The sequence below is a fragment of the Poecile atricapillus genome, chromosome 2 (assembly GCF_030490865.1).
Source record: "Poecile atricapillus isolate bPoeAtr1 chromosome 2, bPoeAtr1.hap1, whole genome shotgun sequence".
In the NCBI taxonomy this organism is placed as follows: domain Eukaryota; kingdom Metazoa; phylum Chordata; class Aves; order Passeriformes; family Paridae; genus Poecile; species Poecile atricapillus.
The window spans coordinates 139,697,896-139,769,984 of NC_081250.1; the positions used below are offsets into that span (position 1 = coordinate 139,697,896).

The 72,089-nt window shown below is 40.0% G+C and overlaps 1 protein-coding gene across 3 annotated transcripts; it reads left to right on the plus strand.

Moving 5' to 3' along the window:
* The first annotated feature begins 33,269 nt into the window (after positions 1-33,269).
* Positions 33,270-50,722, plus strand: MED30 (mediator complex subunit 30). 3 transcript variants are annotated; one of them, XM_058832740.1, is made up of 6 exons: positions 33,270-33,445; positions 33,482-33,537; positions 33,933-34,138; positions 34,960-35,118; positions 38,135-38,245; positions 48,443-50,722. In XM_058832740.1, exons 3-6 carry the CDS (start codon positions 33,965-33,967, stop codon positions 48,536-48,538), a joined length of 540 nt encoding a protein of 179 aa, XP_058688723.1. In that variant the 5' UTR covers positions 33,270-33,445; positions 33,482-33,537; positions 33,933-33,964; the 3' UTR covers positions 48,539-50,722. The 3 variants fall into 3 exon arrangements, with proteins under 3 accessions (XP_058688723.1, XP_058688722.1, XP_058688721.1); XM_058832739.1 differs by having other exon boundaries at positions 33,270-33,579; XM_058832738.1 differs by having other exon boundaries at positions 33,271-33,537.
* Positions 50,723-72,089: the final 21,367 nt, after the last annotated feature.

Sequence of the window (72,089 nt, forward strand, 5' to 3'; positions counted from 1 at the left end):
GTGTACAGAGAGCTTGTGTTCAGGCTATGCACGAGGTAGTCTGAAGGCAAGTGGACCACGAGGCAGAATGATCGTAATTGCTCTTGTGATCCATCAAATCCATCTCCCCAGTAACTGCAATGCAGTATACTCACACAAATGTCAGCAGCCTCAGCCTAAAATAAAACCCCAATATTCATGTTCAAGAATTCATGTTCAAGAGCTGCCTGAAAGTTCACCGGAAAGATCTGGATCTGCCTGCAGTGTCTGGAAACCTTGTGCTTCTCCTGAAGCCCTGTTTGAGCATCGAAGCTGCTGTGGAGCAGGGTCCAAGTACCCTCAGAAACCACAGCTGATAGCCGTGTTTGGCAAGTATCTAACACACAACAGCAGGATCAGCCTGCAAACAACATATGGCTGCAGATTTTTTCTTGATAAAAGGAGTGGAGGAAATTGTTTGAGTTTTCAATGTAGCGTTGGTTGTGTTGGTTTAATGTAAACTGCATGGTGCGAGGTGAAGGCTTGGGACATTGTGTCAACCCATTGCACACCTTCCTGGGAGCATGCTCTGAGTGCTGAGGAACAAAGCCTCTCAGAACCTGCACTTTGAAAGTCAGCTCTGCTCTGCTTTTAAAAGATGAAAAACCCATGTTTATTCTCAGGAGCAAATTCTGGGTCCTGGACACCAGAGTGGTTCCTCACATGGGTCTGAGGGGGCAGATTTCAGTAACAATCCTGTGTTACGGATTCCTGCTAGCTTGTTCTGTTTTCCTCCCTGTTCTGCAAACACTCCTTTCAAAACATTTTCAATAACTGTACAGGATTTCTATACCTTAAATTGAACATTGGCTTCAACCCTGAAAGGTACATATGTCCCAAATAATCACTTAAGTATTCAGGTTGTGTTGAGCTTAACGAAGTCTTTGGTGACCAGAAGGAGTACACCCAGCCTTTTGCCTATTTCTGCTGCCCAAGAAACCAGAAACAGTCATCAGGCATAAGCAATGCCCTAATGCTGGAAAGAGCTCAAAAGAAGACATGGGAGGGAGAAAAGGAGCACAAGGGTGTCAGAATCTAAATTGCTGGGATACTTTTATGCCTCTGCTTTCATCAGATGCCAGTCCCAAGCCATCTCACATTTGTGAAGAAGCACAAGTGCCTGAGAAAGACCTCGCCGGTTTTTGTCTGACAGTGGAGGCCAGGAAAGGCTTACCAGCACAAAGTGCAAATGTTCCAGCAGGCACAAGGAATGGAATCCCTCAGATTTGTCTCTTTTGAAGACAGCAGGGACTACTCCAGTGAGTGGTTAAGCTCATCTACTTCATCAGCTTTTAAAGGATTTGCTGTGGCATGGGGCTGCTTCCCAGTGATCGGGTGTGACCCCACCAAGTGCTTTAAAGTTTTAGGAAAAATTGACTTGCATCTCAGCCAGTTAAGCACTTCAGTTCTTCAGCCAAGCAGGAATCCCACTACTGGTGTCCTGGGAATAAAGGCCATAAACAAGCAGCAGAAACATCCTGCAGAGTAACCTTTTTGTTCAGTGCTCACAGAGTGGCTAACACAGTGGGACAGCAGCAACACAAATCATCATTATTATCATTCTGAAAGATGGAGGGAAAAATACCTAAAGGAACAAAATTGAAAAGAGAAGCATGCTTTCCAGGTCAGCTTTTAAACTAGAGGCTGTGCTCAAGTGAGTTGTGATTTAACTGTGGGAAGTTTTTATCCTCTGTGTGTTATAAAATACAGAGCAAGATGTGACTAAATAGATATAACTCAAATACAGACTTCTCCAGAGAAGCAGGAGAAAGGCACTGTACTAGAAACAGCAGCTGAAGACAATGCATTAAATTTCAAAACCTATATTCTGGGATTTTAAGCATTGATTTATGGAATTACACTATTATCACCAGTATTGATTTGAAATTACTTATTTCCTGAAAGTGATTGATTGGTGACAATTAAATAATTCAAAATAACAATATTTAAAAAGTTACATATTTTAAAATAGTGAAATCTAAGTTTATGTATTCCTTTTAGTTATATATATAAACTCTGTGCCTGTCATCTGTGCAAGCAGCAATGACAAAATCCTGCTGGAAGGTCCCTTCTTGTCTGAGTTCAGTCAAGTTTTAATTGCTTTCCTTGTGTGCTGGTTTCAGGTGTAGTAGAGTTAATTTTCTTACCATTGGCCAGCATGGGGCTATGTTTTGGATTTGTGGACAGGTGACCTAAAGTGACCAGAGAGAATTCCAGACCATGTGACTTCTTGCTCTGGATATAAAGTGGGAGGAAGAAGGAGGAAGAAGGGCACATTTGGAGTGATGGTGTTTGTCTTCCCAAGTCACCATCACATGTAATGGGGCCCTGCTTTCCTGGAGATGGCTAAACAGCTGCCTGCCCATGGCAAGCAGTGAATTGACTCCCTCTTTTGCATTCCCTATCAAACTGCTTTTCTCTCAAACCATGAATTCTCTGGCTTTTTCCTTTCTGATTCCCTCCCCGATCCCACTGGATGTGAAGTGAGCAGCTGCCTGGGACTTGGCTGCTGGTTTGGGTTAAACCCATTCATAGTTGTGAGTTTCAGTCTTGTTGAAACACCATGTTTCAACTCAGCCCCCTAGGATGGATTGCCCTTCCTGGTGTCTTCCTCTGATTTCCTCCATACTGTACCATTTTTAATTGTGTGGAGCAAGAATTCTGCCATATGGGGCTCATTTCTCATTCACTATCATGATGATAGCTTAGATCAGGCAGTATGAGATTGTCGCTGCCCGAATCGGCCTCTTTTGCCTCGGCTAGCTGTGGCCGATGTCAGCGGCAGGAGTGGGGAACCAGGCTAGCACTGCGAGGCTCAACCTGGAACCTCCAGAGCTCCTCTGCGCTCTGGCGTTGAGGCTTACAGGGCGACACAGGTTGTGACGAAGGGAGAAAGAGTGCTCAAACTCCTCCGATTTCCCAGGAACAAGTTTATTCCAACAGGTGCGGGGCTGGGATCACAGGGGAGAGGTCTGAGCCGAGACCCTGGGCACCCCCATGCGCCAGGTTTTAAGGACCGTGGGCGGCTCGTATGGTGACCAATAGGACAACAGCAACGGAGGGGTTAAGGGTGGGGATTACAATATGCAGGACCAATGGTAGGGACCCGGGGGGGGGAAAGCAACTGTACAATCAATAGGGCGTCGAGGAAGGGATGATAGGCAGGGAAAGAACTGGAACAAAAGGTGGGGGTTCACATAGATTGACAGGGTTTAGGGGCAGGATTAGGGTGATGGATGGGGAACAATCTGGAAAAATGGGAAGGGTTTACCATGATGGGCACCTGGGGACAAACCATTCTTTATGACCGGGGAGCAACTGGGGTAAACCACCTCTGAACTTAATAAAACCAAGCAATATGGGCGGCAACATCTCCCCCTTTCCTTTTAAGAAACAGAGGAAGGCGTGGGGTCTAGGGGAGCAGAGGGTACAGCAAACCATTCAGGAGCGGGAGAGGGAAGAGGAGGAGGAGGGGAAAGAGGGTTTACATCAACATAGTTAACTTGCCGTGGGGGGAATAACAAAGAAAGGATAAATTGAATTAAACACTTCCGCAACACCGCGAATGTACCTAATAAAATTTACAAAAACAATCTATAATATGGTTCTTATAACAGAAGAGAGCCATCTGGAGACACCCCATCCTGCAGGAGCACGGTGGCCAGTGCGACGTTCGGGGTGGTCATCCTTCTGATGGCTCTCTAAAATTAAAGGAAGACAAATACTTCAGTTAACATAAAGGGAGAGCAAAAAATCAATAGAGAAAAGGGGTTCGAGACATTCCTCCTCCTCGTCGTCCTCGGGGGTTACTGGGGCGGCATGCACGGACGCAGCGGCATCCTCTTGCTCATCTGGTGGCCTGGTAGGATGTTTTGGGACATAAGGTTTCACCCACTTTTGTGGGATCCACCTTAGTCCCTGGGGCGAGGAGACGCAAGCGTAACCTCGCCCCCAGGTCACCAGATCGAATGGACCCATGATCTTTTGGGTCTCTGGGTCCCGGACCAGCACTGGAGGGCGATGTTGGAGCTCGTAGTTGCTGGTGGAGTTAAAGTGCAGTGCCACTGGAGGATTGGGATTAGTATCAGTACAGTTCAGAAAATTGATAGTAAACAGCGCCTTTGATAGCCTATCCTGAGGGGCGCAACCTTTCATTGAATCCCATTGACGTTTTAGGACGCGTTTGAGCGACTGGTGGGCTCGCTCTACAATCGCTTGGCCGGTGGGGGAGTGTGGGATGCCTCTCTTATGTGTCACTCCCCAACTCTGCAGGAATTCTTCCAGTTTCCTGGAAATGTATGCTGGGCCATTATCTGTCTTTAGCTCTTTGGGGACCCCCAGCACAGAGAAAGCCTGCAAGAGGTGTTTGCAGACCTGCTCGGCTTTCTCTCCTGTGTGGGCAGAAGCAAAGACTGCCCCGGTTTCCCCAGTTTCCCCATCCCCGTGTTCCTCTCCCCCTGATCCCGAGTTGAGGGAGACCTGCGGAGCGACCTGCAGTGCAGGTTGCCCTGTTCAGGGTTCCCCCAAGGGTAACAGGATCCCTGGCCCCCCACGTCTCTCCCAGAACCCCTGCCCTGGTAGCCCTGGCCAAGTTACCAGAGCACTTTTCGATTCCCCCGTCTCCCCAGTTACAAACCCTCAGCTAAACATTTCCCAAGTTGCAAGTCCCCAGTTTTCACCCTCAGACCCCCGTGCCTCAGTTTCCCCCAGTTTCCAGTGTTCCCCTGTGTTCCCCTACCCCTCTCCTAACCCTCAAGATGTCTATACCTACATCCTACAGTCTTTCTGACATTAAGTCTTGGTATCTACTGATGTCCCAACTGAGGTCTCATCTAAGGTGCCAGGCACCCTCCAAAGCCATCAGGGGATGATGATCCTCAGCTGAGCAGGGGAGAGAAAACAGAGCTAAAGGCTTTTGGGTCCAGGTAAGGACAGGGTTCTCAGAAGGGTCACAAGTCTCACCAGGAACCTGCTTCAGCATGGACTTCCCATGGACTCACAGCCTCCTTTCAGTATCCCTCTGTCCCAGTGTGGGGTCCTCCAGGGGCTGCAGATGGATCTCTGCTCCACTATGGACCTCCATGGGCTCAGGGGCACATGGTCTTTACACGAGTTGCCTGGGAATCTCTTTCCAGCACCTGCAACACCTCCTGCCCCTCCTTCCTCACTGGCACTGGTATCTGCAGGGCTGTTGTTCTCACATATTCTCGCTCCTCTCTCTACTGATGTCTTGTCTTTTCCTGAATACGTTATCCCAGGGGTACTATCACTGTCACTGATGGCTCAGCCTTGCCTAGAGGCAGGTCTGCCTCGGAGCCAGCCACCCTTGGCTATCTTGGATATGGGGGAAGCTTCCAGCAGCTTCTCACAAAAGTCATCCCAGTAGTACCCACTTTATACCAAACTTTCGTCAGACAAGCCCATTACAGTATCTGTGAGTTTCATGCCAGGTCCTGTCTAGAACAATGCTGGAGCTGTAGAGAGGATTTGAACAATCAGGGGCGGTCGGTCCCTGGGGTAAAGCACTGCCAGCACAGGAGGCAGAACAAAGTTCATATCAGGTAGAGCTGTGCAAAGAATGCTTTTGTTCAGTACCACTGCTGGTTTTCACACTCCTCATCTCAGACCCAGTTCTTAGTCCCATGTCTGAAATTGGAGGTCCAGGGAAAAGGCCAATAGCATCACTCTCCATGTGGCTGGTGCCATTGGTTGATCCAAATTCAACAGCCAAAGGAGATATTATGATTTAAATGAAACTTGTGATCAGGAACAAATTACAACAGAAAATATATTACAGGTCTTGCTCTTACACTTGATGAACTGTATGTCTATTGATTTAAAAATATATTTTTCTTTTTTATTGTCACTTAAATGTATGGGATAGTAACTGATTCATGAAGCAGTAGGTATTGTTTCTTTTAACTCTGATGATAATTACTTTTATTTAATGAATAAGGTCCAGGTCCAATAAAAGACCCATCTGGCTTCATATAATAAATTGATTTTATGGGGCTGCTGTGAAGTGGAAGCCAGAGAGAGTTTTTATTGAATCTAGGCCCAAACACAATATATCACAACTCTCATTTTCAGCTTATTTAATCTATTAATAAAACTCCATTTAATATCCTTGGATATTTTTCAAAAGGTTTGTCCTTTATCCTCTTTGTCATAATTAGCACGGAGGGTAATTAGTTTTTACATAGGCGTTTTCCTTCATCTAGATAAAAGTCATCTAAATTGTTTTCATTTGCTTATGGAAATGAGAACACCACGTTTTTATTTCTCCTTCAATTGCTCCCTGGCGATTACCTTAATTGGAATTATTATTTCTATACTCTGTTGTGGATTTTAACCCTTCAGGAACTGTCATGAAGGACAAGGAGCCCAGAACCTTTGGTAAATGACAAATGATCTGGTTCTGTGTGGACCTAAAGCCTTCAGCTGCCGTGTCAAATACCCACCCAAGATTTTTAAGGTCACAGGACCCCTGTGACTGTGGGGGAGTCTCTGGGGAGGGAGCACAGATCTGCAGCCCCACGCATTGCCTCGAGGGAGGCAGCTGGGGTAACTTCCACTCTGTGGTGCCCACACTGGCATCCCAGGATTTCTCTCCTGAGTCCAACATGGGAAATCAGCCATTGCTCTGCCTGCCTCACATCCATTGCCATAGAAACTGCAGTCTTTGGGATGCCCCAACTCACAGCGCTGCATCTGTGAACAGAGCCAGAGAAGGTGAGCTGAGGCAGCAGAGGCTTTACCCAGCAAAGGCTCAGCTCCACCACAGGGCTCCATTTGCACTCAAGGGACTTTCAAGGGACCTGACTGCATTGCTGCTGAACCATTCTGTTTGTTTGTTTGTTTGTTTGCTCAGGAAAATTGTAAAAATGAAAAACATATATATATATATATATATATATATATATATATATATATATATATATATCTACCTGCAATTCATTGATTTTGATATTGTTTCACTGCAATATAGTGTCACATAGAACTCTCTACTTGCATTTAATAAATATATATTTTCTACAATGTCTTTTATTTAAGACATTTGCATGGAAATATAAAGTAAAATAAATTAATGTTGAATTATAAATTGCAATAAAATTATCATAAAATATGATTATTTATTTAATAACATGAATATTTAAATTTGCATTTTAGTTTCTGAATCAAATGGGCTAAAAGGAATTCAGGACCCAAATTTATTCTTATCTCTTTCTTTCTATATAACATGAATATTTCTATTTTACTAAAAATAATGTAAAGAATTTTTGGATTTCAAAAATATTTTTCTTTTATTAGGATAGTTTTTAATTCATTACTAATATTTCAGGGACAACAAGTCCTTAGATTGTTGTTAGTACAATTTTTTTGCTCCTTTGTGTTAATCTTCATGGCATTTGGCAAACTGATATCAGAGATATCTGCTTTTCTGCTCCAAGAGAGCAGAAAGGTGTGTGGAAAATAGGAAAAATAAAATTGAAAAATATTGAATAATTTCATTTTTTTCACTCTTTTAAAGAATAATTTGTTTTAAACAATATGACATATTATGTGTGTGGGATAAATATAATATGTAATTTCAAAAAATATATTATTTAATCTTAAATGTTTCCAGGACTTCTTACTCTCACTCTTAATTTTGAGTGCATTGTCTAAGACTTATCGCAATCATATTTTTTTTCTTTTTTAATTTTTGAACTCACATGTGATCTGTCAGGGCTTTTTAAAGACTTGGTTGCTTATTCAAGTATTTTGTTTAATTACTAAGCAGCAAGTAATTTTCTGTTATTGTTGAATTATGCAGACAATAAAACATTACTTATTATGACTAGATTTAGCACCTATTTGACATCTTTATGTCATAGACTCAGTGGTATCTTCTCCTTAACATTAAGATCATTAGAAATTCACATGTTGACCCATGTCACATTAGGAAAAACACTTTCAAAGCTAACGTAGCAAAACCAGGAGTGCAAGAAAGAAAAATACCCATAAAAATTAGGCACAAAATTAAAAACCTGGGCAAGCACATTCGTTCAGAAATCAACCCTGGTGTGTACTTAAGGGCATATTTAAGAAAGGAAATAATTTTCCAGCTGATGGCCACTATTAACACTTCACTATGAGACAAAGCTAGCTGTGATACACCTGTCCCATATTTGCACTCCAATGAACAGAAACCAAGTTATAAATTATTGAATCCCATAAACTTTGCTGAGGAAGAAGAAAGGACACATTTCAAATACTCTGATTTCAAATGTAACACTGAAGGTGAAAATTACACTTCTAAGCAGGTGAAAACTCAGTAAGGAAACCCAAGAGATACAAAAATGTGGCACATAGAATAACAGCTCAGAGCCACCTCTCAGAGCCAAACTTCACTTTGGAGACTTGCCTGCTTATAATTTAAAACAAACATAACCAAACAAACCTCCAAATCTACTATGAGTAGCAAATATTTAAGCTGTGTAATCACTGGAATATCCTGTTCTGAATTCCTGCACGCTGCTTCAGGGACCAATTAAAAGCACAACATCTTCATTCCAGTCCTTCAGATTTGATTGTCTCAGCCACCAGGAGTCAGGGGGTGGCAGACGCCAGCCTGACAAAGCCAAATACTGAATGGGATACCCATGGCAAGAGAAAGGCAAGAGAAGGAGGAATTGAAAGAAACCTGCTTGCTGCAATTATTCACACAAGTAAAGCACTTTAATATTAATTTTCCTAACCCAAATAACCAGCAACATTCCCAATGATGGCACAGCGCAGTAAGAAATGAGTAAGGCCAACACACACGGCTAAAAGTGCTTCATCCCCTGTATCCTTGGGTAGGAATGGGTGCACTTGGAGTGATGGTGTGCAAGGAAGAGTTCAACTGAAAACCGCTCCCACCCTGTGCTGAGATGTTTCTTTTTTTTAACTCATCTCTGGTTTTGCCACAGGCAGTTTAATGGAGAAGCAGAGATTGAAGGCTACTGGAGAAAAGACAGATGGCCCTTTGTACTATGGTTGTTGGGCAAGGCAGCTGTGCACAAGACAAGGCTTTGCTAATGGGATGCCAAAGAAAACACTTTTAGACATAACTAAGGATAAGGAGATATAATCGGGTCTCCAGTGGAAAGGAGGGATGAAATCTGGAGGTACATTGTAGGCTTGGCACTTTCAAAGAAGGCTAACCTGGGGATGATTAAAGTCTTTGAGGCTGAAGAAAGAAGCAAATCTGAGATGGCATCAATAGTGACAGGGAATTTCTAGAGATAAGGAGTTCACCTAAGGGTGATTGTTGGGACTGAGTCTGAAAGAGTTATCATTTGAAGGGCAGCTGGGTAAGATATCTCTACAAGTTACCATTTGAGATGTCACTTATGAAGAGTGGCTATAGGGGCACTTGTTATGTTCAGTTCAGAAAAAGAAAAATGAGGAGTGACCTCATCACAGTCTACAACTTTGGAAAAGGAGGCAGCAGAGAGGCAGACACTGATCTCCTCTTTCTGGTGACCAGTCAAAGGACCCAAGGAAATGGAATTAAGTTGCATCAGGCAAAGTCCTGACTGGACATTAGAAGAAAGTTCACTGGGAGGATGGTTGGTCTCAGGAACAGACTTCTCAGGAAAATGGTTGCTGCATTAAGCCTGTCAGAGTCCAGGGGGTGTCTGGACAATGTCTTTAGTCATATGGTTAAGTTTTAGGAAGTACTGTGAGGAATAGGGTGTTGGACTTGATGATACTTATGGTTCCCTTCCAATTTGAGATATTCTATGATTCTGGAAGAATTATGGGTGGAAGAGATGAGAGACCAACTTTCTACCTACAGCACCTGCCTCGAGTCAGAAAATGCGCATAATGGGTACTGTTCCAGATGGATTATCAATGGTCAAATATGTCAGGTCTCAAACTCATGGGTTATTATAACTTTATCTTCAGACAATTTACTTTCTGATACTTATTTAAAGTCACAAGTTATTTCAATAAACGACAAAAATCTATTTTACCCAAAGCCCATCCAACATCCACTACTTCCATTTATCTTTATGAAATCCCCTTCATACACCTTCATCTCTGCATGCTTCATAACAAAAATCACTTTCCATGTCAGCATCTACTAATGAATCTTGTTTAATTTCTGATAGCAGAATGCACAACATCCGTTTCTTCTATGAAGCCAAATCCAGCTCATATTGCTCATTCTTCATAGTAAATGGCAAGCACAGCAGCCTCAATGATTTGGTACATCAAGTTTAAGCTGATGTTCCAGGTAATTTTCCTATTGTAGCTAATTTGATATTTTCTTGCTTGTGACTAGAAGTCAGTTGCTCCCTAGACTTTTGTATGATAACCTCACTGTGTCAGTGATGCTCTAGCTGATCAGAGAGTGACCAAGACACAGGGCAATGTGCACTTTCTGTGGCATATGTGAACATACAGGAACAGCTGGATATGGAACCTTTAAAGCTCATCTCTGTTCCCAGGCTGCTGCTCGATGCACCTAGCAAAAATATATGTACGTAGCAGAAATGCAATTGATCACTGCTGTGCAGGATGAGTTTGTTAAATAATAATAAGAAAAAAATAAAGACAAAAAAAAAAAAAAAGAGCAGTGCTTGGGTAAATTTAATGTAAAATTCATATACTGTAATGCAAGAACATATTTGAGTTCTGTACAATAGTAGTGTCCATGGAGTTTCAAAGATGATCTTGTTCCTTCTTCACTCCTTTGCTAATCCTATTTTTTTCTCTCTCTGACCCATCTTTTAATTTCTTGTCGTCTCCCCTTCTGTCTTACTGCTTTATGCCATTCAGCTTCTGGTTCTCCATGTAATTACAACAACTGCGATTCCCACTTACCAAGATTTCTGCCATAGAGAATATGGATTTTCCATATTAGATAAATCTTTATCCATAGATAAAGATGTTAAAAAATTTGGAGTATGTTTCTTGATCTCATTGTACCATGCAAGTTTTAGAAATGTAGAAAGAAAATTACTAAGAAGATTTTTTCAGTCAATTCAATATTGGTGAAGTTTTTGATCCTTTTTCTTAGCCTTTTCTAATATGTAGACATATAGGAAATACACATTTTGGTGAGCTTAATGTAAAATATTTTTACTCTGCCAGAACATGATGTTTCAATATTTTTTCATCAAAAAATCTAGCAACCAATACATTTAATTAGCATTTTTTTATTTCCTAAAATTAGCACTTTCTAATAGAAGCTATTTGCCACATCTAGTTATGTTCCATATTACCCTGTTGGAGTGTTGTCAATAGCAACAGTAATTTATTCTCTTTCAGAGACTGCACCAGAACCTGAATACCAGGTGCTAAGCCTGGTTAACACCATGACCCAACCAGTGCAAGCTGGAAAACACGGATGTTCTGTAATTCTCCAGGCCTAATCAAACCTCCCAGTTTTCTGCTGTGGAAGATCACAACGTTCAGAATTATTCCTATTTTCCCCAGCTGTTTGCTTGCTAATTGGTGTCAAGTCAATTTTATTTAAGATAAGATCTTGATATTGGAGAGTGGGAGGCAGAGATTATACCTGGAGATTTTGCTTGTTCTGAGGCTTGTATGCCCCTCTCTCATACTGACTTCAAATTAGTTAGGAAAATGCTCACTTCTTAAAAGCTTTTCATAGCTTGGGTCTGGAAGAAGGAGCTGTTGTTAGAGAAAAAAAGAAATTAAACTCGGAAGGCTTGGATTTCAGCAATGGGATTTTTCCTACCCTGTGTTTCAGTGAATTTATTGGTGTCCCCCGCCATCCCCTCGGTCTCCCGAGGCATCCGCGCCCGTCCCATGCGGGCAGGGCTGGCACCAGGTGGCACCAGCGGCCCGCGGTTCTGTGCCGGGGGCTGCGGGGGCTCTGCCCGCTCGGAAACAGCGCTTGTCTCCGGCCACGGGATCCCACAGAAACCTGCACTCTAATTCAGACACTGCTCTATGTTTGTCTCAGGGTGAGGTGTAAAATACAAAATGTAGATAACTAGCAAATAGGACCTCATAGTTATTTTTGTTGTTATTTCTCTTTGTGCTACTGTTACAGGTCCATCCCTAATGAAGAAACAAAAGAGACACGCTGGCAGTTTTCAGGTACATAAGAAATTTTTACAAAGCACTGCAGTGAACCCTTTGCCTTCACTGTTAATAGGACGAAAAGCAATATAAAGGGATATTTAGGTTAAAGAAAATGCTGTAACAAAGAGATTAAGGCACTGGAAACAATTGCACGAGATGACACTGGAGATCTCATGACAGTGGCTTTCAGGAACAAGTGAGTGGTTTAGGATGAAGAGCAGCGCAGGAAGAACTGGAGGACTTGTCAAGATCCCTTTTAGTGCTGTTTTCTATAATTAGGTGAAATAAAGATTATACACAGGTACTCAAACAGCATCTTGTCCAATGGTACAGGTTGTATAATGTCTGATAATATTTTCAAAAATTCTCCTCAGATGCAAAGGCACTGATTGAAAAGCAAACTCTGGTATATCGATACTAATGGCAATCACCTTTTTTGATTGCATCCCATTCTCACTCTTAGATTTGACATTCAAAAGAGACACCAGGGGTAAAGAAGCATCTCCCTCCCCTTGTAAAGAGTTTCTACCTTTCCATTTGGAGAAGTTTCTTTTTAAGATTGCCTTTGAAAGCAAATGCTTGTCTGGTTGACTTTGTTTCTTCAAGGCTTTCAAGCTTGAAAAAAGATTTTGTAAATAAAAAAGAAAATAATTGTATTTCATGAGCATCATATTCTAACATTCCTATATACCACACATGTGGACATTTTTCATATACTGACAAATTTGGAAATAGTAAGATAATTTTCTGAGATCAAGGAGGTAAAAGTATCTTCATTTTACTACATGAATGTGATGTTTCTGGATTGGATAGAAATTCAAGATTAACTGATAGTTTTTGGTATTATTTAAAACGGTGGGAGGAGGTATACATCCTCTTGAAACTTTGTAGAGCCTTCCAAAGAGATCCTTCTTAGCTTTTTCACATTGTTAATGACTTTTATTAACGAGAATCTGAATTTGCTTTTAGTGGAGAGTCTTCTCTTTTAGCATAGTGACTTTCCAGTAGGTGTGTCTTTCCTCATGGAGAAATTCCCAGCCCTGTGATGCCCCTTCTTCTGTGAGAGCTGCTCCATGGTACCCCAGGAATTAACTCATGGTGAGTATTTCTATTTGTGACTGTCTTAAAAATTACTCAGTGGGAGTGAGACAAAATGATGCAATATGAAGCTGCAAATAGCAAAATTGTGTCTCGTTTAAGGCACTGGGAATTCTAGTACTTCCAAATGTATTCAAGATATTAACTAATCTACAGCAAAGTATATGACAGACTCTGATTTACAAGTTGCAAGCCGCAGGCGACCTGGAGTAAAATAGTCATTGCAGACTCTGTGTGCACTGCTTACACTGTCTGGAGCTACAATGAGTACTAGAAATCATGTCTGGATCTGTCCACCTTTCTTTCAGCTGTCATTTTGGGTGTATGTCGAACTCCCCATGACAAAGTGGAAATATCTCTGTTGCTCTTCGTTATTTCTTTCCTTGCAAGCATATGCATGCAAAGAAGCACAAACTAAAACTTCTTCCTATTAAAGATGCTAAGCCTTATATTATGTTTCAGTTCCACACATTGGTTTTCTTGTGTGTCCTTCCAATTTCACCTGACTAAACTGATCCCCACTATACCTTACTAGGTTAGGAATCAGGTCCAGGTTGATTGGAAAGCTGCAATAAAATAAAAAATTAAAAATATTTACTTGTATTATGAACAATAAATATTTTATTAAAATTCCTCCCATCTCTCAGTTCCCCTCTGGATGGATTAACCATGTCACCCATGTAGTTTCCTGATACGTTGTCTATGTGGTTTCTGAAGCAGGAAGAAATGGAATCAAGTAGTCCCAGGGAAGCACTTGACTACAGTCAAGTGGCAGATTACAACCATCAAGAGATTTTCTCATCAGATATAGTAATCAGACACCTTGAAAATGGCTAATAAAAGGATTTGACAAGAAATCTACATTAATAGTTAGATTTCAGAGAAGCAAGCACATTTGCCAGTATGCCTACAGCCATTTTAGTCTTAACTCCAACGTCCAAACATTCTGGTACACCCTCCTTCACTAACATTCTTGTATCTTTTAAGAAAGTCATCCCGCTTTCTCACCTTTCTTAACACTAGTCATTACAGTGACCACACAGATAAAACTATAGCAAGTTTATAAATTTTTATATACTGTAGAAGAAGATAAAGTTCCTTGGTGTACCTTAAGAAACATATTGGGAAAACCAGTCTGGATTATTCCTGCCTCAGGCAAAGGCAAATCCATCCATGGGATTGCTTTTACTCACAAACATGGGTGCACTTGGTGGGTAATACAGGAGGATGGGGAAGTCTGGTGTGTGCCTCAAGGAAATTAATTTTTTGGTGAAAATCAAAAATTAATTAAATTGCATTATGTTAATTATCCAACACTATGTATTACCACTTCAGTGGTGGCTACATGTGCATCACCTCACTGAGCACTTCTCGTCATCGATCTTAACCATAAGCATTCTGGGGATCCCAGCCTGACTTGCCTCTGACCATTGCACCCACATCAGTGAAGAATGAACCTTGATAAAACTGAACAAGCACAGCTGCACTGAAATCACAACTGAGTTAAATGTACAGCATGCCATAATCCAACACCTTACATCATCTTTCTGCTTGAAAGACTGCTACCAAGGAAAAAGGCCAAAAGTCACGGACTAAATTAATTCAACAAACTTTTTATTTTGTGTGTGTGTGTGTGTGTGTGTGTGTGTGTGTGTGTGTGAGTGAACATTTTATGAACATTTGACAGAGGCCTTCCATAGACAAAGAGAATGGTGTTTATATATCTCTTAAAACAGATAAATAGGAAAGGTGATGGGATATTGAGGAATGTGGAACTTGTCATGACCTAAATGGTATGGAGTAAAGCGTGGATATTGTCCTGCTTTCAGCTAGGGTAGAGTTAATGTCTTCCCAGCAGGTGTTACAGTGCTGTGTTTTGCTTTTGGAATGAGAATGGTGTTGATAACGCACTGATGATTTGGGTTTTCTTACATCATGTTTATACCAAGTCAAGGACTCTTTTTTCCCCTTGTCTCATGTTCTGCCGGTGAGGAAGTACACAAGAGAAAGTGGGAGGGAGCACAGGCAGGACACGTGATCCAGACTGACCAGAGTGATATTCCACACCACAGAACATCTGGGATATAAACTGGGGGGACTTACCCAGAAGTGTGGCTGATCTGGGCTGGGGAAGGGGAGTCAGGCATTGGTCAGCAGGTGGTGAGCAATTGCACTGTGCTTCACTTGAATATTTCTTTATCATTATTTAACATTATTATTGAATTTGACTTTTCAATTATTAAACTGCTCTTAACATATAAGTTTTACTTCAATTCTCCTTTCCATTCCACCAGGGACGGGGAGAAGAGGGGAGGGAGTTGAAAGAGCGGCTGCATGGTGTTTAATTTCCATCTGGGCTTAAACCATGACAACAGCACACCAGTTAAGACTTTTAAATAAGTTAAAGTTACCCATATCCATCACAGAATCAGTTTGCAAGGAGACATAACAAACTTTATTAGACCAGATGGTGCAATTAAGAAAAAATAAGTCTGGGTACAATGTAAAATGTGAACATTTCTCATTTGGGGCAATAAATACATTAGTTTTACTTTTCAAACCACATTGATCTTTACACAAATTCTGGAAAATTAAGATGGTAAAAACTGACATTAAATTTCTGATTTCACTGAAAAGAAATGTGTTAGTAGAAGAGAATAAAATCGTTTTATTAATGGAAACTTCTTTAATTTGCCACTTTTATTCTGATTCTGAACGAAAAAATAAAATACCTGGTAAATCAATTCCTATACAGCTCTACCTATCCTAATTCAACAACATCAGGAAATTTATAGACAAAACTGAAAGGAAACTTATTCTTCTTTTTAGTATTAAGCAATAAGTTATATTTCAGTTCAACTTGAAACAAAGTGATTGGTTGTTATTGATTTTAAATGAAAACATGAAAATTAAAAAAAATAATCAGAAAGAAAACTAAGACCTGACAAACAGATTTTCAAACCTGTTTGTTGCACAAGGGCAGGAGAAGCTGCAGAAGAGGAGAAGAGTAACAGTAGTAATAAAGTGATAAGCCACATTCTCAAATGCAAAAGGTGAATCACTTTTATTTTCAGTCAGCAAAGTGATAAGGACAAACAAGACATTCAATAGCACCAAACTTCTCTGAAAAGTTTGAAAGATCTGAAAATTGATGGTGCACTGAGATTCAAGCTATAGGAAACTGAGAATATTAAAAACAAACAAGAATAGAAGGTGGAGGAGTTTTGGCTGACATTTTCAGAAATGCATTTAGTACAGGAAAGAGTCCCTTTGGAGAAAAGTAACTGACATAACCTTTTAGAAAAAGAGTCAAGGGATACAACAGGAAAATACAGAGCAGTCACATTCACAATCTACTTTCAGAGATCAAAAGGAAGAACAGTTAAAATAGCCAGACTTCTCTTGCTTCAAATGCATCCTTTGTTAATTCTTCTTTGAAGATCCCTCTGACATGCTGCTCATGAGAGATGCAGCCCCTAGCTAAGATGTCCTAGTGAACTTGATAACACAGCCCACCAGCAACAAATGTCTAACGTGAAGAAAGAATCATCAACAGATAAGGCAGAAAGTGGAACACCGGGATAAGAATAACAGATTGTCATAAACAAATCCTTTGCTTGCTGAAAAGAATGCCTGCATACCTTAGAGATTAGCGTTAGAACTGGCTCATTGCTTCGTCAACAAGTAAAGAGAAAAATAAAGAATTTAAATTGTTTATACATCTTGTACAATAGCAGCAGAAAATGCACATTAAGACTGAAAGAAACAAAGTATGTTAACAATGATTTAGTGTCTGATGTACCTGCCCTAAAAATGGTATGCAAGACATATTTCACCTTCTTCTGCCAGATAATTTACAAATAAACCCTAGTGACATCAGATAAAACAGCACAAATGTTTGCAGATGTCTCTTCAGAACTCAGCTAAGGTAGGTAGTTCGTGGGTTTCTATTTTTTGGGTCAGATCCTCAGCTGATGTAAGATGCCTCAGGACTATTGAAGTCAAGATGCCAAAAGTTAAGCACGCAGTTAAGACCCTGTTTTGTAGCACAACAGCAATACACACTATGCACTATAAAGGCTTGAGCAGAGGATCTGTTAAGGCCTCAGCTGTTCAATCCAGCTCTCTGGGGCTGCAGTCCAAAGACTACCCACAGTCACCATAAAGAACATCCTTAAAGCAAACATCATTGTATCTTTGCTGCTTCCATGAACCCTTGCATGATCCAGTTCCTTCCTCAGTGTTATTTTCCCTTATACCTGCATGTGTCCACTAATTTTTCATACATCATAGCAAACCAAACTAGCCACTATAGGTGATCAGTGGAGGGCCCTAATCTGATAATTTGTTAGTTAAGTGCTATGTAAACCTTTAGTACTATATAAAAAATTAATAAAGCTAACAAGGCTGACTCTATATATAGGAACTTAAAAATCAGACAATCTTAACATTAACATCAATCTGCCACTTTATTAGCATCCAGTGAAGCTTGCAGATTCCTGGTCTAATATGCATATGCCAGCCAGTTTCAGCTAGTAGCTTAGCTGCAGGTGACAAAACGTCTTTTTTGACTTGCATAAAAATATGTGTGGAAGCAAAGAAAAACCCAAGAAAATAATACCCACTATAAAGAAAACTGATACAGAACAACAAAGGCATTTAGAAACCGGGAGGGGGGTGGTTTATAAAGCCCATGATGATTCAAAAGTGCAGAAAGATGTTGGGTTCAGTGATGCTGATAGTGATAGATTGGGCATTTGGCAACATGTATCTCCTGCTGTTCCAAGTTGCTTGTCTGAATTCCTGTTGCCTTTGCTTTGTCTCTTTCATCTGAAATAATCTGTCAATACAGAGAGCATGGGAATGGAAACTGAATCCCTTCCATTATTAGGACTGAAAGTGCATTGCCAGGAGAGGGAAGGGGCAGGACATTCAAGAGTTGTGCGGGCTTTGTCCAGGTGCATCAGTTAAATAATGAAAACATGTTAAAAAACACAAACTGTGTCCTTTGTTTAGCACCAGATGAACTACACTCAGGGATACTGCTTCAAACTTCAAAACTCATCAGAGTGCCAAAGCTGGTTTTTAGAATTACTGGATTTGAGGACTTCCAACCACTGGTATACTAAAAGCTAGTATGTTAAGAGAGGAGCATTTGGCACCTCCTGAAAGAGATTTGAGGCTGGGTGTATTATCAGTGAATTAAATCACAACCTTAGACCCCTTAAGACATTCTTGAGACAAATCATTTTATGATACAAGACAGAGGAAGTGAAACAATGGCTGGACAAGGTACTGGTGATGACACCGATATAAAGGACACCCTCAAATGAAAAAAACTGCTCCACAGAAAACAAAATTGAATGTAAGGGCATGGCAAGGCAGATGGTACCAGAAAACAAATAAAATTATATCAAATAAACTGTTCCTGTATAAAAATCAAATTTTATTCCGGTATGAATCCCATTAACCTCAGCTCATTCAGGTTTTTATGGTTTTTCAGATGAAAGAAGGCTGCTGTAGACATTTCTGTAAATAGTTTCTGTTTCTGTTCACAGATGAACTTAAATGCTTTTACAATTCTTTTCCTTTTGTTATTCTTCTATTGACTTTTTTTTATTTTTTGACATCTTCACTCTCCTTTGTCCTGCCTACAGTTAATTCTGAGAACAGAGACTAAGAAGCAAAGTGCCATTTTTCCTTTGGTATGACAGCCTTTCACCTTTGCAATCCTTTGAAGGGCACCAAGTCTTACGTTTAAATTACTAATCCTCTTTGAATGAAGTCTCACTTTCTGGGTGGCTTCATCAGTCATACCCACAAAGCAACTGCTTCTCAATTTATACTTTTTCAAATGACACTCCTTTATCTGTCATTGTCACATGGCACAGTAGGACATCTTTGGAAGATGAGGTGGACTGTCTGTTTTATCACATTCAGCTCTCTACTGCAATTAAAACCTGCTTGTCTGCTAACTAATCACACTTTCTCTGCCTCACAGCCACATTTTCACTTCTTCACTTTCCATACAGCCATCATATTAATTTCAAACTTTGAAATGGATATGATTTCTTAAGATTAAGCTCCAGACCTAACTGATGACCCCAGTTTTTCCTCAGCAGAAATCTTTCACTTTGATCCTTCTTTGTCATCAAGCATTCATCATTAAACATAAAGAACAGCATTGCACAGAAGATACAGGATTCTGAATACCTGCTTCAAATTTTTAACTATGGCACAGCTGTCTCCAGGAGGTTTTCCTCTGGCACTGGGAATGGGGCTTGCCTTTCCTGACTCAGCTGTTCAGTCTAAGCTCTTCTATACAGTCAAGACAGATGCATGACCAGCAGTCCTAGGGACATCATTTGCTGTAAGGTACCTTTCACTCTCCTTTGAAAAGTGGGACAGTCTGGACAACAGGGTCAGCCTCCACACCACAGCTTTCAGATGGCCAGGATTTACAAAGAAATGCTATCCCTACCTGCTCTCCATGCCAGATCTCTTCCACCTGTTAACAGCCATCCCTGTTCAGGACACATAATGTTGTAACTCTCATATTCTGCGTTCAAAGAGTGCCCAGTTAGATAAAAGAAGGACTATGCATGCTTCCACTGCAGAAAAGATTGCAGCACCACTCTAAGTCCTGTTAAACATCAGGCTAAACAGAGGAAGACACATCTACCCTCCAAGGGCAGGTGGAGAGCTCTGCCAGCATCTCACCACATCCATCCAGCTTTTTTCTGTTAGCCTGCAGGAAAGTTACTTGAGAATGATTTTCAGTGTCCTTTTGATTTGGCTATATTCAGCTTCTGTTCCGCAGATCTTTCATATTTGCTAAATTTGTTAGTATCGCAGCATGGATTCAGCATTCCAAACAAGGAATTGTTTGGCCAGCTATGCTCACAGTCACCACTCTCACCTTCTAACCTCATATTTCCTCATCTTGACATTAAGGTCTGGAGCAGAAGAAATCCACAAAGCTCTGAATGTTCAGAGACACCTGTAACAGAGCTTTTTAATTCCAATGATTATGAAAATTTAGGTTAAAAACAAAATTCATATTCACATCAAGTATCTGATTGTAAATATCCAAAATTCAGAAATGCCCACATAACACATTATTAAGCTATTCAGGAGTTAATTCCTAAGAACAGATCCAAAATGTTTTGGATTTATCCACCATATCTTGGAATTTCCCACTAGCTCCTGATTCACCCTTTATATCAGAGGGTAAGAAGGTAGGGTAGTCTAGTTCAGATCTTGCAACCTGTTAACGTCACAAAGATCAAGAGCCTCGGGCAGTTTGGCCTGAGCTGATCTCCACTCTTGGTCCAGTGCTGAGAAGACTTCAGGATCCAGAAAAAAAGCAATTATCACTGTAAAAAAGTTTATGGCACCAGGAACAATATAACAAGGAGAGGCTGCTGAAGCAATGCACTCACATTTTGCCATGAAGACAAGCTGTTCCTGGCTCATATGAAGTCTGTGCTCAAATTTAGGTCTAGCCTTATATGGTCAAATAAGGATTCTGTCTGTGCCTAAGGAACATTTTGTCTGAAGCTATTTTATACTCTTCTTTTTTTCTTTAGCTAAGGAACACTTAAATTAATTCTGAAAGTGTTCTCCCCATTATAAGCACAACCAGTATGCAGTGGCATCTTCTCATGGTACACACATCACTGCACGGGCATTACCAGCAGTAGCACAATTCCTATGGACCAGTTGTCCCTCTGACATTTACTAAATAACCACCCGACAAGAGTTGCTATCATTCTCCTAGTGTGAAGACAGATGAACAATTGTCAGAATTTCAGTCAAGCAATTGAAATACATGAGGTGTCAGAAAGCATTATTTATTTTATCTACATTTTTACTACAATGGTTTACAACACACAGATAACCGGGCAGATGTATACATTTCATATGGATACAGCTACATACAAACAGCTATAGATACACATATACCCATTTAATATGCTATACAAGAACTTGAAATACTAGCTTATATGGTTCATAAGCTTTTATAAATATATTCTCCTAAATGTAGAATTGTGTATTGTATGTATTACTAAAATATGGCATCCAGATACATATAACTAATTTTAAATTTATTTATATTGTCTGTTTCTTCAGTTTTTTCAAAAATCACTTCTGTTCTGAACAACTTTATAATGTCCCTTATTTAGTAGGTCAATACTAATCAAAATTTGTATCAACCTTGCAGCACAAAGCATGGCAATTTCAATAATAAAATCAGTTATTATTTTTACAGCTCTCCAAAGTGTGATGTTAGTCTGAGGTTGGAATGCCAATAAACTAAAGCTGAGTACACACTTAAGTACTTGCCTGGATCAGAGCCAACAAAACCAGCTAAGATGGGGGATTCCTTAAAGGTAGACTCATGAATTGTTAGCACGGAAATGGTCACTGAACATTTTAAAGCAGATTACATAGAGAGACTGGACACAAACTAAGAGAAGACAAGAGACACTAATAACTACCCCTGTTGGACATGACAGGAAAGTGAGGTCAGGAGAAAGATCTGCTAAAAGCATCCCAGTAAGAACCTGTCTCTGTTCTGTCAGACCACATGTAAAAGTAAGACTCTCACTGTTTTCTGCTGACCTTGATATGGCCCTAACAATGGGGAAAGGGCCAAGCGGAGAGATTCAGATGCACTCTTGCAGTCAGTTTTGGGGACTGCTTATGTGTTTACACCACTTATGTCCAGATTAAGGGCCTGCAAAAGCATTAGAATGTTGACAGAAACCAAGCCCAGTGTTCCCTCAAAAAACAAAAGCCCACTGCAGATGTGCAGCTGGGGTGATGCAATAGTATCATCTATTAGTCATTATAAACAGTTTTGTAAATACATGGTGAAAAATTGTCAACTATGTTCTCTCAACTGGTTTAACACATTAATTTTCTGATTGCATGCAGCATTATTTCAGTGTTTTCGGTACAATAGCTGCCAGCACTGCCCTTAGTCTGGATTCCTGCTTTGCACTTAGAGCTCCCATGTTCTTCCTGTTGCAAATTTACTGCAACATTGAAAAACCCAGAGTCAGGGATACACAGATTAAAAAAAATGATGAAAATTATGGCAAATTGGATGAACTAAAACATGCTCTTCCCATAAGATCTGTTTGTATGAAACACAGCTTCTTGATATCTAAATTCTAAGGCTGAAAACTGAGGCACAGCAAACTACTGACTCACATTATATTTACTCTATAGGGATGAAAGATTGTTGGTCCCGGTGGGATTATGAGTCTGAGAAGTGCTTTATTTCAGACCTGATGTTTAGGCCATTAATGATTTAATGCAGCCTTTTCCTTTACTTCAGTAGTGGCAGTTCAGTCCCTAATGTCGGGTTTTTCTCCCATTTAGTCTGAGGCTTGGATGTGATTAACATCTGAAATGTATTACTTGGGTTGGTGCTAATTAATTTAGCTGAAATATTACAACTTTTAAACTCTATTTGTGATGGAAAGCTGAAGATAAGGTTAATTAATTCTGAACAATTTAACCATAAACAAAAGTATTTTAAAAATAAAATAATGTGAAATCAGAAAAAGACTTTTCTCTGCCATACTTTATAATGATCCCACCAGTAGGTAAGTATCCTGTAAAGAATTATTCTCCCACTAACTTTGTGTTAGCTGGATAACATAGCAAGAATGTGCTCACAGTCTGGGTTTCAAATAGTTGTCCCAGCAAAGATATGCCTCTTAGAAATGGCCCTGTATTCACTGGAACTAGACCAAGTTCATCAATCTCACATTCCAAAATCTTCCACACTAAGGCTTATATTCTGCAGTTCACATTTTAAGTCTGTGTGAATCAAATCTTTTCAAGTTTCTCCCTCATTAGTTTTCAGTCAGGATTGTCAGTTAATAAAATACAGGATGGCACAGATGCTCAACTCATGTAAATTTTCTCAACTCCTGACACTTGATAGCTGTCTCTTTGACGTCAGTGGAACCATGACAATTGCCATCAACCCAATATTAATTTTTTTCCCTCCTGTTACCCACTTCCCTGAAGACATGAATCACTAGGTGCTGCCACTGCTGTCATATAGTGCCATACAGACAAAAGATAACTCACCTAGAAAACTTCACATTTCATGCTATCAGAGGATATGGATTTGAAAAACTAGTTTGCCTCAAATAACAAATGATGAAACACTGAACTGACCTTTGCATTGTAGTTTTCTGCTTTTCATGCTTGAATATAAGCTCTTAATTCTCATGCCTGCAGCTATTACTCAGCAGATATCAGCTTCTGAAGGACCTCTTCCCATGCCCTCAATATTCATGTTTGCTCTGTCACTTCTGGTACTAATGGAAGCAGCATGCCTAAATACATTTTTATCATTACATATTAAGAAGAAAGGATGGCAGTGTTGCATCTCCAGTGGGAAGATGTGCACAGGCTGAGAGAAGGAAAAATAATATTTGAAAGATACATATTTACATGTCCAAGGGAAAGACTGTCCTATAGTGTATGGAACATATGCTAGTAAATTACAATCTTACATAAAATTAAAAATTCCTTAATCTCAACTGCAAAAATAGCAACCAGACACAGATTTTATCTGTAAACATTCTTTCTAGACTCAAGCTTTCATTCTCTAAGGTCTGCAAAGAGGATTTCAGAGATTTTTCTGAATTAGAAAAATACAATCCTTTCTGCATTATGTAACCCTTCTTTCTATACAGAAATTTGGCACCTGTACATGAAAAACAAAGACATTTGGGTCTGAAGATCCTCAGCTCAAACAATGAGAGCTAAGGATAATACCTCTAGAAATTAAAAATCGGAAAAGAAGTCTAAAAAGTCTACAATAACATTACTTTCATATTTTCTGTTTTATAGTGATGCCTGGATTGTTATTATTGTTATCAGCCTCACACCAAGAGAGAATATTGAGTCTTTCTTCTTTTGATAACACATGGATGATATTTGCTAGTGCTTTCTAAAAAGGCATCTTCTAAAGGGCTAGTATTAGTTAAAATAACATTATTTAAAGTTCCATTTCTTACCCCCTAAACCAGGACACCCCCAAAGCTGCAAAGATGAAATATGCTTCCCATTAATGTCCTTATAGCATTAAAATGGAAAATTTTCAGATTTTTAGTTGAACAATAAATACTAAGCTTAGGGGGTTTGGTCATCTTGTTTTGTTATGGTTTCTTTGCTTGAACAATCAAACTAATTAGTCGTGTTCTCCTTTTCAGGTTACTACTTTCTGGTCTGTTTTACTTCAGATTTTTTCTCTTATTATTATCACAGACCTATGTGATTCAGATAGTGCTGGCCAGAATTTTTCCATTAAAAAACGTTCATTTAATGAAAAGCTTCTATTCAGTTAAATGAAAACATCTGTAGCTACTCCTCATATTATACATTTAAGGATGAGCACTTACAAAAAGAAACCTCCCTCTTGCAGATTCCAGAAGTAAAAAAAAAATCATTGAAAAACAGAAATAATTTCAACCATTTTACTGGAGTAACTGGGGATCAGGTGGAAGGAGCTGGGAATGAGGAAAATATGGCTTTTTAACAAATTCTGTTTCTATCACCACACATGCAGTTCTCTCTAAATATTGAAAATACCTGGTGAAAACATCTTCATTAACTTTTGGCATAGTTCATTTTTTTAAAGCCTACATTTAGGGCCTTTGTAATTGTTTTAATTTTTTTTTTTTTTAATGGGGTCTTTTTAAAGTCCAGATCAAGCCTCCCCATATTACAGGAAGCAGGTAACTGCAGCTGAAGAGCCCCCATAATGGTTTGTTTCAGTTTGATGAAGGAGGCACAGGAGGGCGGCACCCACTGCAACAGTCACAGTATACAGTGATGAAGCCAAGGTGATTTGTCAGCACTGCCAGTGCAAATAAAAACCATGTCATGCCACCTGCTGATGCAGCAAGATTTCAGGGAGTTCTGCAGAGGAGCTGAAGACCCATTTGAAGGATTCCATCATGAGGCTTTACATGAGAGAGGAGCTGTGCTTTTCTGTTTCTCCTTTTCTTTGCAATTCATTGCATTGGTCTAAAACAGTAGGATTTTGTCAGAATCCTTTACTACAGTACCATGTAATTTTAATGTATTCTGCCTCTCTACCCTTACAGTTTGTCTGCCTGCACTCTTGCTTTCCATATATCTGTAAAGACAGATGCAGACATGAGAGTTTTCTTAGATTTGAGGCAGCTCCTCTGCTGTGCCTGTCAAAGCACCATAACCCACAAGTCCGTGGCAGCTCGTTTCAAGGAACATCACTGTACTTCTCATCTATAAAAGCCTGATACACCAGCAGAGACTGATATGTGAGCTCAGTAGGGCTGACACTCCTTTCCTCCTCTTGTTAACATTATTTTCAGTAAAAAAATTGTTACTAGCTATGGTCGAGTCTCTACTCACAGATGACTGGAAGTAAGCCATCCAAAGTAGGAATTCTCCAAATTCTCCAAGCATTTCCATGTTTGAAGATCCTCATGCTGTCACATGGCATCTGACAGCATGTTCACTCTGCTAATAAGCCTTTTTGAGCTGTAACCTCAGAATACACTTAGCTCTCAGATCACTAATTATCATCTTCATTCCAGGAAAAGTCTTGTTCCAGATACTGACAAACTTGTGAAACTGAAATAACACCAGACTTCTCACTCCACACAGTTCATTGAGAAAGCACTTGCTCGTGACACATTTCATGTTAAGAAAATCCCCTATAACAATTAAAAAAACAAACAAGTTCACCAAATTCCATTATCCTCTTAAAAATTACTTGGATTACAAGATTATGAAGTTTCTTCTTCAGTAGCTTGCTTTTCCTCCATCTCATTTTGCATTTCAAAGTTACTGGTCTTTAAAGCAAATTTAAAAATGCATTTGTTATGGTGTATGCACTGGTAAGACTACACTGGAAAAAGAAAACTAGACTACCCTGGTCAGTAGCACTCTATCACCTACTGTCTGGGAGGTACCAGGAGACAGCAATCACTTCCACTAGGCAGTGTGTGTATTGCTACAGTTTTCCAAAGTTTAATAGAGTCAAATATTATTCATATGGATTGTTCAATGCCAACTGGCCTTGCACCCAGAGAACAGCCTGATGAGGATTTAATTATTAGTACAGTTGCAGCCATAGAGAGTCTATTGAACATCTGCTTCACAACATACCATACCCTACAACTTACAAAAAGCTTTCCAACATGCCATAATAAAATTAGGATACATGATGTTTAAGAAAAAAGTCTAAAAGCTAATGTGCAATTAGTACAGATCCAGCAAGATGATGAGTTTCACCATCATCCAAGTCTGCACTAGATGGGAATGTGGTCAGTAAAAATGTCCAGATGTTGTATATAGATTCAGTTTATAATGAGAAATATACTGCTTCTAGTAATTGTGTTATACATCTGGAAGGTTGTATAGGAACAGGATGGAAAACTCTGGGGAAATAGAGGACATCCTCTATTCTGTAATATATTGCTTGTAATATTGCACAGAGGGACTGTGGCCAGAAGTTTTGCATAAATAATGTCAGTGAGTCAATCCAGGAACCCTGCAATAATGCATCAACTTAGAAGGATGATTTGTGTTCAAACATCTGCTTCCAGCTATGGTTTTTTTTCCTATCTATTATTGCATTCCCTATTTCACATAGTCTTATATCACTGGGAAGACACAAGTGGCATTTGACTAGCATCAAGCGATGATGGCTTTTGTGGACATGACCTGCACTATACATCTTCCATGCTCTTATAATTTTTTCTGCATTGCCATCTATACTGTTGATGACTATCATGGTAAATTAGGACACTCCAGCCTCCTTAACCAGGAGGATTTTATATTTATATACAGGATTTTATTATTAGGTCCCTTTTTAATCGATCTACTTCTTTGCTGCTAAATATACAATCTCTGAATCATAAACCATCAAGGACAAGGATTGTTTTCTTCTTTACTCACAGCAGAATGATGTTATACTCTTACTTGAAGTCTTCGGCTGCTACCATAATGCATCTGACATGATCACATAATGTATGTTTGCATTTGTTTAAACCATTCTGAATCTACTAAGAAGAAAACAAAAAGAGCAAAATATATCTTGGGATTAATAGATTGTGTGTGTGAATGTCCAATGAGGTAGTGAGGGATACAGAATAAGTCCATGAATGGTCACACACATAGGGGAGCTACAGACCAGAATGCAAAAATTCCCAGGACCAGATCTGTAGCACCAGAACAGCTGATCTTGTTAATATCTATTTTACATGCCATCTATGTTTACATGCAATATCTGATTCACATGCAGAAAGGGTTGTGGAACCTGTGAATAAGAAACGAGGCTAGAGAATCTAGCTTGATTGACACTGAATAAATCACAATTTTGCTCATAAGAAGGAAATAAAGGTGAAAGAAAACATCTTGTGCCACAGATACAAGAAACAAAAATGAGCCTTATAATACTTCAAGAATACAAGTGCTCTTTGCAATCAGCTGATGGGTGCTTAGTGCTCCCCCAAATGACGGTAGGTGAGATGGGATTGTTTCTGTAAAGTCACAGAGAAAGTTTCCACCTGCTGCTAGAGGTTTACAGTCAGAGAGAGAAATAAAACATCAATAGAGGCAGATGAAGAGAGAAACCCCGGGCTGCTGTGCCTTTCAGGGTCTAAGACAAAAAAACATGTACCACAGCGCACAGCAAGGATGCCCTCACACACTAGGGCATGTTTTAGGAAGGAAACAAGCACAGGACCTCTCTGTCCTACTATGCAGTGAGTCACAGGAATATCATCTGTCAACACCTTAATGAGAACTATGCCTCAAACTGTGGAGCAACAATGGAAACTACATACTGGCAAGGACCCCTGAAGGGAAAAACCACCCTTGCATTCCAGATTATAATGCTAATAGCACATAAACAGTCAAACCACAGGGCAGACTAGCTTTTCTCCTGTATTAACTACTGTGAAGTCCACCACAAAGTCATTTGTCACCAACATACTTTCAGCATTGGTGCAACAGCTGTGAAAATATAATTAGTCCCTCCATCTCTATCCCACTAGGTACCAGTCACTGCTTCACAGGTCTCTTTGGATAGGTTTCTGTCCTCTACTGGCCGGAGGTCAAGTTTTCCAGAAGTTAGTTGCCTGTATAAATGACAGTGCACATATTTTACATCTTATTGTAATGCTTTCTTTTGCCAGCATCTGCTTCTTTGCAAATGTTCCATTTCCAAGCTATTTTTCTGCAAGCCCCAAGAGAAGTCATCAAACAAGCATGCTGAAAAATTATCCACAGGCATCAGAAATGCACATTTGGCTGATGAAGACATAGAGTTCATATAAACTTCGATTTGGAATGCCTCTCCTTCCAAACAGCTAGTCCCATATGACACCATTTGCTCAGGAAAAATAGGACCATGGGAAATGTCTGAAAGCCCAGTACAAGAAGACACAGATTGCCCACAGCTATTTTGGGGCAAGGAGAGAAACTTTGTATTGTTCTGTTGAAATAATTTTCAGTGTCAGCATTTGGAGTCCCAATACAATTGAAGGCTGCAGGAGAGATGCTGGGTAGTGAGAGACCAAAGGAGACATGATATGTCTGCTTCTGAGTTTGGGTCTGAAGTCACAATGTCAAGAGTGTGCTGAGACTTCCAAATGTCTCTTTGGAGACGAGCAACTGAAAAACTGAAAAAGAAGAAAAAATTATCAGGATTATGTTTCTGCATTGTGATACCCTGGAATAAGTCCTGCTACTCCTTTTTCTTCTGTCACAGTTACGGGGAGAGTATCAGCTGCCGGGTATAACAGCCCATCACATAAAACATGGGGAAGGATAACAATCTTCATGCCAGAAACAACTGATCACAAAACTAGTTCTTTGGTGTTTAAAAGAATATTAAATGGGCCAAGGGCAATATTCCTGAGCTGAATGTGAAGAAGGAAACTTCAGAGAAGTAGAGAAATTATGATAGACCATGCCTGTCAAGATCAAGAAATGGTGTGTAGGACCCACTGCACAGTGAGAACCAAAAAGCCACATCATGTTTTAAACACTCCACACATAGGCTGGACTATCACACTGTACCTGACTTCCCCATATTCTGTTAATGCTTTTATGTTTTAATGTTTTTATCCTATGTGAAATAGTAAACCTATATTGTAATTATAGTAACCCACACACTGACCCTGGCTTATAGAGGTAATGAGAGTACCAACAGTGTTTAAGTTGGTACTCTCATTACCTCTATAATGGCACAGTGTTGCAGTGCCATTTCAATCAGTCTGTGAGAGGACTGTGCTTCCATATCTAGGTCTCAACCCATGAGGTTTTCATTCTCTTTTCTCCCCCTGTACTGCTGAGGAGGGAGAGTGGGAGAGTGAGGGAGTGTGATGATGGAGTGGTGTGGTGGGCACCTGGTAGCCACCTCACCACATAAAACCATTTTGAAATCAGTAGTTTCCTGATCATTTTTTCTGACCACTCTATGAACATTCAGAGGTTGGGCTGTGGCAAACCACTGAAGTTGTTTATTACCTGTATGAAACCCCATAGGCATGACCCTGCTTCTCTGTGCCCCAGCAGACTGTGCCATTAACACATACAACATATATTTGTTTTGAAGTTTGAAGGTTGAAGTTTGCTTCTGTCACAGATGACAGAAGCAAGAGGCAAGCAGCAAGGCTGAGCCCCTTCCATCTTGCTCTCATTGCTGTCCTATCACCTACAGCACCAAAGGGTTGTGCAAGACAATCCTGTAAAGGCAGAGAGGTCTTCATTGCTCAACTCCAGCTTCCCCTTGGTCCAGAAAACAGCTGTGTTCAACTCCGACTAAGGAAGGACATGGAGTAAGTATCACTCTCTGCTCTGATGCCTTGGGATCTGATCCTGTCTATTTTATCCCATCTTATATAGTAGTACCACAGATGGCCCTGCTTCCCTTTAAATGGATACTTTCATAGTTCATGAAAATACCTGGCTGGATACAGAAAACACCATTGCAAAAACCCCCTTGTCCCACAAAAAAAACTCCTCAAGCACCCACTCCTCCTCACTTAATCACAGCCATTAACTGTTTCCTTTGGTCTATAAATATAATCAATCTCTGCTGAATTAATCTCACCTACCTTAAGTGTTGGCCACATACTAAAAAAGTTATGTGCCATGCTGTTATCTACCACAGCTTGGTAAAACTGTGCCATGTCTGTTTATTGTTGGCAAAGGTTCCATAAAGTCCCATTATTTCTCCTTGAATGAACACATAAACACTGAATGGGACAGGGTGGAGAATCAAAGTCCTTCTGTGGTTAACACATTTCGCCTAAGCCCATCTGTCACCCTCAGAGCTGTAACAAAGCACTGCTGCTTAAGGAACAATGTGAGGAGACTTGTGAGGGAGTAAAATCTTTATTGGAGGAAAACATATGATAATCCAGGAATTTCACCAGTTCTATTTATTTTTAAACAAAATTATTCATATTGCCTTGCAAGTGTATCAACTGATTTAGAGAAAACTATTTGAACAAAAGCAACAATTATCCTCTTCCCTCACTTCTGAGGATTTTCACTGTCCTTACAGGCACAGCAAAACCACGTTTGGAGTTGCTCAGGGTATATGAGCGAGAACATCATAAAATAAAAAAAAAATCATAAGCCATTATTATGGTGAAAATTATAATCATTAAATAGTTGCTCTTTAATGAGTCCTAATTTTACATTTGGGTTGAAGATGATAGGACTAGAATATTACATGCAGACACAGGCTCTATGTTAGGTTTTTGGTAGCTTCTCAACAACTCAACAACAAAGGCAGCAGAATCCTAAAACACTGGTTTGAACTTCTGCCACAGAAACTGAAATGGATATGAAAGATGATTTCTGATGTGGACACTTTCCAGATAACAGCACTTGGCCCAAACTGAAGTCGGAGAGTAGTTGCTTAATATATTACTTTTAAAAGCAAATCCATCTTTATTTCTTTTGACCAGGAAAACATTCTTATCTAAAAGATTCCTTTGTCTGGGAATGAAATCCCAGATTCAAATGGCTCCACAGACCAGCAATGAAGAATATTATGCCTCCTAGCAAGATTCTCCGGCACTCTCCACATGCAGACTTGGCTCTGCATTTCAACTGCCTACTGTACATGGCAGCCCTATACTGCAGGATATGACTCTACACAGACTCTGTCTGGCAGCCCTGGACAGTAGGTGGTCTGAATCCCTCTCTTATGCCATCAGATTTGAGGCAGCAAGTAAAGCATTGTGAACAGAGCTCTTGGTCATGCAATCAGAAGATGAAAACATTATTTTGTGCTCAACACTTGAACAGTTCTTGTATCATTTTCTTAAGGTACAGTGAAATGAGAAGCAAACCTTCAAACAAGCCCTTTGAAGTTCTCCAGAGGCTGCTCTTCCCAAGCATTGTGTAGCTAGACACCACGGGATGTTCTTCTGCTTTCTGAAAATATCCTTCTCTTATTTTTGTAAACCACTTTTTCCTCTCTGCTTAAGAAACCGCTTTTGTATCCTTTATGGTAAGATCTTTGCTAAAATACAGTCATTTATATTGCACCCTGAGTAAGGCAGAGTGCTAGGGAGAACTTAGCCAAGCAGCAAAAAGCTCCAGTTTAGGAAGGGGGGTGCACTTTACCCTCAGTAGTCTGTTCCTGAGGTCAAAAATGTTTTATGAAGCAAAATGCCTCTGACTGAAAGTTTATATGGTTCTCTTCCTGCATGTTCCTTGACTGCTTTCTTCGTTCTTTAACAAAGACTGTATACCACACATCAAACTTCTAATTTATTTTTACAGCATTACAAATGCAAAACATTTCACACAAGAGATCATTTTTAATATCAGTTTTAATACAGCACAACTACCTTTACTGTACTAAGAATTCATTAGAAGTTGCAGGTATATAAATGTCTTCTTCTGCATATTTAGGTACTTATTGCCACAATCACTCAAACATAGAGTCCTAGATATGATATCAATTCGAAGAGACAGAGGAACTCTGGTACTTACTGGTTTTCACAGATGAAGAATTTTTTTTCTTAGGCAGACAGTAAGCATCAACTACTGTAGAAATAGCTCGTATCTGTAAGGCCTCACAGAACCTGCCTGGTTTCTTTTTAAGCGTGCTCCCTCTCCCTCACATAAGAGGCCTTGTCTGTGCTTCAAAAATGCAATTGTATTAGTGTGGTGCAAGCACTCAAAACTGTCTCATATCCATGCAAATACTGTGACATGGGAACACCAAGTGTTAAGGCTTTTCTGTATTAGCAAAAATATATCTCTGCAGGAAGGCATAGCAGAACACCCATAAAGCTATAAAATTAGCACATGTTATAAAGTGTATACTGACAACACATACTTATCCCACAAAACAGATATTCAGCATTTATCAGTGTGACTAGGACTAGAGCATCTCTCCTACAACGACAGGCTGAGACAATTGGGGCTGTTCAGCCTCGAAGAGAGACCACAGAGCAGCTTTCCAGTATGTCAAGGGGCCGACAGGGAAGGTGGAGAGGGACTCTGCATCCTGAACTTTAGTGAAAAGAAAGGGTGAATGGCTTCAGACTGAAAAACAGTAGGTTTAGGCGTTAAGAAGAAATCCTTTACTGTGAGGGTGGTAGTACACAGAACAGGTTGGCCATCCCTGTCACTGTTCAAGGCTAGGCTGGATGGGGCTCTGAGCAACCTGGTCCAGTGGAAGGCGTCCCTGCCCGTGGCAAGGGGGTTGGAATTAAATGATCTTTAAGGTCACTTCCAACCCAAACTGTTCAATGATTCTACGATCTGACAGAAGGGTGGTGGGAAAGTGTGCACGTGCCTGGGAATTCTGACCAAACTTTTCAATCTCAAGAGCTCGCATGCTGGCTGACCTGCCTGCAAACCCTCACTGGATTCAGCAAGCCAGGAAAACGCCCCGGCTTCCGAGCGAGATGTTCGACCAAGACCGGCGGTATAGGGGCGTCCCCAAGCCGGCGCGACAAAGCCCCGGACCCGCCCGCAGCTCCCGCCCCGCCGGCTGTGACGGCGCCGGGCACCGGGAAGTGCTTCCGCCCGCGCGTCTCCGGGGCCCGTGAGCGCGGCGGGGCCCGTGAGCGCGGCGGGGCCCGTGAGCGCGGCGGGGCCCGTGAGCGCGGCGGGGCCCGTGAGCGCGGCGGGGCCCGTGAGGGCGAAGGGGCCCGTGAGGGCGAAGGGGCCCGTGAGCGCGGCGGGGCCCGTGAGGGCGAAGGGGGCCGTGAGCGCAGCGGGGGTGGCTGCAGCGCGGAGCGGGGCCGGGCCCTGGCGGAAGCGCGGCGTCGGGTGAGGCTGTGGGGCTGGGGCACCGCTTCGCCCCGGGAGCAGGTGTGTCAGAGAAGGGAGGAGTGGTCAGGCAGGTACCGGTCCCGGAGCCCAGGGCTGCAATTCTGCCTGCTGGAGCCGGGCAAAAACCTCCGTCGTGTTCCCCTTGGGCCGGATCGGGGCAGGGGCGCGCCCAGTGACCGCTCTGAGGGGAGGGAGGTGCGTGAGGGGCGGCCGCAGTTCCACCGCCGGGTAAAGCTGCCGTGTCCGGACCGAGGGGGGCTGCGCTGAGCCGCCCTTATCTGTTGGACAGAGCCGCGTGCGGGGAAAAGGAGTAGGATAGCCGCCCTGCAGAAGTTTGCAAGGGTAGAGTCAAACAAATATTTTGACCGTTCCATCATGACTTCTCCGTGCAGCTTGCCCTAGTGTGACTGGTCAACAGCAGGAGATGTCGACCCCCCCTCTGGCCGGGGCGGGGATGCCGCCAGGCGCTTTCTCCGGGACGCAGGCTCAGGCTGCCAGGGAGGTGAACACGGCTTCCCTCTGCCGCATCGGCCAGGAGACCGTGCAGGACATTGTCTTTCGAACCATGGAGATCTTCCAGTTACTGAGGAACATGCAGGTGAGAAACAACTATTTAGTTTTAAACACGCAACTTGCCGTGTTTTTGTCACCAACTGCCAGTATATATAGACTCAGGAGATGCCTTAGGACGTTTAGAAAACTCGAACAAACTGCTCTGAAAAGGAGGATTGGTTGAAGAAATGAGTACTACTCTTAATATACTTGCTTAGTCCTGTACATTGAGTGAAATTCAGAAATGCTGAATTGTCTTTGCCTCCACAATAAAAAAGCTCTAAATACGCTTAGTAACTGTTTTGTGTGTAATGAAGTCTGTTCATATGTCGGTTATGTTTCTCTGTTTCTGTTAACATATGGGGAGTAAATTTAGAGTAATTTTCGTTGATATTTTTCTGTAATATTTTCCACCTATAACTTTTTCTTTTCTTAGAAAAAGCGACATAATCCTTATTTGTGTCTACTTTCTGAGAAAGCATACAAACTTCTGATGTGTTTCCTCTGTGTAGAGTACAAGATAAATGACCACACCCACTCCTTCTGTATTTTCATGACTCCCATGAGACACAAAATCTCAACCCCAGTCACAGCAGCATCATATTTAAGCATTGTGAAGCCACTCACTGAAAAGTCAGAAGGATTGACAATGACAAAAGTGTAGAATACATGAGGGTCTTTGACAGGAGTGATTGAGCACATAAAATATGTAATTTTGCTAGTAAAGAAAATAAAAATTTCAGTGATTGCTGTGGGAAAAGTGTGATTGTCTTATTTTAAAATATACAAAAACCTGTCCAATGTCTTTATTTATTTCATGTGACAGAAACTTTACTGTAATATTTTTAATGTTTTGGTTCTCTTAAGTTACCAAATGGTGTTACTTATCATACTGCAACATACCAAGACAGACTGGCAAAGCTGCAGGAACATCTCCGTCAGCTATCAATACTCTTCAGAAAACTGAGACTAGTCTATGACAAATGTAATGAAAACTGTGCTGGGCTTGATCCTGTTCCCATAGAAGTAAGTATCTTTATTTATGTATAAATTGCAGATCAGAATAACCACTCTGGATGGCAACTCATCCATCTTCCTCATTTGCAGGAGACTCATAACACATTTTAATGATACTGGAATTATTCAGTGGACTGAATTCTGTTTATTAATTAGAGCTTGTTGAAAGATGGTGAAATTTACTGTCTAGTTGACACGAATAAGTTTGATTTGGTCTCAGAGGTCTTTTCCAGCCTAATTGGTTCTGTGATTCTGTGAAAGCAAATTTAATTTAAAATTTTAACCTTTTTTCCTCTGGCTTCTTGGTACCTTCACCAGTTTGTTTCCCCTAGGAAGAAAAAAAGAGGATCAAGGCAGATTTTTTAAAAAAGTGGGAAGAAGTGGGAAAACGCCTGCTTGATACTCTCACCTGTCAGCCTGGCTCCCGAATAATAAGTATTATTTACTTTCTCTGGCCAGTAGTCTGTGCCTCCATAGTTCCCTCACTCAGCTATTCCTAACCTGCTGGCCAGTATGAACCAAACCTAAATATGCAGTGGTGATAGAAAAGTTACAACATGAAACTTCCAGGGAAGAGGATTGGCTGAAGTTTTTCTTAAAATCTTGTAATTCATAACATCTTAAATGTCATCTTCCTCATAAGTTGTTTCTAATTTCTAGTAAGACTCTTAAACCCTGGGTTTGTTACAATTCGAGTTGCTCCTGCTCTATATTAACCAGAACTTTGAAATTCTTTAAGAACTGACCTCTGGATTCTGAGGCAACTTTATTAACAGGCTTTTGATTGTCCATTGAATTTTAATCATATAGTCATTGTATTTGAAGTGTGAGTCTCGTAAGTGAATAGGAGTAAAGAAAGGAAGAAGTCCATTCTGTGCAATCCATTCTAGACTATTTCAGTTAACAGTTGCTGACTTTTGACAAGGGTTTCAGAGAAATGTATCTGGAAACCTGACAGCAAGCAAGGGAATAAGTTAATTTTCCCATTTAGGAAAATAAAACCAGTTCTGACACTGTGTTGACTTGTGCACAATAACCAAATACTTGTGTCCTCTTTAAAAGCTTTTCATGTGTCTTGTTTTCCCATATCAATGGAATTACGTGGGGTTGGATTGGGTTTTCTCTGTAACTTTTCACATTTTTATCCCATTATCAGGATCAGAATCTCTATAGAGAAAATAAGTAGTCACTTCGGGCTTTTTTAATGCTAGGTTTCACTGATAACGTAGTCACAGCAGAGTTTTTTATAGATAGTTGGGGTATTTTTTTTTTAATCTTCTTAGTCTTTTCTTCCCTGAACTTAGTAGATGCCTCCTCATGTTTTTATTGGTTAGAGTGAATAACAGTAGTACAGTCTTGGATCAGTTTTCTTAAATAATTCTTCCAGTAGTTCAATAATAGCCTCAATTGTATTATTTAATGGCCTATATTCTAATCATGTCTTTACAGAATATCAACAAAACTTTTTTTTTGCATAGTCAAGAGAAGTCCATAGCTACTACTATTGCTTATTCCATTATTATTGACTTAAACATTTTTATGCTTTTTGTTAATCTGTACGAATGTGTAACAGGTAGTATTAACTTGCTGTTAACTAACATAGCAAGGCATGAGATAATTGTGGAGATCTGCCTACAAAGGTTAAATTTACTGCTTCTTTCATATATGAGGTATAGTTCTGCTTTTCTTTGTAGGTTTGTGTTTTGGTTTTGTTTTTTGTTTGTTTGGTTTTGTTTTGTTTTTCTATCACCTTTTCTGAAAGATAGGGAAATTTTCAAGGGAAGTGTTCTCCATTGAATGCTACTTTATTTTTCCATCAGAGAGATTTTTTCCAAGAGCATATAGCAGTCCCACTACTTCTTTATGGTCTGCAAATGTAGTAAGTGGTCAACATTTGCTGCTTTTTCATGGCAGAGTTTAGTATGGTCACTTTTGTCCATTTTGCTAAGCTTAATAAGAATGGATGCAAAAATTTTTGTATAGAAGGAAATTACATTTTTAGTGGGTTAAATCAAAGTAAATTTTTCATCAGAGTGCTGAAGGCCCTGAATGCTTTGGAATATTACACCCTAACCTAACTAAGAAGTTAATAGGCACTTGATGAGCAACATGCTCCCAGGCTTTTAAGCTATTGTCTTTCTTCTCATTATTTTTAGTTTTATTATTATTAGTCTTCCACTTGTCTGTAGTGTGTATGTGAACATGTATGTAATTTTGCATAATTCAGGACAGAAAAAATGTCAGTCTATGGGCTTCATGGATGTATTAACTTTTAAGAAATTGTAATTAGCTTGGGAGTGTTCTGACACAGAAACAAGTATTTGTTTTGTATCTAGTATGTTTCCTTTTGACTTATTTTTTTTCTAAGAAGGAAGCATTTAGTAGTATTCATTTAGAAATTCTGTATTAAGGAATTTTGGCTTTGTCAGAGCTTACAAAAAAGACAGCACACTATGGTCTTCTCCAGCCTAAACCAAACTATGATTCTGTGTGTCTGAGGAGATCATGGTAAGAAATACTTACAGAAAAACTCATTTTAGGTAACTGTGGGCCTGGTCTTAAGAGTAGCCAAACAGAGGCTCATTAAAACAGCAAGTCATAACTAGAGTATTAACCAAGTAACTATGTAAAGCCAGTCATATTTATGTTCAGTATATCACTAAAATGCTTTATCATAATGATAACATCATGTTTGTGGTTTTATTTCTTAGTGTGGAATAGTAAATTTTAAAATCCCAATCTGCAGAATTCAAAACTACAGGGATTACCTATGATAAACATCTTAAAATGGAAAGACTGGCTTCTGCCTGCAGTTACAAAATTTCTTTGGTCTAGACTTGGTAATGTGTGGGATTGTGTCTTTTTGAAGCACATTGTTTTCCTGGGGAACCAACTGAGGTCATTGCAAGGCCTTTAGGATTGAGGTGGCAAGCAGGCAATGAAAGTACCGTATATCTTTTTTGGTGATTTTTTTTTTTTCTTTTCTTTTCTTTTTCTTTTAAGCTGACATTTCTTATCTTCACAGCAACTTATTCCATATGTTGAAGAAGATGGCTCCAAGCATGATGATCGTGGTGCTGCAAGCCAGCTTCGTTTTGCTAGTGAAGAGAGAAGGGAAATCATGGAAGTAAATAAGGTAACAAAATTGAAATTAATTTGCATAAACTGAGAAGTGTCATTTTTACATTACAAAGCCTAAATTCCTAGATTTCTGTACTAAATACAGAATGTGTGATGACTACCATCAAAACTGGAGATAAATACTTTTTATTTATAAGTATTTCAGTATTGACCTTTTAGTTAAACAAATATTTTTTAGCTGTACCTCTGGCAGTAGAGTCTAATGATTTTAACTTGTGTCTCTTTTAAAACAGACATACGTTCTTATGAATACAGTGTGTTATGTTTATGTGTAACCTACTAGATATAGACAGTAGGAACTGAACTAAGGTGCCCATTGAGCTTATTTATCTTCAGAACTTACCTTAGGTGTTAAAATAATTGATATTGAACACCAGATGTGTAATTATTATTACAATTATGTGAGTTGGTAAAGAATTTTCAGGGCTATCTTTTGTATTTTGACAGGTTGAGGAAGACTGTTCCTTTTGTAAAGAGGGACATTTTTTGAATCTTGGCACATTCAGAAAAAAATGTACTATGAATTACAAACGTTAAATGGGTTAAAATGTTACATTTGCAGTTTAAGTGGCATTGTGCAACTGGGTACAGTTACTGAAGAGGGATTCAAATCTAAAAATAATTATGCTGTAGTAAAAGCTAATGTAATATGGAGATTAAAAATACATAGTTTTACCAGACCACAATTTTGAACATTTTTTCTTCAAACTGTAAAGTACAAAGATAAGGTTAAATAAATATTTCTAGCTGTAAAATCTGCAAATGCTCAGTAAAGAGGAGTTACAATCTACAAAAATAACAGAACAAAAGAAATAAATGAATAACATTTTTATTTATTGAATGAATAATTGATAGATTTTTGGCTTTTAAAATACTTACGATATTTTAATTTGTCTTCCACAATCATACATTTTCATAACTCATTGATTAAGAAAAATGCATGTGTATTGTACAGGAGAAAATGAGGACTATATGAATTTAGAGAAATGCAGTTGTCAGCTCTCCTGTTGTAATCTTTCTCTTCAGTGCTGATGTAGCAGTGTTGTATGGATTATATTGTATGTAAAGTTGTAGTGTGAATTTATGCACATTTATTTGCAATCTTTAAGTATTAATAAGCTTAACTGTCCATATTTGCTGGGGTTTTAATAGTTCTATGACATGGTTTTGCCCTTGTTGTTGTACTTATATGCTAATATAGTTTTAAACCTCCTTGGTGTGATCTTGTGAAAATAATTTCATAAATTTTTATGAAGAGTTCTGAACCTTAAAAAGGTTGATGGTGTTACAAGACCATTTGTAGCAAACTAGTAATTAAGAATGCATTGAAATATTCAGGTAAATATAGGCTGAAATCCTGTATTTATACTTAAATGCCTAGATCTAATTTCCAGATTTTCCACAGTAAATCTTCACAAGATGGTTGAACTTTCTGTAGTATTCTTGTGGACAAATACTTAGTAACTGCAGCAAAAGGAAGTTAAACTTCTTGTTTTTAGAAAGTTAACTGATTTTTTCTTCTGTCTCCCTCAAGTTGTATAAGCACATCTACTACCATTTTCAAAGTTTAAATTTTAATACATTACAGAGTAGAAAATGCTTTTATGACTAGAAATAAATATATATATATATTTTTTTACCAAAGAAAAATCACTAGAATCAGATAATTGGTCTAATTTCTAACACTAGCTGCTGGGTTCAACATAGGGGTTTGCTCTAGTTTTTAACTGGCACACTTGACAGCTCTTCAGTCCTCTCTAGTCTGTAATGTCCATCTCCAACTCAATTTGATGAATTAATTTTAGGAAGAATTCAGTAATACAAAATGTTGATACAAATACTAATTTGGGGAAACCAACATGATAGTTAAAGAAACTTTTCATATTCTTTACCAAATCTTCTCTTCCTTCAGCTCCTTGTCATGTTCTCACCTAATCATTTTTTTCTGTGATAGGCATTATTTTTTTCAGTCTTGCATGTTATTGGTACCAAAAAAATCACTATTTCAATAACCCAAAACTTTGACACTATTGTGATGTTTGAATTAGTTCTTAGACCTGCCATGGATCTCTTCATTTGTCCCTTCTTGCCATGATATCTCAGCCAGTCTGATTTCTTTATTGGCTCTGGATGTATGTCAAAGGCACTAACTGCCCCACAGTGTGGAACACTGCCAAAACTAGTAATAGCTCATATAAACCTTGTGGATCATATATTCTCACACAAAAATGTCCTCATTCCATGAACCACTGACTTGAAAAACAGCAGCTTTGCTTTGCTACTGCAGGTGTCTGGGAAGGGAGCATCCTCAGTGGAGGAGGAGGGGACCATCAGGTACTTCTCGTTCATGAGGCAGGAGAACCTGTTGATGTATCAGAGTTCCTAAAATTGCATGAGCTTTTTGTGTCAGTGTTCTGTGGTATCTTTTGGTCTTAGTTATTCTGCTGTATTAGAGTTACCTTTTAGGTCAGAAAGTTTAATGTGCTGACCTTGGCTATGTAAGTACTTGTCTGTTAATTTAAAATATAGATTAGTTTACAAGGCAATGAATTTCTGTCCTAGCAATTCAGTAACAATTAGCAACTGTAGGTTTAAGTAAAACCTATTAAGCTTTATAACACAAGGGAGTCTTGCCCACAATAAGAAGCTTGTACCATTATTACATAACAAAACATTTCTTGAGCACTGACTACCTCTATCTCTTGTCTTAAACAATTCTCTCCTGCAGTTCCCAAAAATGTAGCTTATTCTTTTTTATCTGTATATGTTTTCTGGACTTGTAAATTATTGAGGTGGCTGACTTTTGTTGGAATAAATTACTGTTCCAGAATCAGTTTAGCATTTGAATTGGTCTTATAGTACATGTCTTGATCCAGTTTTCATTGAAATTAATCTATTTGCAGCAAGTGGAAGATGTTACCAAGATTTCCTTTCTTCTCTTCATGTTTTTCGAGTATTTAATGTTCTGTATATCAAGTTTTCTACCTTTTAAATCTAGAATCGTCGCTATTATTTTCAAGATGTCAGGCTCACCTTCAGTCTGTGGTCTTGTAGTACATTTGATAGTATACTGAAACAGAAATACCAAATTGAAATTTGAGAATGATTTAATCTGTTTTGCTGCCCTATCAACGGTTTTCTTTACTGCTCACTTTTAGAAATGGTACAAGTATAGCTTAGACTTCATTCATCCTTTTAGGTCTGATTTTAATGAATCACTGAGGAAAACCATCACATAATTAGTAGTGTAAGTACATTTGGGTGAAAACAAAGCAAAATAGCATTTGGACATTCCAGGTGGCCCTTTAGAAAACAATCATATTTGATATTCTAATGTTCGTTGAGTGTTTAACAGTGATCTTGCTAAGAGAGAAAAGACAATCTACATGGCAAACTTTTAAGTTTAGCTGTAGCAAGTAGCAAAGTGCTGGGCTTTTTTTTGATAGCACAAACATTGTGCCTTGCAGCTGATGCTGTTTAGGACTATGCAGAAAACCTAAATTCTTTTTAAATTACCTTTCACACTATTTGTTTGTATTTTAATTGGTTTTATATGTGCACAGACCTTTTTCACCCAAAATATGAGTGTGCACCAAGGAACACTTTGGCAAGAGGGAAAGAATTCATTACTTGGACAGCTTCCGGGCAGATTAATCTGCACTGGAGACAATTTCATGATTTTCTGAGTACCCAAGCTGACTCTCTGCCATGGTAGAATCAGAGGAATCAGGGACGTCTGGAGATTATCTGGTTCAGCCCTCAGTCCCAAGACAGTGTCAACCAGCAAAGTTAGATCCAGCTGCTTCAGCTTATGTCCATGCTCCAGCATTTGAAATATCTGTAAGGATTGAAATTCTGTCTTTCCTGGGCACTTCTTAAGGCTTGACTTTCACAGTGAAAATTTTCCTAATGTTACACTGGAATTTTCTTTATCATAACTCGTATATTCACTGCCCCTCATCCTTTTGCTTTGTATACTCAAGAAGAGTCCAGCTTTGTCTTTCCTGTGAGCTTCATTAGGTGGCTGAAGACAGCACTGTGATCCTGCCCTATGGCCTTCTCTGCTTGAGATTCAACAAACATAGCTTTAATCATTGTGGTGGCCTTCCATTAGGCATTGTCCAGTATGACAGAAAAACAAATTGGACAGTCATTCTCCAGAGTCAAATAGAGGAGATATGAGAGGTACTCATCTGACCTGAGAGGTACATATAATATAGAGCAGAGTGCAGTTTGTCTTCCTTGTTGTAAAAAAAGATCTGCTGATAACTCGTGTTAAACTTGTTAGAAAGTATCAAAAAGGATCTTGAATCCTTTTCTGAAAATTTCATTTCTATTCAGTCAGCCCTATGCCTGTGCTGTTGTATGAGTTTGTTCTGTGTGCAGATGTACAATGGTTGCTTTAATCGAAGTTCCTGAGATAGGTGTTGGCCTGTCTTTCCCACCTGAGGTCCCTCTGAATCAAACATCCCACCACTGAGTATCTTTTTCAGCTTCACCAGTTTTGCATTGTCTGTCAGTTTGATAACTTTGATATAGCAATTAGGTCATTAAGTGTGGATTAGTTATTAAAGAGGATATTAAGAATATTCACCTTAGCATCAATCCTTAGAAACTCCAAGAGTAACCAACAAGCACTTGGTCTTAATACTGATGATCCCAGCATTTAGAATCCCATAGTCCCACCAGTTTTCCATCAACCCAGTAATTCACCTATCCAAATCACATCTTTCCAATTTGCTCAAAGGCAATGAGAGGCTGTGTCAAAAGCCTGACTAATGAATGATTTTACTTTATGAAAGTGAAGAAAATTTGCCCTCCCCTTGCCACACAGCCAGTCATTTCTTGACAGAAGGCTATCATGTTGGTCAGGCACAAGGCATCCTTAGGAAATCCAGTATGACTGTTCCCATTCACCTTATCATTATGTGTCTGGATATGACTTACCGAAGGACTTGCTGCACATTCTTTCTGGAGTCAGGAGTTAGACTGAGTAGCCAGTAGTTTTCTGGATCCCCCTCCTTGTCTTTCTTGCAAATGAGTTTAAATGTTTCCTTTTTCACCAGGACCATATCCCCCATCTCCAACAGAAAATTAAGAAGAGTGTTCTTGTTATGTTATGTTATAAACCAGCTTTCTCAGCATTCAGATGCATTTTTATTCCAGAGAATTAATTATTTCCTTTTCAATTTTGTATAAAATGTTGCACACAAAATTTTTTACATTGCATCCTGTATCAAAACCATATCACACTTGCAAAGTTGAAAAAAGTTAGGAAAAGGTGAGCACAAAGCTGCCTGTAAAATCTCAGTTGTCCCCTGTTGTCCTCATATAGATGTATATTATATAACCCTTATTGCATTATCACATTTGATTCCTCTTCCCCCCTTTCCATTTAATATTCTGGAGGAGTCCTTTGAGCTCTTCTGCTTCTGTGGAAGACTAGGCACTATTTAGATTGAATCAGTATTGTAGTAAATAAGATTGTGAAAATCCTGATTTCTGTATTGCATAATTTGCTATTGAGTAAGCAGGGAATTTGGGAAGGAGAAGGAAGGATTTATTGTGTGTAGTGAGTTACTAAGGCAGCTCTTGGGAGCTGAATTTTTTTTTCTCTGCCACAAATTATCTGTGGTAGTTCATTCTTCCCCTTATGGCTTGTGGTAGCTTTGAATATGTGGGAAGCTGTTAAAATACAAAGTTTAGAGATGAACATGAATCTTAAATGTCTTTGGACAAAGTTGGCAGCACTGCAGTTTTATCTGTAGTGTTCGTGTGACTGAGTTTGCCATCTGTAACTGAGGATCATAGATCTGTGGGATTTTCATGTTAAGAATGAGGATGTAACACTGAGAAGTGTGGTGAAGAAGCACCTTGGGGAATTAATAATTCCATTACAAGCTACAGAGCTTATATGGTGCTCAGTAAATAAGACCTCAGAACTCATTGTTGAACGATAAATAATTGGCATGAAGCAAGCATCCATCTATTTGAATGAAGGCACTTATTCCTCTCAGAACAACAGATCAGTGGATAAATACAATCCTGTTTGGGTCAATAGGTGAAAAGTATTGAGCTTGCAGCAGAGCACAGACTGTCACTGATGCTTCTCACAGCAGCCTTTCAGTACCTACAGGGGGCTTATAAGAAAGATGGGAACAAACTTTTTAGCCAGACCTGCTGCAGTAGGGTAAAGGGTAATGGCTTTAAACTAAAAGAGGGCAAATTTAGATGAAATATAAGGAAGATATTTTTTAGGCTGAGGGTGATAAAACACCTGTCCTGAGAGGTGGTAGATGCCACATCCTTGGGAACATTAACAGTCGGGCTGGACCAGGCTCTGAGCAACCTGATTTAGTTGAAGATAGCCCTGCTCATTGAAGGGTTGGACTAGATGACATTTAAAGGTCCCTTACAACCCAAACTCTTCCATGTTTCTATACTTCTGGGAAAGAACGTGATGCAAGTTCTCTGTAGAAGAGTCTTAATCAACAAAGTAGACTTAATTTTTAAAAATTTTGCTAAGATTTATGCACGTAAAGATACTATGGTTATTAATGTTTAATGTTACACAGAGACACTGAGGAGTCATTCTGGCCTGTACTATTGCAGATCTTGAATAGAGCAGGTAAAAACCATACCTAGCACAGCATTCAGGAGAGTGGTCTTCAAGATAAGATTTTCATGATGGAAACAGATCTTTGCTTGTTCTTTTCCTTAAGCAGAAGAAAAGCCTGTAAAGCTTAGACAAGTACTGTTGATGTTTTTACAAGCACCACTTGCAGTATGATCTTACTCTTTCACAGTGTTTACATTATTTTCTTTGCTGGAAAAAGGGATTTCTAACAAATGGATTGAGTGTAGCATAATGACTCACAGTGATGTTTTAGTTTTAAAATTTGAAGGATACATGAGCTTAAAATGAGGAGAGAGACAAGAACACTGCAAAGGAAGGTTCTGATACATCTCTGATTGTGAGCTGTGAATTGATCTAGACAGTACTGATTCCTCATGAAATGCAAGTGAAGCAAAAATTACTTCTTGTAAAAAATCTATTTCAGTCAAAGTTGAAATTACTATGTCCTACTGAACCCAAATCTGTATGAAACATGGCAGGTTCTTTATGGCAGCTTTTCTTCCTTGAAAGATAGCTATTTTCTGGATGTATGTTATGGTTCTCCCACTTTATTTCATTTATGTGGGTTTTGTGCTTTAGTAAATGCTTTCATAAATTACCTACCTGACCTAAGCCAACTAAGGTCTCTGGTTACTGGAAGGTGCAGTCCTTGCCAACTTCATCACGATGGCCATAATACTTGCAAGGTCAGTCAAAATGGGCCCCATTGAAAATTAATATCACCAAAGAAGGCCCCCTAGGGTAGATTTTCAGCCAGATCACTTTTCTAACAGGGAGAGACTAACAGAAACAGGCCTGACAGATGTAACTTGAATTTAGGTCTCTCAAAGTCATTAAAAACTGCCTCAGAATTTCCCTGTGCTATCTTTAAACAGATAAAGTCAGAAGCTGTAGCATGTATGTAGGATGAAGTACTTTTTCTTGTTTCATACAACTGTTAATCCTAAGAAGCAGTCTAGGGTTCAACCAAGTCATTTCAACAGAAGGAGGAAAGAGTGGGAGACAACTTGCAAGCAATCTGTTCAAATGAAAATTTGTCACTGCTGCAGAAGCTGCTTAAAGATTTTGCCCATTTCCCAAGAAGGCCATTTCACCTATCTTTTCAAGGTTAAACTTGAGTTGAGACGTTCTTACTGGCTCAGCAAAGTCTTAGGCAGAGGCCAGCACTTCCAGTGGTGCAGAACATATTAATTATGTAGTACTTTGTGGTGTGGACCACTGCCTGTCAAAGATCAGTAACAAAGATCACTGTATGCATTTCAATTAGGAGACTGTGCTCTCTGAAGTGGATTTTTTTCTCCCCTCTTTTTTCTTCCAACAGCCTAGCAACCCAGAGATGGTGCTTCATCTTAGATGTTTTTTCTGGCTCTAGAAAAAGTAGAACTAAGAAATTAGCTCTTCACTAAAAATGAGGATCTAAAATTATCTTCAGATAAATAAAGAAACAAATTTATACTTACTGTCCTTACAGATGCTTTGAAAATGAATGAAATCCAGTCTGAAGGTTCCCCTATCTAGCATCAAATAAAGATCAAACAATTTACAGAGTGATAATACTTTCACAAGAAAGGGAAACAGAATTACAGAATTAGTCTTTTGGGCATAACTTTCACAAAGTTCATGTGAGTAGCAGTATTTAACAGTACAATTAGACATGAATGAGGAGAGAGAACAGTCTGCCTCTCAGAGGTCAATGGTTCTTATTTCTGTCTGTGACTTCAACTACTATCACCAACTCTTCAGCCTTCATTTCCGTTGATGAAGGTTTTGAAATACCATGAAATGGCATGGCCTCAGTATTAGGGAGTTACAGCTTGCATTAAACTAGTAGTTTTGATGTAAAAGTCACTGATTTCCCTAGGATTGAATGTTGAGGATGGCAAACAGAATTATGTTTAAAAATGCCACAGATATGAACGTGCTTGTTTATCTCATCCCTCTTGTGCTTTCTCAAGCATCAGGATCTTGCATTTATGACCTTTGGTAGGAAAACAATTGCAATTCTGTCATTTCAATGCTGTGGTAACTACATGTTTCTTAGCTTTCTCTCTTTAGTTAGGAGCTGAATCTCTGTTGTATGTTGTGAAGTCTTGGATCAGCAAATAGAAAAGAAAGAAGCATTAGATAAATGCATATATTTACTTTTAAACCACTTTTTAGCCTGTCAAATGCTTGGTTAGGAATTCCATGAACACATGGATTGTCATGTGACACATGACACCTGAACTGTCCTATGTATGTTTTTGTATTCTTCTTGGGAATGTAGATCTGAGTGTTGTCTCTCTCAGTGTCCCACAAAGTCTGTATTCAGGACTATTTCCCTTACTATGTTCCCTATGTAATCTAAGCCTAATTATCATATTACTTCAGACTGTTTTTACAGGTCTGATGTGAATAGGCCTCCTTTTTTTCTCTGGACTTCTTTCCCAGCTGACTGCATGGCAGTTTAAAAATATTGTTGTGTTGACTATATCAAAATTCAGGAGACTAATTTTCAGGATATTGTTTCATTTTCTCTGTGTTCCAGTAACTTTGGTTGTATTACTGATTTGAGTCATGCTTTTCATGTATTGCCTTTCCTGTAGTACAAATAACAAAGTTACATCAAACCTGAAACATTTTGTTCTGTTTTGATGGAAGTCTTTCCTGTGCTTTCACTTTACTTGGAACTCCAGACTTGCCTAATGAATAATTAGTGTGATCTCTAATGTTGGAAGGCTGACATCCTGTCAAATCAGAATGAAATGAAGGACAAACTGTGTACTGTTAACAACAACCTAACTTAGTTCTCAACAGCTTTGATTTGAGAAAAAAAATGAATAAATGATGCAATAAATATGGGTATTATTGTGAAACATGAAAGCTTAGGGAAATGGTGAGATGTCTTGATGCCCTGATCTTTCTTCTGTAGAGACATAATTTTTAAGTTTTGGCTATGCAACCAAATAAAAACTAGTTTGCTGTTCTTCTATTCCTCCAAATGCTTCTGCAGTTTGCAAAAACAAATATATTATTTTAAGGAATTCAGCATACCTGGGAAAACCTTCTTCAAGACAGGACTCTTAACACATCACAGTTGACCTACATAGCAGAAAGGCTGCAAAAGCTTGATTTGTTTCACCTATACCTTGTGCTTTGTTCAAACTTGTACTGTTAATGCCTCATTTTTCTCTAAACCAAATTCATAAAACATATATTCACATAAATTTCCCTGCTCCCCACATTCTTTCTTACAGTTTAGGATGCTCTGTTCTAGACTTTTCAAAGTGAGGACTGATCTCCACAAGCCTCCCACTTTTGAAAGTGTCAGGTGTTTTTATAAAAGGCTGCTGTGACATGAAACAGCATTCCCCCTCTAGCAATGGTCCTTAACTTTTGAGGCTTTCTTGTATTTTTAGAATGTGCTTTAAAGGGGCTGTATTATCCCAGTAATAGTGCTCACTGACAGCTGAGAAAAAGATGCATATAGCATTTCATAGGACTATAACTTGTTCAATTTTTGAGTGCACTATTTGAACTGATCATAAAAAAACTTCTAATGAACTCTTCCCACAGAAACTGAAACAGAAGAATCAGCAGCTGAAGCAGATCATGGATCAGTTACGAAATCTTATTTGGGACATAAATGCCATGTTGGCAATGAGGAACTGAACAAGGAAAATCAAACTTTGTAACCGAAGAAGATACAAATCTGTTTGGATATACTTATCTTCCTTGTAAGAAATAACATGTTTTTCCACAATTACATTGCAGTAATGTTTGAAAAGTCTTCAAGACTGAAATGTTGGGTCATTTTCTAGTAATGTAAATGCTTTTGGGTACTTTTTTTTAGAAGATTCATCCTATAAGTTTTACCTGTGTGATTCTGCTGTACAGCCTCAGTAATTTACTGAGTACTCAGTAATTTACTACAGTAGCAGTTTGGATTGCTATGCAGATAGGGGTTTTATAAATAAAATGTTTCTGTATTTTCTTTATAATACAATTAAAAATTATAAAAACATATGCATATTCTGCAGTGCAAATAGCCTCTACGGAGAGGAAAAGTTGCAAGACAGGAAAGTTGCTCCAGTAAACTAGAGGGCTGAAATCAGCCATCAGATACTGCAACTCAATCTGCAGTATTTTATATATTATCTGCAGTGCAGAGCAGAGCAGGACAGTCCCCTGCCTTGCCTGGCTGACCATGCTGTGCCTGATGTCTCCCAGGACAGGGTTGGCCCTCCTGGCTACCAGGGTACTGCTGGCTCATGGTCGATTTGCCACTGACCGGGACCCCTAGGTCCTTTTGCACAGCACTAGTCTCCAGCCTCTCATTCCCCAGGCTATACACACAGCCGGGGCTGCCCCACCCAAACGCAGAATCTGGCATTTGCCCTTGTTAAACTTCACACAGTTGGAGATTGCCCAGTCCTTTAATTTGTGGAGGTCTCTCTGCTGGGCCTTTCTGATCCCAAGGGAATCAACAGCTCCTCCCAATTCAGTGTCATCAACAAACTTACTCAGTATTCCCTGGAGTCCTGTGTTGAAAAGCACAGGGCCAAGGATGGAGCCCTGCGGAACCCCCCTAGTGACAGTCACCAGTCTGATGTGCCCTACTCACTGTAATGCTTTGTGCCCAACCCGTCAGCCAGTTGCTTACCTATCATGTAACTCAGTTATCCAGCTGTGTGCTGGACATTTTGTCCAGAAGGCTTCCATGAGAGACAGTATCCAAAAGCTTTGCTGAAGTCTGAAAAGATTACATCTCTTGGCTTTCCTAGGTCAGCTAGGTGGGTTACCCTGCTACTCAACAAGCATGAAACCATGCTGGCTCCAAAGAACTGTGACCAGTGTATTTCTGTAGCATTATGTATGGTTGAAATACTTTGGTTTTGTTTACCAGTATGCACTGAATAAAGACCTCATTAATCTTTTCCCTATGACTATCAGTCCTAGTAAACTTTGGAGTATATGAGTAGTTCATTATTTTGAGTTAATCATAAACCTTCATCTTTCTTTGTTCTAACTTTGTTACTCCTCACAATTTTTGTTTGTCCTGAAAATAATCTTGAATATTGTTATTGTCCACAGATGCTGCCAGTATACTATGTGTCTCTTTCTCCAGATGAAAAAATACATAAAACAACAGTTTCAGTATAAATCCACAGGGCACTTTACTCTTAGTATTTGTCAGGTTGAAAACCAGCCCTCCTCATGATTTGCTTCTTGTGTATCACTTTTAACTCTTATTCCATGCCCAGTCAGACTCCATAGTAGCTTTGTGTGAAAGACTTGATCAAAACCTCCTGAAGCGTCGGGTTAAATGGTATCCTTTTAAAAGCTACCTTTTTTGCAGTCTGATGGTTTGATACTGGATGCTTACTGATTTGAGATTCACAGATTTTAATGTTACATTGATTTTCATAGTCATAGAATGGTTTGTGTTGGAAAGGATCCTGAAGATCATCTTGTTCCACGATCTCTGTCACAGACAAGGTTGCTCAGAGCCCCCTCCAGCCTAACCTTGAACACTTCAATGGATGGGACATCTGCAGCTTCTCTGGGCAACCTGTTCCAGTGTCTCACCACCCTCACAGGTGTTTTTTTGTTCTGTCAGTCTCTTTAATTCTGTTTTTTTAATTTCAACCCATTCATCTACTCCTTGAGGTAAAAATCACTGGTGACAGATCCAGTCACACCTGGTTAACAATATGTGACTTTTCCCTGAAAATAGGTACAATATAGTTGTATTTTGCTTCTCTTTTTAAAGGCTGTAAATATTGACAGATGAATGGATGTCCAGTCTTAGAGTTGAAAATAAAGTGTTAGAAAATGTTGATTTGGATTAGTTTACCTGGTGTTGAAAGTGATCTTTATGTATGACAATACCTAGATGGGAGTAAATGTCAAAACACCTTACAAATAAGATCTCTCTCTCTTTCTCCCATGTCAGAAATGCTAGAGTAGATATCTTAGTCTGACAAAGGCCACAGCAGAAATGTTTGTTCCCTGTTTAGATTCATCACTATGGAAGATTTTCTGGTCAGAAATAATAGTTTTTTATGCAGCTGTGAGAGTCATAACTATTCTGTATGCAAAGCTTTTGAAAAGGAGATGACTGCAAGTAGAGATTTTACTTTGTTGTTGGTTTAAAATGCAAATGCATTTTTCTATTTGCAAGCTGTAGTGGCATCTTTCTGTTTAGTGCATGCATAAGCATGCAAGCAGCCTAGAAGAAGTATTTGAAGTAGATTTTGAAATGGCACCATCATCTTAATTGTGAGTGTAAAATTCTCAGTTCTTCATATTTTTGTTCTATTTTTGGAACAATTATGGAAAACTGAGATTAGTCTAGACTTCACTGTACTGCTCATACAGCATCTAGGACTTCCTACTAAATATGTTTAAAGTTTGGTGACTTTTTTATTACACACAAACTGTACAGAAGTAACCTAAAATGTGAATAACAGTGCAGCTATTGCAAGTCTGGGTGATAAAATATTCAGCTTTCTCTGTGCAGCTGCTAGCAGTAGCCAAGGTCTGTACTACAGTTTTTCATCTGGGAGAGAGGAGAAACACTTCAAACCATTACCAGAATTGATGGGCAGTAGCTAAATTGCAAAGTGCAGAAATAGAGAGAATTGTAAATTATCACAGTAAATACTGTCAAAGCAGGACTGTGCAAGGTGTTGGACCAAAACCATACACTTTGACTTACACAAATGAAAGTAAGGGTAGTGAACATAATTCAAATGCTATTGGATCCATGAATAAGTATAGGATTTGGCCAAGAAGATGACAGTTTTAAGAAAAGTGGCAATTCCTCAGCTGTGAAACACTTGAATGAATTACTAGGCATCAACATGTGCTGAAATTTAGTATTTTATTAATGCTAACTGAACTTAAACTGCTGGTTAATGAAATGGCACCAGATGAAGTATTTACAAATACCAGTAAAGCAATACAAACACAGATGTTTCAGTGTTTGGTTTATGTATCATTGACTGTTATATCATTATATATCATTGAAATTATCTTCATGCTTCTGGCATTCCCCTACTTTCCTCACCAGGCTGGTGGCTCTCAGCATTGCTACCTGCAACAATGCTGGACGTGCTGTCCCTCCTGAACACACAGAGCTCTGACTGGCTCTGGAAATGCCCCCTCTTCATTCACATCAAGTGTCATTTTCTTGTGACTGGTAATAAGTATAGCTGCTTACTAATGGTTGGACTCAATGATCATAAAGGTCTTTTCCAATTTAAATTTTTCTATGATTCTGTGGCTGGTTTTATATTTTTGATAAGGCAGAAGCTGGATAAACATGCTGGCACTTCCAAAAGCAAGTATTATAACATAGGATCATTATGTTTTTGGAATATAAAAATATTTGAGGGATTTGGATTTCTTGGAGCTTTGTTTTACCCAGATAGGACTTGGAAGAATAGAGTTACAATGCAGAATACTTCAAAGCATATTTGTGGGAATAGTCCAACACACACTCTCAAAATACAACCATTTATTCAAAACCTTTGTAGACAGAATAACAGATATTGAATGTGTGGTTCAGTGTCACAGCACAGAAGATGCCTGCTAGGCAGTATGCAAAGGTACCATGGTTTTTCTTACATAAAAAGGCAAAAGTTCAGAGCAGATTTATGCCTTGCTCAGGAAAGATGCAAGGAGCTTACCTTTCCTCTTGTCTTCCATAGAGGAAGCAAGGCCAAATCCATTACCATTCTTGCTGTTCCAAAGAGAAAAATCCTGTATTGTAGTATTTTTTTACTGATGGAGAAGCTGGAACTTGAGCACAAATGCTACTCAAATTAATCACTAAAGAATGGATTTAGAGGGAGGAGGACAAGGATCCTGGTTTCATAGGAATCAAGATTTCATCAGTGTGCAGTATGGCTGCACAAGCCAAAAACACTACAGCTGAAAGGTAGCTGACTACTGCGGTGGAAAACAGTAAGCTCCAGATGTAGATTTGAAGACCTGAAGTTGAAAAAAATCTTTTAAAAAAATGTGCAGTGACACACAAAGACACTATGAGTCAGGTGGGGTTGACAGAGGATGTATTACTTTAATTGCTTCATGCTAGCAGAGGAAATGGAGGATTATAAAGGAATTTACAAATATATGCAGAAATAATATTTGGGGAAGAGCTGAGTAGTTTTCTCATTCCCCTTATGTTATAGTAATGAAGACTGATGTGGTAGAGCATCAGCTTTAAAAGGAAAGGGGGTTTTCCTGACTTGGAAGGTTGTAAAAAGAAGATACCCTGCAAAAAATATCAGCTGACTGATACCTATTGCAGGATATTAATTAAAGTGACAGAAAATATGTACCAATGCCAGTTTTTATTTAAAAAAATGTAATGGATAAGTGGAATGTAAGAGCTAAATAAATACAATATAGTGAAATTTTTGTTAAGTAACATCTGTGTAAATTTTGTAAGATTTTGGGGTTTTTTCTCATATTGCATAAGGGACACATTCTGGCATCTATTGCAACACTACAGAGCAAATAACACTATGAAGAATCATTTGCAACAGTGTTTGTATTGATTTAATTTAGTAAGAAGCAGAATCTGTGTTTTCCAGCACTTCTCACCAGATTAGGCCAGTAAAGACCATTCATGTATTTGAGGCAAATAAGCAGAGGCAAGTTTCTATGTGTCTCCTTAACTCTGGGAGCATCACAGCTCATTATGCCTCTGTGTTCAACTTGCAAGCTGCCTGGTTGTTTGGAATTCTGCTTCTGCACATGTTCCCAGCAGCTGATGATATCTGATAATCACTGCTGAAGTTGTAAAAACAGTGATTTTTCTGACTAAATCCAATAAGAGATCTGATGTGCTTTGGCCCTCCTTGGTCCTGTGGGCTCTCAGTTTCATCTAACTGAGCCTACTACAAAGCTACAGAGCAACGTTCCAGAGTGAAGCTGAAACTGAGTGGATGAATGGAATGAATTACATACAAGTCTGTGCTAAAATTTTCTCCTACACCTCTGTGTGCTTATCATGAAATCTTGCTTGAAAAATAAAATCAGATTTGCCTAAATAGGACGGAAGATTTGTGATTTTAAAGTTGTCTGAGTAGCAATGGATAGTAATGCAGTTGGTTTTATAGCCATGTAGAGGGTTTAGTAGTATTTACAGTCCTGGAGAGAGGGGAGGAAGTTCATGAAGACAGTCTGCTACTGAAATTCATTGTTGGAGTGGGAAGACTTTCAAACAATAAAGGGGAAATATAAAGAAATAGAACAGCAACAATCAAAACTTGGGTGAGTACACCCTGGCCATAAAATAGAGGCAATGAAAGGGGATTTAGGAAAGCACATTTTAAACCTGCATTAAAGAGATAAATTTGGATACAGTGAGAGGAAAAAACCACTGCAGTTTTGGGGTGCATGTCCAAATAGTGCATAGTAGGGAGTGTGAGAGCTCTTGCTCTGAAACCAATGATTCTGGTGCCATAATTCTGCATGAAATACTGAATTAGTTATGGGGTCAGCATAATACTAGCACAGTAGAAGAGAAGAATACTGATGTGGTCCCATATGAATAATCATTAGAATAACTCATGAAAGCAAAGACAAGGCTCAAATACAGAAATTCTTCGGTAGATGCAAAGGGGAGGTAATTAGAATGATTTGGAGTGACTGTACTGTAGAACAGTGAAAGAAGGTAAACAAGAACTTATTTCACCAAAACAGCAATGAAGAGGGAAACATCTTGGCATTAAGATATGAAATGTTAATTTCCTAACAGTTTAGAAAATACCTCTTGGGTTACCTGGAAATCTTAAAACTAAACAGTACAAAAAGGCTAGACAAATGTGTTGGGAAAAGGAAAAAAAAAATCCTGTCTTAGATTGGCAGACCAAGAGCTGGACTGAGCTGACCTGACTGGTTTTTCCACCTTTAGACTGTACACTTGTAAAGCATGTTTATCAGATGACTGTCAGATAATGAGTGCCTGAGAGCACCTGGACTAGATGCCACCTGCAAGTATTAAAGAGGATTTCATGTCTCCTTTGTGATGATTTGCTGCTGAAATTCCTCTTCAGGTTAACATGCCCTCATGGAATTTCTATTAAAGGAATCAAATCAGAGCAGACAAAGAAGTGAACCTTGTTTCTCAGTCTTTGCTTCCCCACCTCACATCCCAAGCCTCCCACTGCTAGTTTTGATGCATTTCTTAGTGAAGTAGCTGATACCTGATTACCGTCTGTTGACTCAGTTGAACTTGGGAAGCCTTTTACTAATGATGCATGTGTGGGTATTTATCCACCCTTTTCCATCTAATAACAAAACCAGTGCTTGCATGCCTTGGAGTGTGAGCTGGTGTCACAGTCTGCACCAAGGGAGCACAGACACAGAGGGGTGATCTAAGAATGTAAAATATCTGATCATATTTTGCCTCAGATATGAAGTAGCATTATAAAATTGTTATGTAAACCACATGTTACTTTTATAGCATTTACACGCATTTCATATATTTTTGTTTGATGTGGGAGTTTTCAATTACTTTCTGGGGACAAGAACTTTTTTTAAAGATCTTGAATAGTCTGAGAAACCACACCTAGAATACCCTCCACCACTCACAGAAGACAGAAGTAAGGGATGGAAATAGAACATAGGCATTGCTCTTCCTCACAGGAAAGAAAATGTGTTTTTACATATGTATTTATGATTTCCACAGTCCCAATTTCTCATCAAAATAATTTGGTAGCTTAGATTTTATCAAAACTATGAGCCCCACCATACCATTTGGAAAGTAATAAGCAGATTCATGGTTATAAAGCCACATACAAATAGATTTATTTACTTTAGCATGAAGTTATTTATTCATTATAGCAGGAAGTTGCAGAGACTGCTATAATTTAAATTAGTTTTACAAAGCCAGAGTAGAGTTGGAATTAATTCCAGCAAAAAGTATGTGGCTTTCATATTAGAGCTTTTGAGCTTGACACAAAAAATTCAGCTAGCTTTCCTGTTCAACAAAAAATTAGGCAGAGAAACAGTAAATCCTTCAGATGTGCAAACGTGTGTCACAGACTGGAGTAAGGAAAACAGGTGGAAATTTTGGCCTGCTGATACTCTGAAATACAGTTTTTAAGCAAATTATGGAATGTATTACTACCATTTTGCCACACCTTAATACAGCACCTACCAAGAAGAGTGATTTCAGTGACAGAGCCCAGACTTGTAACATAAGGTCAGCAAAACTCACCTCACGCATGTGTGCTGGCTGTGTTCAGGTCTGAGGCACAAATATTTATTCCCAAAGTCAGTTGCTTCCATGTGCCATGCGTATAAAATTTCAGAAGCCCCTTATATTATGGTTTGTGTGCTTTTTTAAAGGCCTTTCACTGACATGTAATAAAGTCAAGTCTCTGGTGATCAGCCATATACTGGTATGCCAATAAAGATCTCTTTTTTTATGCGTGGAGATGTACAAAACCAATGGGTATCTATGCCCCTGAAGTGCAGGTTAGATAAATAGGACGGTTTAATGACAGAAACAGACAGCAAAGAAATGCTTCCCCCAGGACTGAAGGGTTTGGTTTTTGTTTGTCAGCTTTTTATTTAAATATGTGAATAGCTGTCTCAGTGCATGCAGGTTTCCATTTCCAGCTCCAAAACAATTTGCATTTGAAGTTTGGGTTCAGGCTTTTGAGAGGCAGGAATTATCTGCAGTGTGCAAATGTGAATGTGGAGTGCAACTGCCCAGGAGACTGGTGATACATCATCTCCAGGGTTTTTGTCAAGGTCTTATATTTTAGCAGTGTCAGCCTTCCCAGTCTGTTGCAAGCACAATTTACACCCCTTCTGTCTCCAAAGAGGAAAGGAAGGGCGACAGAGATGTTCCCAGAGGAGTGAGTAATTTTTACCCTTCTGGAGTGTTCAAGGGTAGCCACCTCTAGTGATCATTAAATAGTTGTTTTTAAAACAAAGTGGGGGGGGAAGGAAATCAGTTAATGTCATTTCCCAAGTGTTCTGCAGTGCACATCATTATCTATTCTGCTTCTTGTAGTCATTACCAGAAAAAAATTAGGTCTATCAATGAATGGTCAGTATGATGCTGTGAGCGACACAGAGTCCAATTTGAATTTTAAAATAGACTCTGTTGTCTGCCTATATCAGCTATTAACTTTAGTGTCATTGTCAGAAAGCCATCAATCTGTGTCTGTCCCAAACCCATTTTCTGTGTAGAGTCAGCCCATCTTCCTTATTTCCTACACATGCAGATTTTAAATCATCTTGTAAACCTTGTACTGCGCCAAAGGTTGAAGGCTGAAAGACTTGGCAGGTTGGGGTATTTTTAATTCCCCTGTCTCCCCACAACATACATTCAGTATCCACCAACAGATGACAGATTGCAGCTACTCTGTGAACTGGATCATGCCAGAAATAGGAAAACAGAAAAAAAAACCAACCCTAAAGCTGATATGGAATGGATGAAAGCCTGGTTCCACTGAAGCTAATGGCAAATGCAGTAGAACATAATTTCCAAGTAATTGCTATAAAATTTGTTGCAGTGAAACACTGCACAAAGTTGCCTTTGTAGGCTGGATCTTGTACATTTTAGAGAGGAACTCTGCCTGTGTAGCACCAAAGCAGCTGAGCACATCAGAAATGCCTCAGTTAGTTGTCATCTAGTTTAATGTGGGGGAGTTTGTTACTGGAACATTTTAAGCATTTAATTGAGAGAGTCTTCTCTTCTGTATTTTGCCTCTCTTGTTTATCTAATGATGTCTAAGAACATTGACTTTTAAGGCCATAAATTTCCCTAAAATTTCCAGAAGGCACAGCTTCAGGAACATATATGTTATTTGTAAAGGATAGCTGTAATAGGAAGAATTGATTGACTAAAGAGCCTATTCCAATCTTCATTTTATTCTATCAACATGAATTCTTCAAGCCGGGGTATTTTTTAAATATCTACAGAGAAGTTTCTTCCCCTTGAGTCCATGACAGAACATTCCTTCATTAGCCTACATCTCTCTGGAACAACCGTGAAGGGACCAATTTGTAAAATACAATAACTGTGATGTTGTGTTGCATCAGTATCTAGCACAGCAAGTAATGAAACCTGGATAATTCTGGCCATTTATGTGTGCAATTACTTTGTTGTTTAAGTGTTGGACACTTGGAACCTGAGTACTTCACAAGCTATATGGCTGCTCAAGTGTCCAACAATGACACTAATACTTGTTACAAATCTTGTGTTCCAATCCCATTTCAGCCTGTGGATGTCTGTGTTACTGTAACACTGAAGCCTAAGTTTTGCTTACAGGAACTCACAAGCTTGCTAATCCTTCATGTAACTGAGCTGCTGTGATCCCTAGATAAGATCTAAGTGTTGGCAAAAGTCCCATACTGACCCTTTTATAGCCGCTCACTCTTGGTATAATTTTTTCTTTTGTTTTTCTTGATTCTGCTGTATTTCTTCTCACATGGATTTCTCAGTCCCCTCTGGGCCGAGCTCCTTCAGAATACTCCATCACAGGGAGTTCAGTTTATCTCAGTTCTCCGGGGCAGGAAGAAAACTCCAAAGCTTGTTAGGATCTTGTTTCTCATGTTTATTAGGATGTTATTAAAATACTTGACAGACTTTTCCAGACTTTTTGCTCAAGTTCAATTCACTACAACCGGGCACATTTTGGCTCTGATGGCACAAAATGGCCCCAAACTGTGCAGCCTTTTTATCTTTATACTTATTCTTATCCAATTAACAATAGACACATATATTATTTTTCTTAATGACCCAACACCTGTGTGCTGCACTGTGGCATTTTCTATCCAATCACCTACTATTACCCAAAAACCTTTAGAAGAAAATGAAGAAGAAAGAAGGAGACAACACCCTAAATCCTCCATCTTGTCTTCTGCTCTCTAAACTAGCTTAAACTCCAAACTAACTTTTTCACCCAGTGACTTAAGAAAACTTTCTAACCTACACACTCGCACTTTCAGCTTTTCTATCTAACTTTAACAGTTGTTTTCATGTAACATCATGAAAACATGCCCATAAATTTAATGTTATATGAAATTCAGTGTTCTCTTGGATCTCAGAGCTAAGCATCAGAGACAAGGGCACACACTCTGTGTCTCAGACTCCAACACATGGGAACTGGCACTAGTAGGAATTTTGTAAGTGAGGCACAAGAGACTACACAATGAGATGCAGTACCCATCCCACTGGCATTTAAAGCACTTCCTTGAAAGACCCAAACTCAGGTCTTCGATCTTTGGGAGCACATCAGGCTCAGATTGAGGTGAAGAGGGGTGCAGCAGTGAGTCATGCCTGAAAGGAGCCAGCTTGGTGTCTGAAAGTTGCTCTCTCATATGCAAGTCTCCTTTTTTTGCATACATAGAAGCCTCACTGCAGAGAGAGAAGGCAAACATGTATTTCATGAAAACAGAGATGATACAGACTATATTCATAATTTATATTTGTTGGAAGATACAGCTTCTGAGTGCAAATCAAATAGCTGATCAAGAAAAGGGAAAAGTAGAAAATACTGCTGTTTTGGGCTTTTGTGGCAGTTTCAGAAGTGAGTGGCTATAGGTGTGGCTTCTGTGAGACGCTGCTAAAAGCTTCCCTCATGTCTGACAGAGCCAATGCCCACTGGCCATGGTGGAGCAGAGATCCACTTGCAGCCCCTGGAGGACGCAATGCCCGGACCAGGTGGGTGCCCAAAGGAGATTGTGACTCCGTGGGAAGCCTGTGCTGGACCAGGCTCCTACAGGAACCTGTGGACCCCTGGAAAGAGAAGTCCAGGCTGGAGCAGGTTCCCTGGCAGGACTTGTGACCCTGCAAGGGACTCCAATTGGAGCAGTCTGTTAGGAACTGCTAAGGAAAGGGCCTGTTAGCAGCTTAAGGAAAGGGCCCTTGCTGGAACAGGGGAGGAATGTGAGGAGTCCTCCCAATGAGGAGGAAGGAGTAGCCAAGGTGTGATGAACTCTCCACAGCACCCCATTTCCTTGTCCCCCTGTACTGCTGGGGAGAAGAGAGAACTTACATGTAAAGTAGAGCCTGGGAAGAAGGGAAGAGTGGGGGAAAGTGATTTAAGATTTTTCTTATCATTACTTTACTCTGATTTTTATTTGTAATAAATTAAACTAATTTTCCCAAGTTGAGTCTTTTATGCCCATGACAAGAACTGGTGAGTGACCTCTCCCCATCCTTATCTCAACCCATGAGTCTTTTGTTATATTTTCTCTCTAATGTCCAGCTGAGAAAAGGAGAAGACTGATAGAGGCTTTTGTGGGTACCTGGCATCCAGGCAGAGTCAACCCAAAATTTCAGACAGAGAACAAGCAAGTGCTCCCTTTAGCTACAGTAGCTAAAGCCAAAGGAAAAAGCGAGAGACAGTATTTGTGTAAGTGTTGCATAAGTCCAACATTGCTTCTGTGATGCCAGTGAATTAGCAGTTACTGGCTTAAGTGTGAGATATGGTTGCAACACCTTCGCACCGGATCCTAGCAAAATTTCCAGATAATACTCCATTGTAGAAAATATACAACACATCCTATTTCTTATGCTCTCTTCACACACTTCTAAATAGTGCATAAGAAACAGAGCCTTGTAACTCTTCTCACTGCAAACACAATGTCGTGGTTTTAAGCCCAGGTAGGCACATATAATCACAAACCCAGCCTCACGTTATTCACGTTTTATATGGCTGGAAAAAACATCCTTTTCCAATGGCTAAGCCACTAGGTTTGATGGCACTCCAATACTCAGGTGAGATCCTCCACTCCTTGTTGGAACCATGAGCCTGCAGTGTCTCTTGTCTTCTAGGAGCTCTCTAAATAAAGAAGGCAACCAGAACCAAATATGAAAGACACCTTACAGCAGGAAAACAAAAGTGTCCTGGGCAGAGCCTCAGCCAGACAGTTAAAGACAGGGGAGTTCTCAGGAAACCCTCATCTTCACTTTGACTCTTTTTGTACCTTGGAAGGGACTTTGATTTTAAGAATGCAACAGGACTCCATCTGTAGAACAAGAAGGAAACTAGAACTTTACACCAGGCCTCTTAGTTTTGTCAGGTGTTGATGTCTAGAAGTAGGTGGATACTGTACAGGGCTTGAAAAATGCTGCTGCCACTGGGGGCTTTTAACCAATGAATTGTAAACACAAGCCTGGTGCTTATTAGTGGCCGAAGTGTGATAGTTTTTTGGCAATATTTGGCCTTGTCTGTGTACCATAATGGAGTAGGAAGGGCAGGAGGAGCACATATCCAGAGGAAGATGTGCTTTGAGAAAGGGTATATGAAAACAGAAGTGCATTCCTTTCTAAATTGCCTAAAAGAAGAATTTAGTTTTTGAGGATGGTCTGGAGCATGGAGGAGACAATAAAGGCATCACCAAGGTGTGATGTACTGGCTGAGTGGAAATGAGGGCAGGAAATATTGTAGTTGGTGCTATAAGTCAGGGCAGTGTTCTGGGGATCCTTGAAGGGAAGCACAAGTAGCTGAAATTTAATGCAGAAGGCCAAAGGAAGATGATGGAAGAATTCAGAGGTGCCGCTGTTGAGGCAGATGATTTACTGAGACATTTGAAATAGGTTGCAAAGGAAAAAGGTAAAAATTAAGAGGAAGCTCTAGTAGTCTTGAGGAGAAATGATCAGGAGAAATTAATTTTTGTCACATGGCTGACACAGGTGAGACTTAGAGGAGATGCTCATGGTGAAATAATGCAATTTGGCAAATGTCTGACTCTTGTTTCAGACTGGGAGAGACGATTCTCAGGAGAAATAATTAATGTGTAAGACTCTGTAAGAAATTGCTACATGTTTCTATGCCCAGAAGTTTCTCAGGAAATTGAGAGCAAAATGAAAGACGATCACGATTTCCTCACTCCACAAAGTGAGAGTGCAATCTGTGCTTGCTGTCCAGGAGATGAATATTCAAGTGTGTTGTCTCTTTCTGAGTAGGAAGCTCTAGAAAGATCAAGTACTTAATTCCTGGGCCTCCAGAAGGTTCATACTGAATGATGTTTGAAGCATAGCTCAATAAGTGTTTATGAAGAGATAAAGTATAAATTCCATCTTGATTTCATATTGACTTGTTATAGACAAGCAACTGTTCTGAAAATGTTTTCACATATTCATTCATCTCTCTTTAGAGAATACAGTGTGCCAGTTTCTGAGCGAGAATCAAATTATCATGTATTATTTTTAGATAGAAGCAATTTGTGGTTAATGTTACTCTGCCAGAACTGGGTACCAGACCCCCAGTTTCAAAACCATGCAAGTTTATTGGATAGCTATAAAACTCAGCGTGAAGGAAAGAGAAGAAATTTTCACCTAACTCAAATTATCTGACATGTACTTCCAGCCTACAGATAAGAATGAAGCTGGAGTAGCTCAACAAGAGAAGATTAAGAGTATTAATTCACTGTCTATATGTGGATGCAAGGAGCATGGAAAATTAGCAGCAGGCTCTAGGAAAGATACAAAACAATAAAGTTTATGAGCTAGTGGGCAGAGCTGAGGCAAGGTGGGCTGATTCCTGTCAATGCTTTGAATGTCAATAAAGAGAGAGAGAGAGAGAGAGAGAGCCTGCACAGATAGGCAGAGACATGGGGTAGGGTGCAGTTTTTTTCTCACTGGTGGGGCACATGCAGTGGGCTCAGATGATGTTCTGTTTTCTCAAAGAAACTTTAACTTGGTAGATAGAAGAAATAATGAACATGATGGATTCAGTGCAGGGTTTTTTGTTCATAAGCTCTTAGAAATCCATAAAGTCCTAAACAAACTGGACATTTGTGATAAAAAACAATTCAACACTTTAGTTAAATTAACACTCACAGTTAAGTAGTGTAGCAAAGCTACAAAACACTGGATGCTCTGTATGAATGTTTTGTGTATTCTTATGAAGCTTCCTAATTGCAATTATTAGTACCAGCCCTGGGACAGGCCACCCACTTCTTTTTCCCACTTTGATGTCAGCTGCTGAAGGGAAGAAAGTAAATAGAAGCTGGACTGTAAACACAAGCACCTGCTGAGATCTTTGGTCCCAGTATTGTAGCCCTGACTCACTGCTTTAGGTTTAACAGCTCAAAGATATAGGAAATACGTAACCATAAAAAAGACATTTCAGCCCCCTTCTGGTGTAGGGAGTTTGATCATTAGCTGTTTTGTGTGTCTCTTTTGCGCATGGAGTGTTAGCACTGAAATCATGTGTCCATTATCTGAACTGCAGTGCTTAGAACCAGCTGGCACTTGGTGAAGTCAGACTCATCTTTCCAGTGGAGCTGGGAGCCACAGCTGACCCAAACTGGCCAAAGGGATTTTCCATACTCTGTAGTGATTGATGTGCTCAGGAATAAAAATGGGTAGAGGAAGTGAACAATGGAATTTTGGCTTCCAGGGTGGTCATTGCTCAGCTGGTCTGCCTGTGGGACAGGGTGAGTAATCCCACTCAGTCCTTTTCTCTTTCCCTCACCTATTAAACTATCTTCATCTCAACTCATGAGTTGAGATAACTCATGAGTTATTTCTCATTTTTGAGAATGAGAATTTCTCAATTTTGTTCCACTTGCTCTCTCAGTGGAACTTGAATGCTCAAGGAAAAAGGTGGTCTTGTGAACATGACTCAGTCTTCTCGAGTGTGACCCAGCTAGCTCAGTGATGAGGTTTCTCTTCACTCGGGTTTTGAGCCAGCATATGTTTGTGGGGTTCACTGATTTTCTTCAGGAATTCAAGTCTATAGAGTGAGTAAAGAAATCAGGGGGGGGGCTCTCTCCCTGGTTTGCATTCCACAGTTTATTTCTGTGAAGGGGAATCCAAAGGACGAGAGACAAAGGGTTTTGGGTCTGGGGGGGCTCTTTTAACAGGGTTTCTCGGAGGGAGGGAACATCAGAGAGAGAACCAATTATTTTTCTCAGTTAGTACATCTTACAAACTTTCTACAAATCAAGGTTACACACACCAAGATAAGAAATAACAGACACCAACTTCTTCAAATGCTCACAAAGGTGTAGGAGTATTCTCCACAGAGGGACAGAGGGGGAGAGAGGGGGGGGCTTGGTTTCCTGGCAACACAGGGGGGAAAAAAGGGAAGGCAAGGTAAGCATGCCCTCCCAGCTTCCATAGCTCAGAGGCATTCTGGGACAGGAAAAACAGAGTTACAAACTTCCGTGTTGGAAAGAAGGGTTTCCTGGGCTAAAGAAACTTCAAGCAGCTGGAAATGCCAGCAGGGTCCTCTCTTTACTCTATCCGGCCTCTCGCCGTGGGGCTGAGGAGAAAAACTTCAGTAACCATGGTAACTTGACGCCAGGTAAACAATTAGGAGAAAGAGAAGCTGGGGGGAGGGGGGGAATCACAATTAAAAGATGGGAAAAGATACATTTCAAGCTATCGACTACAACCTGAACATATCAATGTGAACACAGTATCATGGGACATTGTGCCAGCCACAAGGTTAGAGCTGAAGCAATTTCTGAGGCACATTGATAAAGACACCTTCAGCCTGATGTGGCACCTGCTTTTCTGCTCCTGTAGGGATGAGAACTCTCAGGAGCCTGTGTGAATTATGGAGTAAGAGGTGAGGTAGCCAGGATGCCTCACACTGCTGGGAACTGTGGCGCTCAGGTCCCTTTCAAGTTAGCTTCCCACAGATATATATGCACTACTAAATAACTGTCTAAGGCTAGCTCATTCAGACACACTTTTCCACAGTCATTATGGACAAGATTCCCCAAGATCCAAATTTGGATCTGTCCACCATCCATTAATTACCACTGCCTTAGAAAATCTTGAAGCTTCCCTTCTCCTCCTCAAGCCAAAACATCACTGTGGGAAACAGTCTCATATCAGTTCAAACACTCTAGGAGGAAAACTACCAAAAATTATTATGTAATAAGTACTCCAAGGGGACCCTGGTGGAGACTGAGGCTGTATGCTAGATATATGGATTTCCAGTTGCCTCCAGGACACCCCCTGAATTTTGGGCTGCAGTTCACACTGTGCCACTGGCCAAGTTGTGTGTATATCTTGTTGCAAATGCCTGTAGTCAGGGAGGCATAGCCTGAGCCTTGTTTCAAACATGGTAGTTGTTTCAAATGTTTCAAGCATGGTAGGGAAAAAGGAGGCATCTGCTACAGAATACCTGCTAGGAGAGGACACGTGTCTCTAAATGGGCAGTTGCTGCAGTGGAAGGCTGCAATGCCTGGTCTGAATGAGAGAGTGATGGAAATCAAAACATTAACCTCTGTCACCTATTCTGGTTAACATCCTGACTCCTTAGTCTCCTTTCCTGCTTGCGATTTTATTTCATGACTGGTTGCTGTGGGGAAAACATGACATGAAACCACTGCATTTCCTGATGACTGGATAGTACACTAAAATATAAAGAGGAAAATCTCTGGGCTGGCAGAGACAAGCATGAAAGAACTCACAGGTTATTTATCCAGCCAGGAGTAAACTTAGTGAGTTTTTCCAAAGGTACCAGCAGCCAGCCCTTGTCTCTGGGCATGGCCTCTGGCTTTGGGAGGCAGGAGTGCTGCTTGCAGGTGGCTGGGATCTTCATTCCCAGGGTGTTACTGCCATCTCTACCCAGCACTTCTTGTGATACATGGGTGCAACCCAGAGCTGAGAAAGTGAAGCTGCACATGCACCTGGTGCTTCAGACTCTTGCAACACATTTCAGTTTCCACTCTTGTGGGGCTTGCTGCTCCCCTGCACAGCTGCTTCCTACTGTCTCCCCATCACCCCAAAAACAGATGTCTCTGTTCCTCTCCCAGAAGCCCTGTACCTGCTGAGCCTCCCTTCTAGACTTTTTCAGTTTAGCTTAAATGCTTTCAAGCAGTAGATGCTTCCTTGCCTGGTCAGTTGGAAGATGGAGAATTTTTGTTTGACTAAGCTACCCCTTCATCCTTGACAGGAAGCTTTACCCAGCAGAACCAGGGAGTGAAAAACACAGGACAAAGGCTTGTTAGCAGAAAATATTTGCATTGTTGTCTTTTCTTTGGGAGTTTGGCAGCAGCACTTTATAGACATACATGTGTCCAAGGAAGCCTTGCCATGGGGCTGGATGCAGCCTGCCGGGAACAGGGGAGGGAGAGGAACTGGAGATGGGTCTGTGATGAGATACTGCAAACTGAAACTGCCCTGCATGTATCATTAAATCCACACTTCTAGATATAAAACAGTGTGGGACTGTCAACACTAAATATGTCAGTCACAGGTAGAAATTGCCTGGCGTCCTGCAATTCTTATTTGCATGAAATCAAAAATAGTAGGAGGAAATCTGCCCGCAGCAGGCTTTCAATTTACGTCAGTCTGCCAAACTCTTCAGCAAAAGCAAGCCACTGTGTGAACACTTAGTCATCGCCTTCATTTAACATCCAGTGGGTGTAATGTTTGGCAGCCCAGCACTCTGAAGAGACAGCCCTGGCATCTCATTTTAGCACATTATCCCATTATATTGTGTGCTGTACTATCCTGGTGTAAGGAAAGAAAGGAAAACACATAGCTTTGTGCACAAGGGCTGCACAATTAAAGCTGGCTTCTCTGGGGCAAGTAGAGTGTCTGTGATTAAAAACTGGAGGGTGGGAGATACAGTGGGTAAAGTGGGGTGAGAGCTGGGACTGCCTGAGCGGACTGAGGTTTGGAGACCAGCACCATCTACAGCTGAGGAACTTCTTTCCACACCTGCTTCTGGAGAGGAGCATAAAAGACTGTCCACGTGACTTAATCTAGTGTGAGGTGTCTGTGCCCATGGATCTAGATGGTATTGAATGTCCTTTCCAACCAAAACCATTCTGTGAATCTACAAATCTATGAATCTATGAAATAGGAGTTTCATAGAATCTATGAGTCTATGAAATAAGATATTGCTCTGCTGTACTCAGCACAACTTGTAAACTTACTCTCAGTTCTTGCTTGTTTTGGTGTTCGGTGTCCTTTTCTCTTCTCTCCTCCATGGTGCTCAGGTTTTTGGTGCCCTAGCCACAAGGAGCATGGCTGGTCCTTGAACTTTGCCAGTCCTTCCAGGGACATGACCTGGGCCACCCCATGGCTCATAAGACTTGTGGAGAATGGAGGTTGCCTAGTGCATGAGCTGGAGGATCTTGGGTGGACTTAGGGTCTCAGGGTGGACTTAGATATCTTTTTAGACAACTTTTTAGACAACAAAACTCATTCCAAATCCTACTCCACAGTGCAGCAAAGGTTTTCAAGGATACCTAGGTAGATGCATGATCCCAAGTTCAAGTTTAGAAAGCACCAAAGTGCGCAACATTGGTGTTTACTAAATCTTTATCATCTCTTTTTCAATAAACCCTACAATGTTATCTGCAAGTACTAAATATCTATTTTGGTCCTTAGGTGCTTAATATCTGTGTAATCAAAAAGCCAAGGCCCAGATGGATCCTCAAGATCAGCAAGTTTTCAGAGATATTCATGTAGCTGGCAATTAAGAGCCAGAGTCCTGTGATTATAGGTGAGACACCAAAACAACCAAAACACCTACTTTTTAGTTCTCCCTGGTGTGGAACCCAAAATAAGAGTGGTCATATAGAGACTGCAGGTGTCCAATACATTAAACATAAATAGAGGCATGTTGTCACAAAGGCCAGCCAGCATCAAAGCTTGCAAGGGCAGAGAACGACACATAAACTGCCTCCTTGGGGAGGCCATGGACATTCCAGGTTGTGGCTAGATGTTCTTGGGCAGCCTAAGTGTTCAAGGCCAGATTAGATGGGGCCCTGAGCAAACTGATGTAGTGGTTGACATCACTGTTCATGGCAGAGGGGTTGGAGCTAGATGGTCTTTGAAGTCCCTTCCAAGCCAAACCATTCTGTGATGCAGAGGTGGCACCAACCCAATAGGTTTCCAAGAAAAAAAACCACCTATGACTAAATTACAGTTTCCCTTGATGTCCCCTGGCACTCTATAGCTGCCCAGCACAGAGAGAGCCCTTGGCAGAGAGCAGCAGTGGTAACAGAAGAGGTCTTTAATCCACCTTTGTCAGGTGCCCTGACTGCAAGGCTGGGGCACAGTGAGTTTGCTGTTGCACCCTCATCCTGGCCCCAGGAACCTTAATATTTTTGTGCATGCAGCTGCTTTCTCTCTATTTCTTTCAACCTCAGACAACTCCCTACTTTGCTGGCCAGCCACTGTCTTAGACATTTATGTGCTTCCAGGCACTGGAGGAACCTGAACACCACGAGCATGAGGCAGAAAAGTCCTGTGAGAACTCCACTTCTGTGTGCTCACCTAAGTGACATCAAAATCCCTCCTTGCATGTTGTGCTCTTTAAAACGTTATCCCTAGAAAAACTGCACATAGCTAATGTGGGGCTTTTGAGACCTTATAACAGGCTGTGATGACATGAGCATCCTTGAAATTCTACCCAAGCTGGGGGTGAGGAGGTGGATATTTTTATTTACAGCCAGCCTGTGACCTGATCCTGTGAAAGAATGTTCACTAATAGGCCTGATATGAGTGGGATTACTCTCATTGCTCAGTAAAGAGTGAGCCCACCAGCAGAATAAACATTGGCAGGATCAAGTAGCAGATGAGTCATCTTTTCCAAACACAAAAAGACAGCGAGCCAGTAAATAAACATGTTAGTTAAATTAACTATCACACACAAACTCCATGTATATGTAAAACTACCTCGGGGGGATAGCCACCACCCCATACTAATCTACTGTTTAGGCCTGTGTCCTAAGACAAGAGAATCCAGCTAACACATTCCCATGCAAAGAATGGCACTGCTGCAAATGTCCCTGGCCAGGGCAATGCTCCTCCTAACCCAAACCATGTGCCAGCTGAGCACCAGCAGATAAACTCATCAAGTCCAGCAAGACAAGCATCTGCAGGGTTAACTTCTGCTATCCTTTGCTTCCTCTATGACCTGTTTGAAGTCCATGGAGTCATACTGAGTAAATTAGAGGGGAGCTGTGTTCTCAATGTCTCTGGTGTAAACATAACACTACCATATTCCCACATGGGAAAATAACTTTAAAGAATCAGTATAAAAACATAACCATTAAATGAAAAAAAAAAATAAAATAAATTAAGCTGATAACTCTTCCCTGAGGCTTTAAAACCTTCTCTCTCTCTCTTTTTTTTTTTTAACTTAATTTTAAGTAGGTGAAAATCTCTTGAGTAAAGTGATACTACCAGTGTAAGGATGAAGCACAGCTGGGCAGGATGCCTTGCCAATGCAGAACCCTTCATTGTAGTAGTCTTTTTGGTGGCTTTTTTCTGAGCTCTTCCAGGGACCAAACAAGAAGCATCTGACAGGATCATGCCACGTTCAGTTAGACCTCAGCAATGCCAAAGTTTTACCAGCCTTTACATTTTTCTTGTTAAGTTTTATGCTACTGCTCCTCACAGGCTCTATCACTGGCATCCTTTAAGTAAGGAACTGAACACATCAACAGTGTCTTTAAAGGTGTTTTCAGTGCCAACTGGAGCAATGGGTGCACTCGCAGTTACTACAGCCTGGTTACTGCTCTGGGCATCCTGCGCCTGCTCCCTCATCTTAGGTAGGTATGGGGTCTCATCCTCCAGCAGGAAGCTTATTTCCAAGAACTTCTGATTTAGGGTCATCCTGGGCAGCAGCGAGGGCCTGCTTTTCAGCAAGGCTGAGGAAGCAAAGGTGTTCAGTGCACCTATTTTCTGTGAAAGTCAGACAAGTGTAGGGATATACATAGATGTGTCCAGCACTGGGGAAAACAGAGCTGTTTGGGGAGCTTGGATGAATATGCCATCTCTGTGTATGATTTTGTGCTTTTTAAATGAGAGCTGTGTGGTTTGTATGGAATTTTGTAGCCTGACATGTCAATTTCTAAATCCTAATGGAGCAATTTTTTGCATCCTTTTACCTTGAAACGCTGGGTTATCCACAAAGGCAAAATTTTCCCATTGTATTTCATTCTTAGAAGAAAAGTGCAGCTGATAATGATGCTTGTTGAGATTCTTTCAGCTCTAGACTTATTTTGACAGCATTTTAAATGAATTATGGGATCAATTTTGGCTGTACTGTTAGCCATTGGTCCCATTTTCATGGCAATTTTGACATTATCTCTAGTATCTTCTTCAAAGCTCTCCATGGGCTGGATGCCATGTGGTTTGATGGTGAGCTTTCCCATTGAAATCCATACAAGTCTAGCACACAGGCAATTTCACAGCATGGAAATGATGTCTCCAAAAATGCACAGTTTTGATATCTTTCCCTTGGGCATGGGGCCCACTTGCTGCCTTCTGAGGTGAAAAACACTCCAGTTACAGCAGTGGCTTTGTGCAACTTATTTAAATGAGTGGAGTCTCAGCTGCTGCAAACTTACAGCTCCTCTGATTTCTATTTCCACCTGATAAAATTACAGCTCATTTGTTTGCTTGTTGGTTTCATTTAAGGTTTGAATTGTGCTGATGAGCCTCACAAGATCCATTTCCTTCTGTGTCTTCAGTCGGCATATCAGTGCTGAACTGGGTTGAGCTGTGATGCAGGAACTCTTCCTGTTCTAGCAGCTGTTGGGTGAAATCCTGACTCAGGCTGTGGCAAGGCAAGGAGGCTGGTGGCCTTTGGTGGGACTCTGATCTGACACCTGGTCATCTGTCCCTCAGGTGTGTGCCACAGGAGAGCTGACAAGATAACAAATGGTTTGGTCTGGGAATAAAACCCCAATAGGAATTCAGCACAGTCATGGCTCTGAATTATTCCTGATAATTTAGTAGGACAAAACATACTAGAGCAAAGCAATTGAAAAATGTTCTTATTTTGTAAGGCCACTTCATACCTGTATAGTTTCCTTCTCCACATGGTTTGATTTCAGCAGTTTAAGGGCACAGCACACAAAGCAGTGGAGAATCAGACTGTGTCATTTTAATATGGAGCCTTAGCTGCATTTCATTTCAGTAATATTTCACAGGAGGCATCTATGACTGACAGGCAACATATAAATAAAATATATGATCATTTCAAAAGCATAACCTGTAGGTTGCTCTCTTGTGCTGAGTAGAACATTTGCACTAATATTCTTCCTCAACCACCAATAAAATGAATCAACAAAGCTGTTGAACATGGTAGTTTTAACACCAGTCTATAAACTAAACATGCAAAAGAGGTACATAAAATGTAGGGTAGGGTAGATTTATACACACACACACCCACATATATGTATGTATGTCAGTCACTCACTGTCACATATTCACATGGTACAAAATATCAATTTCTCCCTTTTCAATCACATACTTTTAACAATTATAAAAATAAATCACCAGTAAAAATAAACTAAACAAGTCATCTGCCTGTACACTGAACTGTGGTATGCCTTGATTGTCAGTAGGTGTCATGCAACACCACAGTTTTTAAACACCTGGCTTGCACAAAAATATCCCTTAAAGAAGGTATTCACCTCCAAATGGCTTTTGTTGGCTTTTTTTAAGTTGCAAATATTCTTATCTGAGTGATGAATAAGTGTAATGTGAGCATCCACTAATGAGGGACTGCAGCTAATTCCTGTCTCTTTGGATACATAGTTGGTTGCCTTTGGAAAGGCAGCAGCAGCCAGCTAAGCAATGAGCTGGGTACAAAGGGTAGCAAAGAAGAGAGCCCTTGCTGGAGAGACTGAGCACAAAGGCACCAAGCCGAATACCTGCTCACCTCTACATTACCTTTTCTCTCCCCTTTTCTCCCTGTGCTCCAGTAATCCAATAAAAACTCTTTGTTTCTGTCATAGCTGCAAACACAACTCAACAATGTCATCATACAGATCAGCCAGCTCAATTTTTCTCTAATCCAATCAATAAAATGACCATGCTGTGCTCCCTGCTCCAATTTAAAATTGAGGATGATAGCCTGAAAGAAAGTAAATCCCGGAGAGCTGCTGATCAGACCTTGGGGTATCATTTTGTTTGGTTGCTGTTTTCACAGCTTGGTCATATACACATTGAACCTGCAAATGCAGCAATGAAGCTAAACTAAGTAAAAAGCAAAATCAAAGCTGAATTTTACAGATTTTAGGCTGACTGGGGCCCTCAAAGAGCCCATCAGATGCCCCAGCTGTGAGATGAGTGAGTGCCTGGGTGCTCAGGAGGAAGGAGTAGGGTTCAGTCACATGCCTGGCATCACACGAGTGACTTGGCAGACCACAGGGATTCATGGTTCTGTGCCCTAAAATCTAGATCAATCCACAGCCCTGAGGGGCCCAGACTGCCCTGAGACAGGACATTACATATAGCGGCTGA

What these genes read in the sequence shown, in the direction of transcription:
- MED30 (XM_058832739.1), top strand. Translation starts at nt 33,965, where the DNA reads ATGTCGACCCCCCCTCTGGCCGGGGCGGGGATGCCGCCAGGCGCTTTC. An exon ending in AGTTACTGAGGAACATGCAG is followed by an intron (nt 34,139 to 34,959) that starts GTGAGAAACAAC and finishes GGTTCTCTTAAG; the next exon opens with TTACCAAATGGTGTTACTTA. An exon ending in TTGATCCTGTTCCCATAGAA is followed by an intron (nt 35,119 to 38,134) that starts GTAAGTATCTTT and finishes TTATCTTCACAG; the next exon opens with CAACTTATTCCATATGTTGA.